The sequence below is a fragment of the Lytechinus pictus genome, chromosome 3, assembly GCF_037042905.1.
Source record: "Lytechinus pictus isolate F3 Inbred chromosome 3, Lp3.0, whole genome shotgun sequence".
NCBI lineage: Eukaryota > Metazoa > Echinodermata > Echinoidea > Temnopleuroida > Toxopneustidae > Lytechinus > Lytechinus pictus.
The window spans coordinates 18368826-18440914 of record NC_087247.1 but is presented as its reverse complement, the minus strand read 5'-3'; the positions used below and the strand labels follow the sequence as shown (position 1 = coordinate 18440914).

The following is a 72089-nucleotide window of genomic DNA, read 5'->3' as shown; positions in this document are numbered from 1 at the left end:
TATGACACAAAGTAGGGTGGCGGAGTAGGTGAGGAGAGTGAGGAGGGGGATGATGAGATTCCATCGCAGCCGCTGATCACCCGAACGCCACCAAAATTTGCACAGTGGTAGTGTGCAGTGTAATCTATAAGGCTGTGTGATTAATTTTTCAAAAATGATATGATTTATACTAATTTACATCTACATGTAATAATAGAATTTCCTATATTCAGTTATGAAATGAAATATTGCTCTAATTAACTAAATATGGACCCCAAATTGCTAATGTTATTTTCACAGTCTTTATAGGATCCTGATTAAATGCTATCGCAATCATTTTTCCTTATGAATTTTATTGTTTTCAAAATTTGGTATGTATTTCTTTGTTTTCGAATTTTTTGTTTTTTTTTATGGAAATTGTTGCTGACTTAATTCTGATCATAAACAAGACAAAATTAATTGAGTTTTTAAAAAGTCAGTAAAAGTAGAAATTATGATACATGTAGAATTATGAATTATGGCTCAAAACACAATTTGCATCAATTGGATTTGTACATGAATTCATGATTGATTGATTGATTGATTGATTTTATTCGTCGAGAATATCACAGGAGATTACAATGAAATTGAAGAATACCTTGACAGGATAGCCAATGAATGTTTTTGAGCAAACTTTGGTCTGACATAAAAGTATGTTCACTTAATACGAAATGTTGCATAATTTCAGAACCTTGTACATGTATCTGGGGGTCACAAATTTGGTCTCATAAGTCATGGACTCATGGAACGATGCGGTACCAGCTTTTCATGTTACAGATTTATTGCAAAAAATGTGGAGGCCTTTTAGGGTTAATTAAGTCTTTAATTTATGTTTAAAAGTCTCTTAACTCACATTCTAAAACATGGTTTCTAGTCACCTCATTCAATTTAGACTGATTTATTCCAAAGAAATTGATATGCTTGGGATGGCAGAAAATTGACATTACAGAAATATGTACAAATTATGTGACATAATCATGGTAATCAATCAATCGTCATTAACACTAAGTGGGAGTATTTCTCACTCAAGATTAAATTTGCCAGTGAACTATAAGGTTTCTAAGAATACGTCCTAAAGATACGAATCTTATCTCATGTACTGTTGTATCAATCAAATTTGACACTTACTTTTTAATCGACGGAAGCATTTTGAGAAAAAACGAATTTATCTGAAACCTGCCATTTACACTGTCATCTATTGTGAACTTGAACACTAATTGGGCAATAATACTCAAACTTGAGATATTTATTCTGACATGGTATTATCATAAAAACAATTGTGGAATGTAAGATTATAATTCTAATAGAAAATTTCAAATAACACTATAAAAAAGGTTCAACAACAGCAAAATGAGTGAAGACACAAAAATTGCAACAACAAAAAAACCCTACGGTACTGTATCTCCCTTCCCTCTTCCGCTCATTACTGAAAAATATTCCACCAAAACCACTTGACACATACAGTATTCATTTAATCTAAATCTGTATCTACATGTAAGTAAGATTCTGTGAATTCATTTTCACTTTGTGATTGTTACTTAAACTTGTGGAAATATTTTGATACACTCCATACACATCTATGAATCCCTTTAATTGTACATGTAGGTTCAAAGCTCAAGAAAATTGCCTTGGTTTATTACGAATAAATGTACATATATAGCAATTAAAAGGGGGTGTTTTTTAAAGCAAACATCGCTTTATTAGTATTACAGGTCTTCTCCTCCCTTGTATTCTCACAACAGGTCATTCCCAATCCAACAAATTGAGTAAATTATTGTACCATAAATGTAGATGTAATGAAATTTGTAGAAACAGACAATAATGAAAACAATAACAACAATAGCAGCAGCAGCCGCAGCAACAATAAACACCTTCACAAAGGCATGAGAACAAAATTGACCCATTCAGAACTTTACACAAGAGTGAATCTGTACCTGCCTACATGGGGACAAAAGTGAATTCCAGTTAATATGTACTCCTGATGCCGGTTGATGGGGTAGAAGCAAACACAAACCCTCAGTTTCTTGAAAAAGTGGAATGCCTCTGGCAGTCTTGCCTGCATTACACGATTCAATATAGCAGCAGTGCTGACTTTGAAAATGACTATTGATTATTAAATTATTCACAAAAAACACTATTTATATGAATGAAAGACTATTCATTTAAATCCTAAATGACCAGCCCGACCATTGACCTTGATCATGTGACCTTAGACTCATGCAAAACAATAAAAGATACTTGTGATACATGCATGTCTTTGTTTCATGAACAAGATCCATAAACTTTTAAAGTAATGATGGCAATTCAACAATACCCCCCAACATGGCCAAAGTTCATTGACTTTAAATAACCTTTGACCTTGTTCATGTGACCTGAAACTCATGCAGGATGTTCAATGATAATTACCCTTATGTCTATGTTTCATGAACTAGATCCATAAACTTTCGAGGTTATTATACCAATTCAACTAATACTCCTAACATACATGTACTGTACTTAGCCAAAGTTTGATGACCCTATATGACCTTTGACCTTGGTCATGTGACCTGAAACTAGCAAAGGATGTTTAATGATAATTGATTGCCCTTATGTCCAATTTTCATGAACTAGATCCATAAACTGTCAAAGTTATGACAACATTTCAAAAACTTCAAATCCATGGGCAAAAACAGTTTCATGGGAGTTAATTTGTTACAATCATGTACCTCCACGGAATTACCACTCAACTCCCTGGTTTTAATAATGACCAATAAGTTTGCATGTGTGAATATTGTGCTGTCACTATATCACGATGAATGTTGAGGGATTGAAAAAAAGGGAACATGAGTTATAATGAGAAGATACCGCTGAGTCAGAAGCCCCTTCAGTAGCATAAACAAAATGATGTCTTATTATTGTACATACATGTACGTATACTTTATTTTTTCTCACTATTATCCTCACCATGGTAGAAGTTTATGGCTACATGTCAAGTAGCTACATACAATTACTAAAAGATCGGAAATTGATCAAAGTTAAAATAATATTCGACCATAACAACACTCAGAAAAAAAAACTTTCGAAAAAGGGCGCGCCCAACTTGACCTCGCTTTCCTGCTCAACGAAAATTACGATGTGAAGCCAGCTGCAGATTGCAATTTCGCAGCTACAGCTGAGCGTACGAACGTGCCAGCCAATCCGCTGGTGCGTCAGTACGCTCAGCTGTAGCTGACGGAGATCGAAGAAGAACCTGGCTGATCCCAATCTGTTTGTCATCAAAATTTGCTATTTTCCAGCATATTTTTCAGAAAGGTGGTAAGCTGATTGTATTTGAATTCATCTTTATTATTTCTTCCTTTTTCCCCCGTCAAAAGGCAAAATTTAGGAATAATCAAGGAGGGCGCAAAATCGCACCGTCTCCACAGACGCTGTAGTTATTTACATGTAAGCGGCAGTTGTTTGCTCCATCATTACGAGGAATACAATCCAAATGGCCGCCATCCGTCTGTGTAGGAGCAGGACAAAAAAATCAGACAGAAAATGTTGAAAAACTAAGAAGCAACAGCGGATCAGTCTACCGTCTAACGTTAGACTCAAGGTAGGGCCTAGACCAAAAGCTTCTGTCTTTTATTTTACTTGTCAAATTTTATGCGAAACAAAATGACCTTCGATCATTTTTAGTTAAAACCTTTGGGGGGTTTGCCAATATTACACGGACAAAATGAACTTCATTTTTAGTGACCATCTTTTTTTTTTACTTGTCAAATTTTACGCAAGACAAAATGACCATTTTTTTTGTGATAACCTTTTTGGGGGGTTGTCAAATTTTACTTAAGAAAATGCACCCCCCCCCCCCTACTTTGGGAAATCGTGGATGTGCTCGTAGTCGGGAACATAAAGATTAAGATCATGAATATAGCTTACATGTACATCCACTCAGAGGCGTAAACACCTAATTCGAAAATAGGCCCAGGGGGTCTGGACGCGTGCGTCGCGTAACGTTGGGGAAGTACAAGAAACAAGATGGCGGCGTAAACATCGGGCAAGTCTCTTCCGTCTTTTCACAATATTTTTCTCATTTTTTTAATGAATTCTTGTTTAAAAATAAAACCGAGAGCGTAGAAATATCGGAAATGAAGTTTTATCCCATGTAGGCCTACATGATTTATGGCTAGATGTTTTAGAAGGAAAGTAGAAATCTCGGGGGTGAAAGTTTCAGGTTTTTGGGCGGTACACGCAGATGAATAGGATTAGGAAGGAATCCCTGGCTTCATTGAGAGTAAGCATACGTTAGTAAATGATTTTTACTCTCAAGAAGCCTCCTGGCTATGTTTGTGTAAGAGTAAGACCATGAAGACTTGAGGAAAAATTAAAAAAAATAAAGATCTACTCGGCCAGTACAGTAGGCAGTATAGTCACGTATTGTATTACCGGACACATTATGATTCCGGACGCGCATATTATTGCGTTCGAAAACAATTTCGTACCGTAAGACTTTCGCAATTCAATTTCACAGAGCAATACATAGAACAAGATTGCAAAAACAAGGCGAAAAAATCCAACTTTTACCTTATTTATCTCTAAAATGACAGAAAATGCTTAAAATATCATATAACATAGTTTTACATTAACAATTGATATATTTTCTAACGGAAATATGGGCCTGATTTGCCGAATTTCAATCTCGTCCAATCCTTCGATCGAATGATGAGGTGTGGTGTATTGTGGGTGATCGTCGACGGCTAGTTCTCAAGGTACCCGTGCGCGAGGTTTACCGTGAGTAGAGCCGTAGATCGGCAGCGCATCGACAGAACTTGACGAGCATCACGATACGAACGCGAGCATATATTATTGGAAAGTGCCATGGAACATGCAGCTAACAAGAAAAAATAAAATAAGTTATCAAACACGAATTTATTATCAACATCTGCTCAGATTCGATATAAAAAGCAAACAAGTGGAACGCCTCTGGCAGTCTCGCCTGCATTACGCGATTTAATATAGCAGCAGTGCTAACTTTGAAAACTACTATAAAATAATCATTCACAAAAACACCATTCATATAATGACATAATACCACGTTCATTGACCATAAATGACATTTGAACGGTGACTTAACCCTAAAAAGACTGTGGGGGGGGGCTGATTCAGCCCCCCCTCAACATTTTTCGCGATAAATCTGTAACGCAAAAAGCTGGCGTTCTGCCGTTCCATGACTTTTTATTTTCAAGTCTTGCGCAACTTTTGAGACCAAATTTGCGACACCCGGGTACGTGGTTCCGAAATTACGCAACATTTTGTAAGTGCATGTCGACCCGAAATTGCTCAAAAACGTGAATTTGTGTACAAATCCAATGCAAATTGTGTTTTTAGCCAAACTTCATAAATGTATCATTATTTTCAATTTTACTAATCAAACTTAATTACTTTCATCTTGTTTATGGTCAGAATAAAGTAGCGGACGATTTCCATTGAAAACACAATAAAAAACAAAAAGTCGAAAAACAAAGAAATACATAAGAAATTTAAAAAACAATAAAATACATAAGAAAAGAATTGTGATATTGATTTTTTTTTAAGTACATTTGATCAGAATCCTTCAAAGAGTGTGAATAAAAAATGAGCAGTTTAGAGGCCTTATTTAGTTAATTAGAGCAAATCTTTGATTTTATGCATAAATTAGCATAATTAATGAATTATGAGATTTTTCGAAAAAATTTGATACTACAGTCTTGGAGATTATGCCATGGGTAATGCATGTGCAAATTTTTCGTCGCGATCGCGCGGTCGACGGCCGAGATCATAGGGGGGGGGCTGAATCAGCCCCCCCCCCCCCCCAGTCTTCTTAGGCATCAAAATAGCCCAGTCTATTTAGGGTTAAGACTTGTCAACTACACCCATGTCCACATTTCATTCACTCTATCTATAAACTTTCAAAGTTATGATGGCAATTCAACAATTACCCCAACATTGCCTAAGTTTATTGACCTTAACTGACCTTTGACCTTGGTTTTGTGACCTGAAACTCACAGGGGATGTTCAGTGATACTTGATTACTCTTATATCCCAAGTTTTATGAACTAGATCCATAAACTTTCAGAGTTATGATGGTAATTCAACAAATACCCCCAACACGGCCAAAGTTCATTGACCTTTAATGACCTTTGACCATGGTCATGTGACCTGAAACTCGTACAGGATGTTCAGTGATACTTGATTACTCTTTTGTCCAAGTTTTATGAACTAGATCCGTAAACTTTCAGAGTTAGGATGGTAATTTAACAAATACCCTCAACACAGCCAAAGTTCATTGACCTTAGATGACTATTGACCATGGTCATGTGACCTGAAACTCGCACAGGATATTCAGTGGTTCTTAATTAACCTAATGTCCAAGTTTCATGAACTAGATCCATAAATTTTCAAAGTTATGATGGTAATTCAACAAATACCCCCAACTTGACCAAAGTTCATTGACCCTAAATGACCTTTGACCTTGGTCACGTGACCTGAAACTCAAGCAAGATGTTCACTTTTACTTGATTAACCTTATGCCCAAGTTTCATGAACTAGGTCCATATACTTTCTAAGTTATGATGTCATTTCAAAAACTTAACCTTCGGTTAAGATTTTGAAAATAATTCTCCCAACATGGTCAAAGTTCATTGACCCTAAATGACCTTTGACCTTGGTCATGTGACCTGAAACTCAGGCAGGATGTTCAGTAATACTTGATTAACCTTATGTCCAAGTTTCATGAACTAGGTCCATAGACTTTCTAAGTTATGATGTCATTTCAAAAACTTAACCTTAGGTTAGGATTTGATGTTGACGCCGCCGCCGCCGTCGGAAAAGCGGCGCCTATAGTCTCGCTCTGCTATGCAGGCGAGACAATAAAAACTTAGAATTTACTCATGATATGATATAAGAAGAAAAAAATCACACAAATTTGTTCTTACATCATTGTAATCAAGGATATCTTTACCCGTCCGGCGCGCGTCCGGAATCATGATGTAATTTGTCGCGCACAAAAATAATTGTTTTTCGTGGAGGGGTATGCGGCAACTGCGATGCAAAGAAAATGGTTGGTAAATATACAATAATTTTATCATATTCATAATTTTTATAAATAAATATTTGGAATAGCAAGTGTGATTTTTCCTTGATTGTATTTCCTCTGAAAGGGAGGCAGCGTAGCTCAGTCAGTTAGAGCGCATGTTTCGGATAAGATCGTAGATCTCAACGTGAGGGGTTCGAGTCCTGCTCATGCCGAAACGCGTCTAACAAAAATCTGATGCTATAGCGTTGTGTGTAAGCGTGCCTCACCACTGTATCCAGTGCAGGTGTGAATGCAGTTGGAAAACACTCCGTCCATCGGAAAGGACGCAAATGTTGGTCCCGTGTATAGGAGAGTCACAACCTATGCACGTTAAAACCAATACACTATTCGTCAAAGAGTAGGGTGTTCACCCTGTGTATTGCACCTGTCGGTCCCGGCAAAATTCAGGTCAAGTCAATCTTGACGTTCATATGCCATAATAATCAATATAATGATTGTGGGCATTAACGGAAAGACAAGACAAGACAAGGTGTCCGGCAATACACTGCCATACTCCTCGAAACAGACGGCTGCTGCCAGCTGTCCAAGACCTAGACCAAAAGCTTCAGTCTCTGTATTTTGGTTGTTCCGCTGAACTACGTTGGCTCCACTCACCATACATAGACTGAAGGGGATGGGGCCCCGTACCTACAGCCAACGTATAGTGAACTAGCGTTTTATAGATCGCGATTTAAAACTGTTTTTTAAGCAAAATTGAAAGTTTCATGGTTTCCATTATCAGGGAAATATAAATAACTTAAGTAATTGCATACCTTGGGCCGGAGTTATTGAAAAAAATCCTCTGGATGATTGAGAAATCTGTCATCTAAGACATTTTCACCTGACCTGACGGTTTTTCCTTGCAAGTTGCCATCTTGAATGACGTCATTATCGTATTAACTTAATGTCTCGAATCGATATATCGCGATTATAACTAGTACTAGTACTAGTATAACTAGTATCGTTTATCTTCGGTTTCGTTCGCATATGGAGCAGATCGTATAATATCGAAAGCAATATCGATATCACATTCGTGATTGTTGACGTTCGTTTGTAAATATTTTATAGTTTGGCTGCCATTTTGACCATTTTTATCGTGTTCAACCCAATTAAACATCGGTAAAGTATATTTTTCATGCCTTTTTCATCTAGGCTATATCGTTTAAAGTATTTAAATGTTAAAACATCAAGTTTTAAAAGTTTGTTGTTTATACATCCTTAGATTGTAAATTCGATGTGTAAAATTACATCAAACTTTGGACTGTGAATTGACAAAAGGGAGGGAATGAGAACACATGCGAGACCACACATACACCCTACCGTCGGTAAATGGGGATTACAGTAAAATGTCAGAAATTGTTGAATAAATCCCCAGAAACGACGGTTATTCCTGTCTATCCAAGACCTAGACAGCTGGCAGCCGTCTGTTTTGAGGAGTTTTTTAACATTTTTTTTTTTAAGTTCTCCTCATACACAGACGGCTCGCTAGCGTGCAGCCACCATTAGGGGACTTGCAATGCAAAATCCCCCCGTCGGGGCTCTTCAATTTTTGTCTTTAATCAATAAAAATTTTGAAAATTAATGCGACCAAAATGCAAATTGATATTCCCTCTTGGCATTAATTGCCAAGAAACGGAGAAAAATCGAGTTAAAAGGAACAAAAACAGTGACTTACCTCGGCTGTCGCGCAAATTCACTTCCCCGTTTTATCCGATCTTAAGTACATAAACATATGGCCATTGAGTCCCCTGTACAGATCGCGCTAGAATTTCGGTCTCTGTATTTGGTGAGTGAAGCCAACGGAGTTCAGCAGAACAACCAACATAACAGAGACCGAAGCTTTTGGTCTATCCAAGACCAAGATTATAAAGAACTCACCTCTGACATCCGTGCTTGCCCTGGAAATTCTTGAGGAAATCCAGTCTGATCTAACATCAAGTACATCGAAATAATAACGACAATTATAATTGCCAGTCCAACAAACACCAACTTTGACGACCGCATTTTAGAACGACATAAAACTCAGTTCGTGGGACTAAAGAAAATAATTTGTTGACACGGTCTCTGCATCTGTCACAGGCACAGCTCCCTTGGAAGTTGGAACTGCAAATTTGGAGGGTTTATCTCCAATATCCTGTAAAGGTTAGCAAACTCTCAGACCAATCTCCTCATGAAATAGTGGATATTAAACAAGCTGGTCTCGATGATTCTCAATTGCGGAGAGAATACATGAATAAATTAACATGATTGACAATTAAAATGTTCGACCGCTGAATTGTGTGATTACGAGTCGAGTGTGACGTATGACGCGACGACGATCGACGGAAAGAAAGTGAATATTCGCTCGATCGATCGTGCGCTAGTCGTAAATTGTTGAGATGGCGCTATTTCAAAATTTAAAACGGAGGGGGGTAGTCCGCTGGGCAAACCCTTCACTCGAGTAAAGGGTTTGAATTGCAGCCTACTCATGCCTTGTGTACTGAGTATTAGCACAGCAAGTTTTGTATGTGCTAGTCTTTGCGTAGAGGCACACTTGTTGATCAAAGTTCCAATTAGGGTCTGTGCCTGCAGACTAGGGGGGTGGTACAAAAAATGGTTTAAAGAGGAATTATAAATTTTTAAAATGTGAAATTTCGAAACAGTCTCTTCGAGATTTCGAGCATGAACTTCAAGCTTACTGATATATATCCGTTGTTGTATTTTGCTTACATGACCCAACAGCAAGTTTATTTTAAAGAATAGCTGAGAGAGAAAATAATCGAACAAGAATATATAGCTGCACTGAAAAAAAAATCGCTTGTGAAATTATGAGTATAATTATTTACCCAGGGCAGCCACTCTCAGCTGTAGGCGGTTCTTCAAGCGGGCTCTGCATAACAATGTTGTCTTGTCTTGTCTTCCCATCGTTGCCCACAATCATAAAAGTTGATTATTATGGCAAGTTGAATATAACGTCAGTGAAGAAAGCACTTGTCCTGCAATGTCTCAAGCCAGAGATCTAGTATCATCCCCATTTATTTGCTTGGGTTATTAGGCCTATATTACCATTCTCAAATTTCTCAATATGTCGAGCGCCTGACAATTAGAAGTCAGAAGTTCTCAATTTTATCAGTAGTTTGGTAGGACTTGGCCACGGATCGAATCCACGAACTCCCGTTCACGAGGCGGGCGCTCTACCGTGACTGAAAAACGAATAAAGCTTATATATTTTCACAAATTATGACAGTTATATCCTGTTCAGTATGCCAGAGGGAATTAAAAATCAATGAAGTCATAAATGCCGCCCTACTCAATATTTCTATTATCTGTTTAAAAAAAAAGAAATGGTAAGAATGTGTCTGATTGGTATAATTATTGCAATCTCGCATGCATTTCGCAGAAGAATCATTTCATATATTTTTCTGCTTTATAACAAAATACACAAAACAAATATAGATGACTTCATTTGTTTCCTTGTTTGCATACCGTTTGTTTTGTGCTAGAGAAGACAATTTTTAGCCTCCCCTCTCCATATTGAATCCTAACCATGTACTTGGAAATCAACCAAGCATACCTATATACAAGAGGCGGACCCAGTACTTTCCAGGGGGACATTTAATTTGTACAGGAAATATTTTGACAAAAAAATAAATGAATAAAAGAAAAAGAAGAGACAAATTATACCCTAACCCTAATTGTTGGGCTAAGCCTTTTAAAGTTTTTTTCCCTAAAAAGGGAAGACATTGTGCGCCAGGAAAAACATGCAATGCATGACATATTCCCCTAAGAAATAACGGCCGGGGGGGGGGGGGGAGGCACGGACCGGATGTGCCCCTAGCTGGATCCATGCATGGTTAAAAAAAATCACCAAAATCTTATTCAAACTTAGAAAATTACAAAATCTTAAGATTTCGTTTAATTTCACAATAAACAGAATTCTACTCTATTTACAGCCTATTTTCAGCTCGGACTACCCTTTATCTCTCCCCGGGATCACTCCTCCCTCTTTCTCTGGCCAGCCCAGGAAACGGGGTGGACCAACTCCATAAATTTTGGATTGATAAAAACATTATGAAACAAAGCTCTGATATAGGTCATTTGACCTTTTCATTCAATTAAACATTTTTTCCAAGCTAGTTTCAGATAAACCAAATATCAATTTAAATCATATAGCAAAAATAAGAAATCATATTTTGATCAAAGTTCTTAAAGTCCTCGAATTGAAGTGTAAGTATGGAAGAAAAAATGACGTCACTGGCATTGATATAATTATATTTGCTGACAAACCTATCAGTTAATATTATAGTAATTGCGTTGGGGTTTAGAAAAACTTCTGAACAAAAAATTGCATCAGGATCAGGACCCTCATTTCCATTAAGGACTTCTCCAATCACAGTGCAGGTTTTCTAGTAATCCTGGCTATATATCTTGCCCCCAACCCGGCCCCCAACATTTTTATTGTCATCCCTTTAAAAATCCTGGAGCCGCCACTGATGTCTTCCAGTCTTAATTTTTTCTTCTTCTGTATATATAGCTAGAAGGATTCTCTTTTGCCTTTATTCCCGGCCTTGATTTCGTCCCGGGATTTCGCATCCTCTGCATGAGTCTGATTTAAAAACCCCACAAAACAAAGTTCTTCATATTGTTCGCTATATGAGTCATCGTGATTGAATGATTCATTTCGATAAAAGAGGTCGGTCTCACAATTGCCCATCATATTTAAATGCGATACATTCCTACTGCATACCACTATTTTTTAAAATGCACCTTAAGTTTAATTTCTTGACTTATAAAATGCAGTAAAGGAAGCTTTACCCATTAAAAGAAAATTTTGCAATATATTCTGGCAATTCTGCCCAAACAACTAATTTGATGCGTATAGCCCGCCCCAAAACCCAAAGCAAATGCATACCGGTATTTCGCAAGTACACAAATGACGTCACAGTTTCGGCTCACCCTCTCCCCTTCCTTCGACTTGGCCAGTGGACTATTCATTCTCTAATGTTTTTAGTGCACACCCTCCAGAATGAAGATAGAATTCACAAGAAATAGATATTTCAGACCCAGAGATTAGAATCTTCCAGCAGATTGTCAAATGTAAGTTGGTTTTCTTTTTGTGAGTATTTTTTTATATGTAAATCTAAAATCTAACTTCTAGCACTGAAAAACCATCGCCAATGAGCGTGAGTGGGACCGAGGTGAAAGTTTAACTTGAGATGAGCTGAGCTGAGAGTCGGGCCTGAGTCTCTGAGTCTGACTCTGAGAGAGAAGTTGGTATGGTAGTGGATCGTAATACCGAACACTTTTCACGAATTTAATCATATCAAACACATTATTCTCATATAATTCACCAAACTTTCACCATAAATACACAATTACCTACAAAATATAAATATGTAAAAATTTTGCCGAAATCGTTTTTCCTTTTTACGATATTAGCTTCCAATCAGACCCCTCTTCGCATGTGAAATATTTTGGTCACTTGAAAAAGGTATCGTATTACCGAACGTGTGTTTTCTATGGGAAAAGTTGAGGAAACAAAATCACCGATGAGCTATTTTGACCATATTTTATGATTTTAGATTTAAGACTTTGAAAATGTGTTTTGACCATTTTTTCATCATCTTTCTATTCAAGTTCCCTTTTTGAAGAATGTTGCAAAGTTTTGAGCGTAATTAATTTCTGAGGCATACGATGCGTGCGTTCGATAATACAAGGCAGGTCGGTAATTCAATCACTCACTATTATGTGAAGGGGTTGGGGGGCATGTCTGCAAACCTAAAAATTCAACTTAAGATCAAAATTGATTTTTTTTTTAAACCACAATTTTCAGTTGGTATGTTTCTTATAAAATATTCAACCCATGGATGCACATGCCGCCGTGTACTGGAAAATTGAAGGCACGGCGCATGCAAAATTGCAACAATTGCATGGCAATCCAGCGAATTCAAAAAGAGGTTTTATAAAATCAAGTCCTACGAAACTTACGAACGATAAAAAGTCAATTCCCCCTAATATCATGCATATCCCTCAAATAGCGTCATTTAAGCGCTGATTTCTCTTCCCTTTGATAAAATATGGATCCGTCTTTCAATTTCCGAAATTTTTCGTCCAATTAGCTAAAGAGGGCGCGCAATACACAATAGTGATGTATACATTACATTGTACTGTGTACACACAGAGCTTTTCTTTACAATAGACCAATCAAATTAGCAAAAGCATAGTCTGTTCAAAAACACACTTAAGGTTGCATCTTGAAATTAATGTGGCAGAGGAGAGATTCTGTCTGTGGTGGGTGGAGAGTTAATTATTTTCCTAAATGTGTCAATTGCTTGATTTAAATGCAAATTATCTTTCCAGGAGGAGACGTTGCAAACCAATCCAACATGACATCGAGTGGATTGGTTGTTCCTATTGTGCTGTGGGGAAAGACCGCCCCTACTCACTGTATATCGGCCATATTGGTGACCAGCGACCAGCAGACTATTATAACGGGTTGTCATGATGGCCAAGTTATCTTGTGGGACCTCAATGATAACATGAAGGTAGGATTCTGAGTGACTGGGTTTGGATGGTCAGAAATTTGTGCACATCTTTTAATCAGCTCAAACTCGAGTCTAGGGCTTTAAATACACATGCACATGTCAAGAGAATTATCTTAAAGGCTGATTTGCTTATAGTTTTAATCACCCTAAAACTTTTATGAATAAATGATATTGTGGTTTTGTGATGACACATTTCTTAGATGATTGCACTGCTAGATGTCACACAACAAAACTGTTTTATTTACTGGAATCAATATCATGTCCCTCGACTGTCCTGGCTTCTCACTACATGATCCTGGTTTGTCCTGGTTTCTGAAACAACAGGGCATCCACAGCCTTTGTTTTATCTCTTAGTTGTCATTGGTTTAATTTTGAATTCAAAAGGTATCAGACAGTAGTTTGCGTAATTAACATTCTAACTTGGATCTAGATCTAGCACAACAGTTTCTCACATAATGATGGCAAAATGCATCATGTAAGTTTTTTCTTCACAAGTGTTGGAGGTGTGTTTTGTCTACATGTATATTAATTTATGAACAATATTTCATTGAAAAAAAAAGCATGAGTGCATTTTTCATGCTTTTAATTTCCTTTTTTTTTATAATGAATTTGTGAAGGTGGTCCCAAGAAACATGCTTTTTGGGCACTCCTCTTCTATCACATGTCTGGCCAGAGCTAATGAAAACTGGGAATCTGCCAACTTTGTCAGTGCTGCTGAAAATGGGTGAGAACTGTGAATTTTGTTTGATTGTCTATATGTTTGTAGAGTGTAAACGGTACATTTGTATGTTCTCTTCTTGTTTGCAATAGTACACTCTACCAGTAGATCTACATGTAGAGTACTCAGATTTATCAGGTACAAATGTTAAATGATGATTCAATACACTTCTTTGCATTGGATAGTAAGGTTTCCAGTAGTGCTGTTGAACACAAAGAGATAAATCAATCCTGTAATCTATTGTAACTCACATGGTTAGTAGTAGATATCTTATCCAAGTATTTAAAGGCACTCATCTTTAAATGCAAGGGTCATGGATTGACACTCACTTTGAGTTTGGTGTTCTTCTATTATCATTTAAGTACAGTAAGTAGAGTTGATTTTAAAGTCCCCCCCAGGAAAATGCTGAATTGAATAAATAGAGAAAAATCAAACTAGCATAGTGCTGAAAATTTCATCAAAATCGGATGTAAAATAAGAAAGTAATGACATTTTAAAGTTTCGCTCATTTTTCACAAAATAGTGATATGCACAACTAGGTGACTCAGTCGATGATGTCCATCACTCACTATTTCTTTTGTTTTTCATTGTTTGAATTATACAATATTTTATTTTTTATGGATTTGACAATAAGGACCACTAACCATATAGTATTAAACAATGCTAATTCCACATGTTTAGAGGAATTAATCGTTGTATCACTTGACAATGATGAGAAAATCAGAATATTTCATATAATAAAATACAAAAGAAATAGTGAGTGGATGACGTCTTAGTCTCCTCATTTGCATACCAGCCAGGATGTGCATATAACTGTTTTTTTTTTTAATTAAGTGAAACTTTAAAATGTCATAACTTTCTAATTTTACATCCCATTTTGATGAAATTTTCAGTGTTACATGTATGCTTGTTGGATTTTTCTCTTTTTATACAAATCAACTTTTTGTTGGGGTGGACTTGTCCTTTAAATGAATTGTGCTCAGATTGCCAGAGATAATCTCATTCTAGCTTATCAGTGTCATAACATTGTTTTTTTTAATCCTGATTTTGCAGTGAAATTTTCCTGTGGGATGTTTCTGATGGTAGATGTATAGAGCAAACCAAGGTCCCAGGAGTTCATCTCACAATGCATGTAAGTGTTTTGATGCTGATGGTACATATTTTATTCATATGTGCAGGTCTGAATGATTTTGGATAATTTTTGATAAATGTGTAAACCTATACTTCCAATTTATTATACAGTGTTAGTAAAGACAAAAAGAAAAATGAGCATGAAGTGATTGGACCTCGAAATGTTAAAATAATCCTTTAACTTTGCAAAAGTTCCTCCATGAATTTCTATTGTATTCAAAACATAATGTACTTTTCATCAAACATAAGAATAGTGAATCAGTTATATATATGATTTGAGTAGGTATTTTACTTTTTGTCATTACATGTTTTATGTTTTAAAAACTCAAAGGAATTTTATTTTCCATTTCTTTCAATATGTACAGTTATGTGTAATGTATTTTTTTTTATGATGCTGACGTACTGTGTTTGTTGTCAGCCGATGTCTCCTTTAATCACATTTCATTATATCAAGAATTGCATTTTTTTAATACACAAAATACCAAGAATCTGAATTTGTTGTGCTGTTCAGAAAAAGGCAATGCTTGATATCAAGAATGGGATTAAGAAAACGGCTGGCCTTAGCCTATGAACATGTAAGTCGGCACTCGCTGGCGAAAACCTACAGGTGGGTGTTTCATAAAGCTGGATTTATTAAAGGAGAATGAAACCCTTGAAACCAGCGGAATCCATATCAAAGAGAAAACTCAAAGAAACATATTGTTGAAAGTTTGAGGAAGATTGAATGAATAATAAGAAAGTTATGAGCATTTGAATATTGAGATCACTAATGCCATGTAGATCCTCCCATTGGCAATGCGACCAAGATCTGTGATGTCACACACGTACAACTCCCTCATTACTTTAGTACTTGTTTCACTTATATTCTCACTTATATAGAGTCTATCACAAGGTGAGGTGTTCTCTATATGAGAGGACAAGTACAGAGGTTTCACAACATTATATCATTGATGAATCGTTTGTCATATGATTAGAATGAGCAAAAAGAGATGTTTTGGGGTATATTTTCAGTGTCCAAAAGGGGAGAGTTGTTCATCTGTGACATCATAGATCTTGGTCGCATTGCCAATGGGAGGATCTCCATAGCATTAGTGATCTCGACATTCAAATGCTCATAACTCTTCTATTGCTAGTCCTATTTTACTCAAACTTTTGTTGATCTTATTCTTTGATTTTTCTGCTTTCACAAAAGCTAACTTGCTCCAAGAGTTTCATTCTCCGTTAAAGTTACTAATGACTTTGCGCACAACTGGTGATCCTTTCTTGGGCTTAATGACACCACTATGTAGCCAACTTGGCACCTAAGAACAGGTTCCACTTGTTTGTAACTTTACGAATAGCTTTATGAAACACCCACCAGTGGTGAGAGCTCCTTAAGCCTTAGACTGTATTTATCCTTTTTTCCCTGAAGCCATACCAAGTAACCCAAGGTTCAAGCCGGGAATGGCGTATCATCTGCCAGGGATACTATCCAGATATTCATGTTCTTGATGCTGGTAGTTTAGAGCTTCTCTACACCCTCTCATCAAAGGTAGCCCCTGATTGGATCTCTGCTCTGTGTGTCACTCGCCCCCTCAAACGACAAGGTAAAGACAGTTTATGTTTTTATGTACATGTGGGTTATGTTTCATGTAGTTGTTTGAATGTAGATGTAAATGGTATTTAATGTATTACATGTATCAATGTACATCTGCTGATCACTCTTTGATATGAAGTGTTCCTATAATAGGAGGGGGGCACTTATTTTGTTTATTTTGCCGTGTCTTGATATTCTTTAAAACATGCATTTTCTATAGTTTTGGTAAAGCTATGATAATGTGAATATTATTAAGATGATGTTATGATATTACAAAGGTGTAGTGACTATTAATTTGTTTTTCATTGAATGATGTATGAACCTTGCCAAGTTTTTTCACACCTTGTCAGAATATGCACCTAGAAGGAAAACCTCTGATTATGCATTCTTTCTTTCAAAATCATGTGTCGAAAATGTTCACAGATGAAATTTCTGTACTTTATTCCCAATATTGATTATTTTGTGCCTTCTGTATTTTTAATATATTTTTGAATGTTATAGAAGATGTTGTTATCGGGATTTCTACATCCGGAATGCTGAAGGTTTGGAACCTGACTGGTAATGATAAGGTAAGTTTCAAAGTTAGAGTTTTACCATACAAATCAATCTATGTTGTAACCTATAATTTTGACAAGATACTGTATGTTGGCCTGAATTCAAACTTGAGTTTAAAACTATGAAAGGGTTCAACACCCTACCTTGGTCTTTTAAACAAACTGTGTTAAGCATGTATTGCCAAAGAATGTATATACAAGGTGATCCAACTCAGTAAAATGACAAACGTATAAATACCACAGGTATGGTTTTCCTTTAAACAATATTCCACATTGTAACAGGTATTACAGGAACCTGTCCATAAAACCACCTGTTCACTCACAAAGACCACTTGTCTTGTCTCCTTTTGGTAATTTTCTTACATCGATTTTGAGGAATTATAGTAAATTAAGGACATGTCTTAAAAAAAGTTGTAATTGATTTTAACAATCAGAACTATAGAAAGTCAGTAATGACAAGATCTAGTGTTTCACAACTATGATTTGTACTGCTTGACTCATTTTTTTGACAAATCTGTCTACCCCTCTTTGTTTCTGAAGGGACATTGTGCTCATTTCCTGTATGAAGAATTATGAAATTGATGGATTGATTGAATCAATCGCAACTCTTTGTGAGACAGGGCTCAGGCATAAAGATAATGAATGTAATGTTTAATTGCATCTGTTAATTTGACTTTGCAATGGTTTATAGCAGGACAGTGAACCAAAGCATGAAGAGGAATGTAAGCAGCTACGATGCAGGAATGCCAAATCTTTAGCTGTGTGTGCTTTTACTCTCAGAACAGTACTGGTTGTGTGTAGTAAACAGTGGCAGGTGAGTGTATCAATGGTTTTAAATCTTTCATCAAATTGGCACTCTGTTTTTCCTGTATCTTTGTCCAGTGCATGAATGCTGTGTTTTTGAGGGAATTTATCCTATTGAGTAACATGTTTTGGTTGGTTCCTGTTTTGCAACCTTCAAATTACATCGGATTTGGTTAAAATTGTGATTGACTTCTTATTTCTGAACCTTTGCTGAATTAGTTGATACCAACGAACGTAGAGGGCAGCAACACACGGCAGTGTTGCAATTAGGAAGGTCCACTCGATACGCGCATGCAATTAAAGTGCGCGCACAATTTGGTAGGCATGCTAACGAAACAATGAACCGACGCAATACATTCAGAGATTAATAGCAAAATAGACGTAAACTAACAGATTATGACAAGACTAAATTCCAATAATAGGAATACAAAAATATGAAAACAATTGACAAAAAATGTACCACATTTTAAAATTAAAAATATTTAGTATATTATTGTCTTATGTTTTTTAATTCTTCAGTAAACAGGATTGAATTCTGCCATCAAATAAACCAATCTGCTAATTTCACCCCGATTTAGTCAAGCTCATTTTGTGACCGCTATTAAGCTCCGCCCCTCACTAAGCGCACTTTTTTTATAGTAGATTGTAGAGTTGATTTTTTTTCATTTCCTCATTTTTACTTGAAAGATTTTTACAGCAAATATCACGTTTAGAAATATTTTTTCCTGTATTTTTCCTAAAATATTACGTGGTAGTGATAACAACTTTATGACATTTGCATATCAATATGCGCCTACACAATCCAACGGCAGTGCCATCGCTTGAGTGTAAGCGCAATGCCTATGGGCCATTGCTGACCGCGCCGGCGCCCCGGCCGGCCGGTCGGTGCGGAGGTAGGATACGGTTGGCTGGTATTTGTGCATGCTAACACAAATTTGGATGAAATTATAGAATGAAAAAAGTAGCTGTGACGTTATACCTCGCCTCTTGATAGTTCACAAGTCAAGGCTCGTCAAAACATACTGGACCAGATAATTTTGGCCTGTTAATTAGGTCTAACTTTAGACTAGGACTTACCTAGGCTTGAGCTTGGCTGGTGGCCGTATTTGATCTCTGCCTCATGGGTTGCAAAAAAGTTGGGTCGGATTTGTGGATATCACATAATTATTTTATATTTTCAGACTCCGATCTACACTGTACGGGAAATTAGGATTCTAACCTTGAACATTTATCGTTGCAACTGGCAGTAACGTGCCACATCAATGACAGATCAGGTCTATATCGTTCAAGTCCATGTCTGGCTAAGTCGAGTAGCGTCGAGATATCCTGCCAGTCCTGCTATAGCGGCTAGCATTGCCTTTGCGCAGTACGCGCACCGATGTGTCCCGGGAAGTTTCGGCGCGGCCATGCCAGAAGATCAAGGTGTTGGCTCTGGTGTTGGCTGGTGTAGCTTGGTAGGGGCAGCGAAATTAAGCAGAAAAACGGTAATTCAATGTCATCAGACTATGTATTTTTATTGATGTGCAAACTACACGAATCATTATTACGTTTTGTCTTACTTTTTTCAATAAATAAATGAACATTTTATAAAATAATATTAACATTATTTCGTGGAGTTTTTAGTATCCATAAAAAATAATGAAATTGAACACACGAAAAAAAATCAACTCTACAATTTACCAAAAAATTGCGCTGAGTGAGGGGCGGAGCTTAAGTGGTCACAAAATCTGAGCGGAGTTGACCTTCCTAAAAGCAACACTGCCGTGTGTTGCTGCCCTCTACGTTCGTTGGTTGATACCTTCCTTTGTTTTGCCACAGTCATATCAGCGACACAGACTCCAAACTGATCAATTAAATGTATGTTATCTCCAAAGTCATACAATCGGTCGATTTTGAATTGGTTATGATGATGGGACTGTAGCATAAGTTGGATTAGCAATGTATACCACAACAGCCATGAATTTATGCTATAAACCTGCTGCTTTCATTATAGATTTGTGATGCTGGTGATTTTTCCCAGCTGTGTGTCCAGTACTGTGAAAAGGGTCAGCATTGGTCTGGAGGTGATTTCATCGCTGCTGACCGGGTGCTGGTGTGGAGCAACCAAGGCAAAGGATACCTCTATCAGTTGCCGTCCAAGTAGGTCACCTGATAGGTCACATGATAGGTCACTTAAAAAGTTACATTATTTTCTCACATTTCTTGTTCTTTTTCTTTTACTTGACTGGACATCAATATTCATGTCAAGATCATGAAAATGAAACTTATTATGATGACTATACTTCCTTATATAGCTTTAAAAAATACTCTGTCAGAAGTACCTAAGTGCTGTAAAATAATGAAAGTTAATTAATTTGTTGATTGTATTTTCATGTTCTTGGGTGATAAGGTCTTGTTTTGTTATGTTTTGCATTTTCTTGTTGAAATTATCTGTAGAGGATATTGATGTTAAAGGCCGATGCTACTGCTTTGCATAATTTTTTTCTATTACAATGAATGTATGTTATCTTTGAATTGCAGCTGTATTCCAGAGAGTGAAGATTTCCGAAGTAACATTGGTCAGAACCAGAATGTTCCAAGTGCTAAACCATTCCTATATTGCATACTTGAAGCTCCCATGGAAAAGGTAATTAACACACTTTTATCCATTAATATTTAATTTTGTACATTTTTTTGTTTGTTCATTGTGCTATCCATGGATTAATTCTTTGATTTAATATTTCATTCACTCAATTGACTGTTAAGATATTCATTCATTCTTCCTATATATTCAATGATTCATACATCCATTCATTTTATCTTCATTCACTCACTCACCCTTTCTTTCATTCATTCATTCATCCATGTATGTAGTTATATATCAGTTTATGAACATAGTCATATTTAGTTGTTAGCATTTATTAATTTTGTCACCATGATTTGATATTCTTTCATTTTATTTTTGATGTACTTATCTATGTATCTGATATGTTATTGTTTATGTGTGGTAAGGGAGATGCTACCATACCAGTTTCTATCTAGGCCTTTTTTTTGCTAATACTATATCAGTGCTTACATGATAATGTTGCAAACTGTATAATGGAAAAACGCCACATTCATCCCATATTTTTCAAAGATATTCATTCATCCATCTTTTAATTCAGACTTTAATTTACAACTCTCCTACCCAGCCACTTTCTTGCTCTCCTGCCATGACATTCTTCTACGGTCGACGAGGCCCATTCTACAAGCTATTTGCCTGTGGCGATTCCTCAGGACGGGTCACTGTGTGGAAGGTACCCGAGGTGTCCGACAAGGAGCTCAGCTACCTCAAGCAAGAAGAGTTTGATACATTGCCAGGTAAGCTCAGTTAAATAGTCATTTAAAGGGATGGTGCAGGCTGGAAATATTTATATCTCAATAAATAGAGTAAAATTTACAGAGCAACATGCTGAAAATTTGATCAAAATCGGATCACAAATAACAAAGTTATTGAATTTTAAAGATTGCATTATCTGGTGAAACAGTTCTAGGCATGTCTTTATGAATATTCATTAGGTGGGCTGATGTCATATCCCCACTTGTTCTTTTGTATTTTATTATATGAAATTAGGTTTATTCAAAATTTTTCTACCAAGAACTAAAACAATTGGATTGACAACTGATAAAGTGCATTAGTTATTTATTGCCACAACTCATTTCATCATAATGGAGACACATCATTTTTACATTCATGAAAAAAATGAAACAATTATGATTTCATGTAATAACATAAGAAAAAGAAAAGTTGGGATATGACATCATCCCACCTATGAATATTTATGATGATGTGCATACAAGTGTTTTCACAAAATATTGATAAACTTTAACATTTAATAACTTCGTTATTTGTTATTCGATTTTGTTGAAATTTTCAGCAATTTGCTCTGTGAATTTTACTCTATGTATTAAGATATAAATATTTTCAGCCCAGACCATCCCTTTAATGCTCCGCTACATGATGAAATGATGACGGGTGATTACGGACTCAAAATTTTGCATGAGGTGAAAGATAGTGCCTTATTGATTAGAAATTTCACTACTCATTCCAAAAGCTTCACATGAATCTCAAACCTTAAATGAACAAATCAGACGATGGAGGGACGATATAAGCACAGAGCACCTCAACTTTCCTTTTGCCATACAATAACTTTAAGTATGGTGCCCTAATGATGGGATGGTATTGAAATCATCCTTCCACAGCTAGATTTTGTTCATTTAAGGTCCAAAATTCGACATCATGTGAAAATTTCAATATGAATAGTGAAACTTACTAGATTCAAACCAGTCCAAATTCTCATTGATATTTCTTTGGTGTTCTTGTTCCAACTAATTCAAACTACATCCAGTTGGAAATGATCAGAACCTGTCATGTTTTAACAAACTTTCAGCACTGATTAAAAGTATTTTATTTGACTTCCACCCCCCCCCCCATGGTCACCTTGTAGGGCCATATGCACTTTTCAGTAATATTTTATTTTTAGCATTTTCTAATTGGCACTCCTTAATGCAAAATGAATTTTCTCAAGAGTCAGTTTATCAATAAAAAATTTAATTGAATAAAAGTTGGATTGCCTAGTTATATGGGAGATTGAGACTTAAGAAAATTAATATATGCAATAAAGATTGTTTTTTTTAGCAGCCATGTGTTACATTTTTTAAATCTCTCTCTCCCTTTTTGAATAGTCATGCCCCCAACAGCTAGCAACAGCCTCAAATCAACGTGGGATTCATGCAGTCCCAAACCTAGTGGTATTATAGACCAACTGGTAAGGAATACCTTCCTTTCACTTTGTATTCCATTATTGTACAGAAAATTGTGTAATATTCGGGATGTGACACAGATGAAAATTATGTGAGTTACAATTTATTTTGTAATATTTAGGGAGAATATTTTAGAAAATGATCCTGCAAATTCTCGACTGCTATCACATTCATATTTTGACTTTGTTTTTGAAGACCCAGCTTCTACCAGTAGGCTAACATATTTTTTTTTTATAGTCCCATTCATTTATTTCTGTGTGTGTGGTGCATGTGGCTTACTGAATTGCATCAAACATCATTCACCATTTTTAGGGCAGTTTCATTCATTAGTTACACTGCGATTTATGATTAATTGGATTGTTTTTCTTTTAACCAAAATATCATGTTGAAGTTTAAAGGACATTCCCTTTCAACACTTAAACTCAATTTCCTTTCACCTAAAACTTAGGTGGTAAATTTTAGCTATGATAAAGTTGATAGTTAGTTACATCAATATAAACCTGGATTAACTTGTAGGGTAAACCCACCCTATGCACTGTATTTCTTCAATCTTATAAACTCTTGTTTACAGAATGTATCTAATGATGGTACACATGAGAAAAAGCTTGTGGTCACATCCAGTGTGTACATCCCAAGTCAGGGATGGATTGTATGCGGAAGACAGGATGGTAGCATTGCAATCGTTCCTGCCGTACAGACTGCCATCGCACAGCTGCTTGAAGGTCCTCATACTGCACGAAGAGGTGGGTAATTTGGGGATACTTCAGACTGGATGTTTGTCTGGAACCTATGGCACACTACAAGCTAATTATAATTTACTTTTGAATTAGAATTTACAAAAATCTTTGCTTCAAGCTTTAAAATCTTTATTGATTGTGAATGAACAAAAATATACATTTTCATTGTTATTTCCTTATTATTACAGTTGTTGTAGGAACAGTGATTTTCCATTTCCTTGTAAATCAAAATTGAAATTTTGTTATGGTTTTTAACTTTTTGTGTGAAATATTAATTGAACTTACTTTTGCAAAACATAATTTATGTGTTGCTGTGTACATTTTCTATGAAAAAAAAAAATTTCATTTTAAATCAAGGTTAAAATGGAATTACAGGTTTTCTGTTTCCTGTTTTTGTTCATATTATCATTACCATTACCATTATTAGGAAAATTAATTGTATGAGCTAAACCTTTCTTTAACAGTTGACTCATTTAGTTTCAATCTCCTTCCAGGATGGCCACCCCATCGAATCTTACGAGGTCACCAAGGCAAGGTGACCTGTCTGATGTACCCCCACCAGGAGAATAGCCGCTACGACCCCTCCTACCTGGTCTCTGGTGGGGTAGACTTCACCATCTCTCTCTGGGATATCTTTGCTGGTAGCATGTTGCATACGTTCTGTGTCCATGGAGGGGAACTTACCAGGATTGTTATCCCACCTGCTTCATGCAATGTAAGAATTTGCCTTTTCTGTTTCTATCTCATATTGATTGTATTTTTTGCAAAGATTTCAAAAATTCACCCTATTTATGTTGAAGAAATAGAACAGATCTTGTGTAATCATTTATAACTGAAAATTAGCAGCACTGTCTACACCTGTTAATGTTTACAAATGTCAAGTTTGTCAGATGTCTTATGACCTGGATAAAAGTGTTGGGAGCAAATCAACCTTCAGTAAATTTGTTAATGAAATTACTAAGATTTGTAATATATGTATTTGCACTTAATCTTTTTGAGCAACTCCAAATTATCTGTACATTGTCCTGATTCACATTGTTAGTTTTGATTATATACATCACTCTGCATAGTACTATTTTGGCTTAATGTACTGGTCACCTTTCATCCTTTTAAAGTCTAAAAAGCGACAGTGTTACAAATGGCTTTTGTTTCCTTCCAACATCCTCCAGGCTCGAGTCCTGACATGCGTGTGTACCGTTGCCAGCGATCATTCAGTAGCTCTTTTGAGCTTACGAGATAGGAAGTGTATGCTTCTGGCCAGTCGACATCTGTTCCCCATCAGGCACATCAAGTGGCGACCGGCAGAAGACTTCCTCATCGTTGGTCTGGAGGACAACAGTGTATTTGTCTGGCAGATGGAGACAGGTGTGTGGACTCTTTCTTAAAAGATTTCTTGATAGCCGTAGAAAGTCATCGAATGTAGCACAGCAGACATCTCTGTTCCATAAGAATTAGAGGAGAATTCTGAAAAATTGCTTGCTGGCACATCAGGCATTTGTTGTCAATTATATGACCTACAGAACATTTTCGAAAGATTTATTATTCTCAAATGAAAATAAAAATCCTAGCACCTAAGAAATTGGTTTATTTTCCTGTTTTTGTGTGCTTTCCAGAACAGTATTCATGTACACAAAAAAAAATGTTTTGTTCCGATCATTTAAATCTTATATTTTTCTTAAATTCGGAGGTATGCTAGCGAGTGGGACCATCAAAGTATTTCCTCAAAGATATCAGATGTTGTTGATAATTTCTCTTTTGTAGATGGTTGTGATTTTGAAGGAGAAAATTGGTTCACAACCATGAAGGGCTTTTTGTTCAATTTCTTTGATATTATCGATGTAGAATCCTTAATGATAATTATATTCATCAAAATCACATCTATCCAAAATATAATCTTTCATCAGGTCACCTGGACAGAGTAGCCGAAGGTAGTACTGCTGAAGACATGCTCGAGGCTTGTGATGCTGTAGGAGAGACAACAGAGATGATGCTGACTCCAGCACAGAGCATTGCCCAAGCTTTCCGTCGTCGCTCCCTGACAGCCATCAGGAACGCAGCCCACCGTACCCTCCTAGCTGCTGCACAGGGTTCCATGCTCAATGTTCCCAGTGGAGGTGACATAGCCGACAAGGATCCGAACCATGCCCTGACCATCCAGGCCATCAAGTCTAATGTCAAAGACCCTGACTTCCATGTTCTGTTCTTTGATGCCGAGAACCTCATTATCCAGCTCTTGACAGACAAGAATCTGATCCCAGGTATCATCAACAAGGGTGCGCAGGGAGAGATGGCAAAGATGGCTGCCCAGGCTGCAAAGGCAGGATCAGGACAGTCACCGAAGCTGTCACAGAAGTTTGTTGGTTTCATATCAGAGCAGATCAAGAAGCAGATGGGGGACAGTGACTCAGAGTCGGATGAGCTTGGTCCGTTGCGTCCTCCGAGGGCATCACAGTCCAAGGTTGGGGCTAAACGCAGGGGACCAAAACACCTGACCCTAGACTCTAAACACCTCACATTAGACATTGCACAACTCTTCATGTCCTGCCTACACGCTTGGGGCTTGGACCCAACCTTAGACGAGATCTGCAAAGATAAGTTAGGTTTACTTAAGCCATTCTGTCCAGTCTCTTTCGGCCTCCTGTCTCATGGTGCCCACATGTCCCTCATGCTACCTGGATGGCATCACTTGATGTCACAGGAAGTCACTCCAGCTCACTCACCAGATCCTAGTACAATGTCTGCCAAGGAAGCCCTGGAGCTCAAGAAGAGAAGCCAACAGGTAACATGCTTTTTATTTCTGAAATTGTACAAAAGTTATAGCTAAATTACTGTCTACCCATTACAACAGGAAGAAAAATGCAGGTAAATGTAGGGCCTAAATAATGAGGTTCCCTGTGCTGATTTCACATATTCTTTTGGTTTATAAATTACATTAACTCTATAGATTGGTACTGTCCAACCAATGGACTCTTGATTCACTGCGCATAGGTGTCTTCTTCATGTTTGTTTCATGCATCATAACGGCTTGCTTGACATAGCAATACGAATTGCAAGCATTTTAACTCACCAACTGCAAGTCAATTAGATATACCCGGGTCTCACTGCATAAACAAAAAAATAAATAAAGTATTGACCATAATGCTAACAGGATTCGGCAGTCATTCATAATCAAAATGTACATAATAGATACCATTATGACGATTTATTAGTAAGTTTTCATACCATGGGACCCATGGAAAATACATCTTCAAATAAGAAAAGCCGAGCAGACCAGGCTTCCCACTTTAATCTTCTTCTTCAACCACCATTCTTCCCTGAAGGAGCTACAATCTCTGGCCAATGAGGCACCCAAACCTGGCTACCTAGGCCACTGGGAATTATCTCGAGCAGTCACCACACAACATCTTCTCTCTGTCATCTCTGTGGCTAACACCCTGATGGGTATGAACAATGCAAGCTTTGTCATGCTTTCCCACCTACGCAAAGCAAAGCCAAAGAGGTAAGAAGCGGCACAGGCTTCCAAATTTATTTCAAAGTAACTTAGAAACTGTAGAATATTTTGTCTAAAATTGAAAAAATTAGAAACATGCCCTATTTAGGTTGCTGCCCCGCCACTACCACTACTCCCTCCCACACTCTCCCACTGAAATGATTTTTGGTTAACACAGGTTTGTAGGTATGTTCTTCCTAACCTTCGCCATTCTGTTTTGCTTATTTTTCTGCTTTTACAACAAAATGTTTTATTACCAAGAATCTCTGTCAAGATCTATGGCATAGACTACAACATATCATAAGAAGACTGTTTCTTTGGGTGTATCAGTACACTTCATTGTACGATTATTCTCATTGCGGTTTCCATGTCTCGTTTTTAAATATATAGATCTTCAAGCAAGGGGAAAGATTTAACAGATAATGGATCTGATGATCTTGCAGACCTCACTCCAGAACAAGCACAAATCAAACAAGGTATGTACTCAATGCTTACTATTTATTTAACCTGTTGACTTCTGAAGTCTGTGATTCCTCATAAGTTTTGTTCATTGACCACTTGGCTCTAGAACTAGACAGATTGATATTGAGACATTCAACAATTGATAAATTGACCTTGAATTGCAAGAAAATCTTCCTTGACATCTTACTCATACACATAATCCTGTCAAATAAAGTTTGGTCTATGGATTCAACTTTGAAGCAAAATAATCTTTAGATTTAGCGAACCTAGATACTAGATTTAATGTCACTGGAGCATGTCTTACTTAGCTGAATAACGCACCATTCATCCATGCATTCTTATGGCTTTGGTAGATCAAAGGGAGGGCCGCCATGTTGATGTTCTTGAAACATGTCAGATTCTTGGACTTGCCAATCAGTAGGAGGGGCAACTTGTGAGGCACTCTTTGTTTTTCTTTTGCCCTGGTACTGTTTTCTCTTCTGGTCCGACGAGCGTACGGTGTGGCAACACTTTCCAATAGGGGCCCGTCTCATCGCAGTTATAGATCTGCTCCGTTGAAAGTGCTCCATCGGCTATGATCTCATTTAGCTTGTTCAAGAAAGGATCATCTGCAGGCGGATTTGCGGAAAGAATCTCCCCTTGAATGGATAACCCGCTAATTCCATGCCTCTTTGAACTTCTGAAGCCATCCAGCTGAAGCTTTGAAAGCTTGGCTTCCTCCAGTCCCATCCCGGAGACAAGCTTCGTTGAATTTCAGAGCCTGTGCCTTCGGAAATTCCCCCGAGGTTGGTGTATTGGAGCCATGCTGTTGTAGAAACCAGCGATATGTTGCTTGGTCTACGGCATCATTGACCAGTGGTCGTATCATCTTGCGCTTTGCAGTCACATCATAGGCAGTTGTTTCTGACATGTCTTTCTGGATGGACTCCCGCTGCTTGAATATGTCAGAAACTGTACTCGTTCCCACCCCATATGTTTCTGCAACTCTAGCTTTTCTCGATTTTGGATATTATCTCTAGCTTCTGATTAACATTCAAAACGATAAAATTCATTTTTTTCATGCATGTCTCCAGGTAATGAAGGATACAGACATAACAAGGTCAAAAAATTGTACATGTACGCAATGGGCATTTCGATCGGATAAAAGTTGTGTATAACTCTAGTTCTGTGTGTATGCACAGTTTTTGAGCGCTGCCATTTGTCGCTCAGCCAAAGCATTTGAACCAATGCGAATCTAGCTCAGAGCGCGATGAGACCTACATGTACATGTTAGAGGAGCGTGATCATGCACATCTCAGAATGGTTGCGCTGTGCCCTGATTTACTGGAAAAATTATCTTGTCTAAGTTCTTTCAGTGATTTTGGTAAGATATTTTCATGAAAATAATGTGGTTGTAGGTAGACTATATTGGAAAATGTATGTAATCAAAGTGAGTTTGTGTAGGAATATTGATTTTAGATTGAAATCTCATTTACCCAAGTACTACTAGATTGAAAAAAAAAATGCAAGTGTGCGGCCGGATAATAGAAAGATCCGGATAAGGGGAGGCCAGATAAGAGAGGTCGGACTGTAGTCCCAAATTGTTGAATATTTAATAGCCCCAAGATATTTAATAACCTCAAGAAAAGAGCACTTTGAAATAAAAAATCAATCCCAACCTGATAACTTATTTCTTTCTGTATGTAGGATGGAGCCTTCTAGCTGCCCTTCACTGTGTCTTGCTACCTGACCTTCTAGGAAGTGTTCATTACAAACCACCATACTTAGAGATGCTAGCAAGGAGATGGCAAGACAGGTGTCTGGAGGTAAGACTAGCCCATGCTTTACTACTAAGTTTTTCATGACTTGGAATTCAGCAGTATGCAAGAATACTGCTGAAAATAAAGGATCTTTCATTAGATATATGTTTCAATCAATTGGTAATATCATTGACTTCATTTATGCAATAACCTCTATTAACATAATGCTTTTTGTTAGCTCCCATTATCAAGATGTAGATACAGGGTATCTCTATGAATTATTGTATTATTTTGATTTGGGTAATCTTTAGTAATAAATGTGCTCATTAGTTCTTACATTCATTTATTAATCTGTATTTCTGTTGAATGCATTCAATGAATTAATCCTGCTGGGTACCCATTAAACTTACCTTGGTTTAATCCACTACAATAATTTGATATTGTCCTGTATATGTGACAATTGGGGAATTTACTTTAAAGAAGTGTTATCGCAAAACCAGCCAAAATGAAACTACCATAAAAAGTTCAGCACATACAGCAAATCTGAGTGTACCTTTTGTTATTGTAGGTGAGAGCAGCCAGTCAAGCATTGCTTCTTGCAGAGCTTCAGCGAATCGGCACTGATGGGAGAGAGGAGGTGATCAACCAATGGGCACCTCATCTCCCCCATTACGTGGACTCATCGGTCAGCTTGACCGCCCCAGCACAGAGTGGTCAGAGTCCACTAGCTGGAGGTGCTCTGGCCAGGGATGGTCACTTGGATGCAGGGAGTAGTGATAGCTCAGAGGTGGAGAATGAAGAGGAAATCTTGTGTGGTGAGAATTATGTTATATTGGATGGCTCAGTCAAAATGGGATAGCAGAAATATATCATGAGTTAGGGATTATTGCACAATAATAATTATATAATATTGACTGGTCTTGAGGGGAACATCAAATATATTGCCAGCAAAAGAATCATATTGGCCCGAGTCTTTAGACGAGGGCAATATGGGTCTTTTAAGGGCAATATATTTGATGTTCCCCGAAAGAAGGGCAGTCAATATTTTTATTATCATCCAAATCAGATATCTAGAGCAAAAATCATGATAACAGTGATATCTTTTAAGAATAGAGTTCTGTTGTGTCATGATAATATCAGTGTCTAGGCTCTGCACTTTACCATTATGACGTACTTGCAAGCGCCCAGATCCAGCGTTGTCTTTATTATGACGTAGATCGTTGGTGCGCGGAACATTATGAAGCGTATCACTTCATTCGCATCCTCAAAGGCCCGGATGTGAGACCAGGGAAAATACAACGGTATATTTTGCGTCGTCTCTGCATGCAAAGTCAATACGCGCATTGAGACCGAGGAAAATACAAACAATATACCTATCCCTTCCTGATAATAATAAAATACAGGGAAATACGGTTTTGTAAATGACCAGCTCAGATGTCTGATACGGGTGATAATAATAATAATAGCTGGATTTATAAATCGCTTTTTGCCAGAGGATACAAAGCGCTGCTATTATTACCCCGGCTGTAGCTCGAGCTACCATCACCGGCGCTCAGTGCATGCAAGGAATTTGTCCTGCCGGGTACCCATTCACCTCACCTGGGTCGAGTGCAGCACAGTGAGGATAAATTTCTTGCTGAAGGAAAACATGCCATGGCTAGGATTCGAACCCACGACCCTCTGTTACAAAGGCACAAGTTGTAGATGAGTGCAATATTGGCCCTAATGTGTTGGATATTTCTGATATCCCATGAAAAAAAGCTATCCAATTTGATTATTATTATTATTATCTTTAATGATGGTTGCTTATTAGCGCAATATGACATAATATGTGTTTGTACAGTAGGCCTATTGTACAGTTAATTTTGTTGAAAAGCCAATGGTGAATTTGACAGATTTCAGCACATTATTCAATATACATAATCATGCAGACAGAAATACACATTTATAAAGCCTCCCCAAAGGCCCTATCAAGATAAAAAATATTTGCTGTGAATTCAGAAAAGAGCTTCCACATTTCTGACGTAACCAGGTCTAGGGTGATGTTTGTGTTTGTCAGCAGTGTCAGTCAGCTGCGTTAACGATTCTGCCACGCCCTGCTTATCACCAAGTTGGTATCGGAAGAGACATCTTTTCTAGATAAGATTACCATTGTTACCTTCTTTCTGAGGTCATAGTTCAAGATGGTGATAATTAAAATTTGTCCATAATTCAGGCTATCAGTACTAGTGATTCTGTTTACTTGTATTGTAGGAGCCAGCCTGCCCAATGCTTCAATGACTCAGCAGCCATGTTTTTGGTAGGTGTACTACATTTATTTCTGCTTTACTCAAGTTTTAATATAACTATCCCTATTTGTTTTCATATTGTTTGGCATTTTTAGGTGATTCTCCAATTAGGAAGGTCTCATCATCGTTCGAGTCCCGGAGGAAGCAAGCTACAGCCATTGTTATGCTTGGTGTGATCGGAGCTCAATTTGGTGCAGAGATCCAGCCCAGTCGACAGAGGGCACCGAGTAATACTAGCAACCGTCCCATCCAACAGGGCTTCGGTTTGAGTGACTACTCACTGGCAAGACATACAGGTAATAGAACTATTCAGTGAAACTTGTATAATAAAGACCATCCAAGGGAGACTGGAAAGGCGGTCTTCATAAGCAAGTAGCACTTATGAACATGTTCCTTTAATGCATGTTTCATAGGGAAAAATTTTCAAGGGAAATCAAACTTGTCACAATTGTCATATAGGTGAAAATATCTCTTTCTCACAATGATGTAAGAGCCACTTGAAGGATCAAGTTCAGATTTGGCTCGTGTATGCTTATGTGAGTGAAAATGATTTCTGTGTGCATTTGAGAATCTATCTAGTTTATCCATGGGTTTTGTACTCAACCAATTTTGTCAAAATTAAATTTGTATAATTTATTCTGTCTTTTATCCTGATTAAATCTTGAATCAATGTGCTCTGTGTAACCTTTTTTTATTCAGCTCAAGCTCTTGCCTTCCTGCTCCTTCAACCACCCAGTGCAAGACTCCCTGCCCATACGCCTATCCGAAGGGCAGGGATTGACTTGATGGGAAGGGGATTTACTGTCTGGGAACCCTTCATTGATGTATCTGCGGTCCTTCTTGGATTGCTAGAGTTGTGTTGTGACCCTACCCTATATTCTGCATGGTAAGTAACAGGCTCTTACAAAATATTGTGATTGATCTAATTAAACTTTACTGTGGAAAGTCAGAGATGCTAGCATCTAGAAAATTGTGTTTCTGTACAAAATGTTTAAAATTGGCAAATGCTAATTGCATGCATGCTTTCTTTACCAATCCAGTTTGTGTAAGAATTATCCTTGACATGTTCTTCCAAATGTTACATACTTATTTTAATTTACTTTACCATTTCAGTATTTACAGCGGTCTCCCCATCACCCCAGCTGCGGACTCCTGCCGTAGCGCCCACCACGCCCTGTCTCTGATCGCCACCGCCCGCCCAGCAACTTTCATTACCACCATGGCTAAGGAGGTGGCCCGTCACCAGGCGTTGGCTTCCAATGCCCAGGTGCCGGCCAGCGTGCTCAATACCAGCCCGCTGCAGAAAGCCAAGGCTGAGATCCTGCGCATCGTCGAGCTCCTCATCGAGAAGATGCAGAATGACGTCTCAGATCTACTGGTAGAGGTATGTCTTATTGTTGTAAAAGAATCACATAAATGATTTATAGTAGTTGTTTATTAGTTATGTCATCATACCTTTTGAAATGGTAATGCTATTGAAAGAGTGGCGATGATGCACACTCATTATCCAGCCAAAAATCTAGCAATATGGCGTACTTGCAATAACAAAGAGCATTGCAAATGCAGAATGATGTCTTTGATCAACTTGCAGATTTGGGTTTTTATGGTTGGTGATTGGTAAATAGATCATACCAGTGATATTGACACCATAAAGTCTGCATTTAATATAATAGTATCATCACAAGACCTTCCCAAATGGTAGAAATGCTCCCTAAGAAATGGTGATGTTGAACACTCGTGTTTGGTTAGAAATCCTATGATGAGAGATAATACTTGAAACATGGTGAATCCAAATGGGAAATTGGAGATTGGGAATGATGATGTCTCAGGTCTTGTCTAGTCTTATGGAGCTATGGGTAGAATAATATGAAATATTATTTACATGGGAGAGTTTTTTGTCTTCTAGTTAGGTGACTGAGCTTTTAAGAAAAAGGTATGAATTCTCTGTGAAATAAAGAAAAATGTGATATGGAGCAAGACCTGATTCTCTGAAAAAAACTGGTCATTTAGTGCCTGACTGAAGCTCTTGCATTAGAAAGTAACTGGGCATATTTATGAAGATTGATGGTGCATAGCCAGTGTGTTGTATTGAATTCTACCATGTTTGAGACAATCTGCATGATTGATGTGATGCCACAAAGATATTTATGGCATCAACTGCAATGAATAATAAGTAAATTGTACTTTGATTTGGTGTTGACTACATATAGGTTGTGGACATTGTGGTGTTCTCGCTGGACACAAGTCAGGTGAAGTCGAAGGGGTTGATGGAGGTGTTCCCGTCCATCTGCCGCTTCAACATGCTGAGCTACTGTCACAGCAGCAAGAGGCTAGCAGTGGGTGCCAAGACCGGAGCCATTACCATGCATGACCTCAAGAGTGGCAAGACACAGGTGAGTTAGAGATGGTAGAGGAAGACGAGATGGAAGGAGATGGAGGAGGGGGAGTAAAATGGGAATTGTAAGAATGGAGGGGCTGTTTAGGTGGGGAGGAATAGTAAGAGACTAGCATTGGGTGCCAAGACCATAGCCATTACCATGCATGACCTCATGAGTGGCAAGACACAGGTGAGAGAGAAAGAGAGAGAGATGGTAGGGAGGAGAGGAGTAGCAAGAGGCTAGCAGTGGATGTCAGATGATGATGATGATGATGATAGTGATGGTGGTGGTGATGATGATGATGGTGATGATGACAATGACGATGATGACGACAATGATGATTATGACAATGATGATGATGATGATGATGATGATGATCATGATGATGACCATGATGATAATGATGATCATGATGATAATGATGGTGATGATGATGATGATGATGATAATGACGATGATGACGGTGATGATGATGATGATGATGATGATGATGATGATGATGATGATGATGAAGTGATGATGACGATCACTGAGCAATTAATATTTTTCTTCCAAAATCATATCACAAAATATATATTTTTTGTATATAAAAACATTTTGATTGCGTTTGATTCTTGTAAAAATTCATTGTATGGTCATTACTACAACTGAAATTTATCTACATCAAAAAATTTCTAAGTAAAGTCCAAAAGATAATGATTGTATCGGAAATGTTGGGACAATAAGTTCTTCTCAATTTTGAAGGTATTGAACTCATAGGTAATACATGTAGATAGCTTGTTAAATGCATGCTTGTGTTGTCCATATTTAGGTATTGTCTGGTCACCAGACCGCTGTGACCGCCCTAGCCTTTTCAACCGACGGCAAGCACCTGGCATCCTATTCATTTGGTGATACAAAGCTATGTTTCTGGCAGGTAAGTCATTGATAGATTTTATTATCCTATTGATATCCTTATGAAGTTCAACCTTGTTATAATGCTTGAATACTTGTTATTAATCTGCAATCTACTTATTTTCATTAGATGATCTTCCTATCAAATATGAATATATGTAAACATTTTGCTGTCATGGAACCCTGTCCTGGGGGGTTTCATATTTGTAAGTTACACACAAGTTTACAAGGTCTTTTAGGGCCAATGAACTTTGACAATGTTGTGATATCAACATCAAAATCTTCAAGCCTGGTTAAAGCTTTGATAAAGGGTCATTAATGTGAACTATACTCAAGTATCATCAAACATAACAATATTGCAAAAGCATAGTAGTCATTAGATACATTTTTATGTTTTTTTCTATTAAAAAAAAAAAACATTTTCTATTACAGTCTGGGGCATCTCTGCTAGGAGGGATGATAAGTTCAACCTTGTTATAATGCTTGAATACTTGTTATTAATCTGCAATCTACTTATTTTCATTAGATGATCTTCCTATCAAATATGAATATATGTAAACATTTTGCTGTCATGGAACCCTGTCCTGGGGGGTTTCATATTTGTAAGTTACACACAAGTTTACAAGGTCTTTTAGGGCCAATGAACTTTGACAATGTTGTGATATCAACATCAAAATCTTCAAGCCTGGTTAAAGCTTTGATAAAGGGTCATTAATGTGAACTATACTCAAGTATCATCAAACATAACAATATTGCAAAAGCATAGTAGTCATTAGATACATTTTTATGTTTTTTTCTATTAAAAAAAAAAAACATTTTCTATTACAGTCTGGGGCATCTCTGCTAGGAGGGATGATAAGTTCATCAACAAAGTGTGTTAAGTGCTACATGACCAAACCATTTAACTGTACATCTACAGCAAATCAACTAAGACAGGTCTCTGTTACCTGGCCACATAGCAAAGCCATCATTCTGAGGTATGTAGATGGCACCATGGATAAATTCACACTCTAAAATCACAACATTCATCAACAAAGTGCTACATGACCTAACACTTCAACTGTACTTCTACAGCTAACCAACTAAGACAGGTCTCTGTTACATGGCCACATAGCAAAGCCATCATTTTGAGGTATATAGATGGCACCATGGATAAATTCACTCTCTGAGATCATAACGTTCATCAACAAAGCCTGTCAGTTGCTACAATTGTTCATCAACAGCCAATCAACTACAACAGGTCTCTGTAACATGGCTACATTGCAAGGACATCACTCTGAGGTACTGAGATTGCATCATGGTCCCCACTCTAAAATCATAACACTCATTAGCAAAGTGCTACATGACCAAACCCTTTACATCTCCTGCAATCGGATAAGACCTGTCTCTATTACCTGGCCACATAGCAAGACATTCTGAGGTACATTGATGGCACTATTGATACGTTCATTCTCTGAGCTCATAACATTCTTTGAGATGGCTCAGACAGTTCTGCAAGAGAAATGGTGTATAATGTTTTATATTTAATTATTGCCATTATGAATGGTTTACCTGTCTAATTCAAAACTTTCTGGAGGACATGGGATTTGTACCAATGGCTACCTGACCAAACCAACTGTTTGTCTACAGCCAATCAACTCAATTAGACATCGATATTATGGCCATATTTTAAGGCTCTTATTCAGAGGTTAATTGATTCATCCTAAATGAGTACACATTCTGAAGCTAAGTGAACGATATAACAAGATAACCAAGATCCTAGTTCCAAGGCCACATGTCAAGATCATAATGAGGTATGTAGATGACAACAGGGATCCTCCTTAACCACGATGGGTATGGCTATCATTCTGAAGTAATTTAATTGTCCCAGGGATAAAGGGATTGGTTATGCTCTTAATCAAAACATTGTACACAATACAGACATTAACAAAATATAATTCAGCATATATACATGTATGTACTTCGAAATTTCAAATATTGCAGTTGGGTCCTTGGAACATGGCTGTTTTGTCTTTTCTGTTCGTTAAATAGTTACACAATATGAAATTTTTCAATGAAAATTTCTTTGTGGAAGAGGTTTATGGTACACCATGTGGTGAGTCTTAGAAGGACAAGCAAAAGTGGATAGAGGTAGAAGTGAAATGGAGAGGCGAGATGGTGGAAGGTTAGAAGGTAGAGTATTTTTGTATGAGAAGATTGTCGCCCTTAAAAAGACTGTAAACCAGAAAATATGAGATGCTCAAGTAGTTGGAGATATGAAAGAAGGCTGGCTTGAGTTGGCAAGTAGAGTTGTAGAGCAAGAGAGAAGACTCCAATGTTTTGGTCAGCTTGACTGTCTCCAGGAGTGATAATAACCCTGGGCTATATCAAAATCTTATGACGGTAATTATAGGTCATTTGTAGATAATTATATTGTTGTATCAGAAGTCAACTACTCGTTATCTGGTGATTTATATTCATATCTTTTGATCTTTATTAAATGTGATTATTGATATTGTATATTGTACACTGGAAACATTCCTTCCCTAGTTCATTCCTACCACATACATAGTGGAATTATATGGATATATGTTATATTGTATATTGATGTATAATTGAACCAGATAACTTCATCTGACATTGGAGATGTGGATTCAATAGTTTACTCTTTAATATGAATGGCGATTAATATAAATAATGGTGGAATTGGAGTCTAGTGTAGAGTTCGATATCAATTCCCAGTTGCCTAATTTTCATAGCATCGATCATATCATCCTTGGGTGTGGTTAGGGGTTACATTTAAGACATTATCCTGCCAAAGTATTAGTTGTTTTACTGTTTGTAGAATGATTTATATCAATGTTCAGTGTATGAATGCATTTATGGGGGAACATTTGGCTTGACTTTGTGAACTCGACTGTTGTTGAGTACATGACGATCTATATTGATGGTACTGGAAGGTAATCCCTATTAAGTTGTCTATGACCTTGTGATGTTTTTGATCAGGAATTGTGGAGAGCCCTCTAAATTGTGGCATTTCTGCCATTTTAGTGATGTCTCACAGTACAGTACTGTTGAAGTAAACTAAAAAAATGTGTATAATTATCTGTATATCATGTGAAGATGAAGATTATTTTATAGGTAGAATTTATTTGATGTTAAATTATATAAGATGTCATTATTTGAACAAGGATCTATTAAATTGTAGCAGTAGTATGCCTACCCACTTTCTTGATTTTGAAACCCCTTCGCAAATGTGGAATCTTGTTTGGAGATCTGGCGCTAATATACAACTCAGACTTGTGAACATTATTTGCCAAAGTTAAACATAATGTGAGTTTTAGACAAATCATGATGGAAAATAGTTTAAGTGAAGTATGTGTGATAAAAACAAAGATTTCAAAGTCTGGTATGATTTGAAAGACTATTGGTCAGAAAAAAATTTAAATGAATAAGCAAATCTCTTTGTTGATGCTCATATTACATGTACGTTGATTGCCGCAAATTTGATTTAAATAAATAGACTAACATTAAACAAACAAAACACTGAAAATCTCAGTAAAAGCGGATAAAACAGGTAGAAAAATTTGTGGCATTTTGTTTAAATTTTCCACTATTTTTGCAGTTCTATGTCATGTGCATGTCATCATGATTATGCTGTGGGCAAACTGATGACACCATCTACTTGTGTAGATGCGTTCTCTTTAATTTGTGAAATTACAAATATTCTACAAATAATCTATACAGTCCAAGGATGTAAGAATATGATTGACTACTGATTTTATGTGTGAGATTATCTTTATTCTAAGTTTTTTTTTGTTACAAGGGAGATATTTCTGTGCACATGTTTGAAAAATGAATTATGATATACATACATTACAAATATATTCATCAGTCAGCTCACTCATTTGATTTAAAAAAATAATATACAAGTTCATGATGTACAACGATTTTCACCAAAACACTTTAAAACCCGTCTGTCTTCATTCATTTTCAGATTATTTTGAGGAAATTTCAGCATTTTTCTTGTTTAATTTTATGCTATTGTTGAAAGTCTATCATTTTCAACCTGGAGTATCCCTTTGAATATGTCTGAAAGGGGAGTACTTATGAGGTTATTTTGGTAATAACAAAGCAAGGATTGGTTTTATGTTAAGACATAGGAAGGAATAGTAAACTTTGTCTTGCTTATTATGTGGATACACATTGTGCAATTTTATATGGAATATGTTATATATGAAAACTATATATGAAATAAATGTACAGCATTTATGTTTTAACCTCAAAAACGATTTTGAGAATTATATTTCTTATAGCGTTTATCATTCTTTTAGTAACCCCTTTCTATTTTCTTATTCATCTTTCATCTACATGTATTCTCCTCACCCCTCCCCATCCTTTTATAAAGTTTTTTCACTCAGTCTATATCCCTCGAGGGAGAGTCATTAGAGACAGATCTGTCATAATTATATTTCTGTTTCTCTGTGTCTGTCTGTCTTTCTCCTCCTTTCCCTTTCTTTACCCCATAATTTCTGACTTTTTGTTTCCATTTCTTCAGATTTTCCTGTCTCTCTTACTGCCTTATTTGGGGATTTTGACAAAGCAAGCATGTGGCATATTAACAAAAAAATTGAGTTCTAATTTGTCTACATTTTACAAATTAATTTCTTTTTCCAGGCCAACATAAACAAAACAAAACCCAACTGAATCTACTATGAAATAGCTGGATTTATGTAACAGCTTTTCCAGAGGTAGAGCTTCATGAGGTTCACCAAATTTCTACACAGAATTTTTAAATTGGAGTAGAAAATTATTTATGCTAATTTATGCAAAATTCATAAATCACAGAAAATGCCTCTTCTTTATTTGTTGACTGAATTTCAAAATGCTTCTTCTTCGTCATTTCAAATCTGATTTCAATTCTGTTTGCTTTATATGATAGCATTAGGTGGGGGATTCAAAACTTCTACGCGGAATTTTGAAACTCATTAAATATGCTAATTTATGCATATTTTAAAAAAATTACATAAAATGCTTCTTTTATTGACCGATTTTGATTTTTTTTCTTCCATCTGGTAGAACTTCATGAGGTTCACCAAACTTTTACACAGAATTTTGAAATTTTCAGAAGAAAATTATTTATGCTAATTTATGCGAAATTTATTCATAAATCACAGAAAATGCCTCTTCTTTATTTGTTGACCGATTTTGACTTTTTTTTTCATCTGGTAGAGCTGCATGAGGTTCACCAAACTTGTACACAAAATTTTGAAATTTGTCTAGAAAATTATTTATGCTAATTTATGGAAAATTTATTCATAAATCACAAAAAAATGTTTTTTCTTCTTCATTTGTTGATCATTTTCAATTTTGTTTGCTTTATATGATAGCTCGAGGTGGTGATACAAAATTTCAGCCCAGAAATTTAAAACTCATTAAATATGCTAATTTATTCATATATTTTCAAAACTCATAAAAAATATTTATTTGTTGATTGATTTTGATTATTTTTGTTCCATCTGAGTGCTACATGAGGTTCACCAAGGTTCCACACAGAGTTAAGAAATTTTGACTAGAAAATTATTTATGCTTAATTTCTATGAACATTATTCATAGATCACAAAAAATGCTTCTATGTCATTTCTTCATCAATTTCAATTCTATATCCTCAATTTATGTCAACAATATAATTCACTACAGTGTCAACTGGGCTGAAATTAAAATTGTGTTAAATTTCGTTGCGAGATGCCGGATGAGCTCCTCATCATTGATGTGCTAGTTTATGTCTCTTATCCACCTTCCTGTCCTTAATAATTTTTACCCCTCATCCTCTCTGTTCGTAGTAAACTAGTCAGCTCCTTTGTCAATCACCATTTCTTTACTTATCCTTCACATTATTTTTGTGCCAGCATATCTTATGCATTTTCCCACCCTTACATATCTTCATTTCCTTGCCACTTTTTCTCTTCGCTCCCGATGTGAAAATATCCGTACATCATGTCCTCTTGTTTAGAGGCTATAGATCCCCCAATTTTGTCATCATGTTCCCCTTCCCTCGAATTTCCTTACCCCTGTCAGAGCCCTTGATCTATCGTGACGCAGGCACGAGTCCTGGAAGAAAAACAGTCTCGACTCGATATCAAAGTTCGTGAAAACACAGCCATTCGAGTTATTTGTATGGTAAAGTCGATGTTCAACAGTTAGATGTACAGATCTAGCTTTCTTGTCGAGTGCTCGTGCTTCAAACATTCAAATTATTCAAATGATTTTTTTAAATATCCTATCAATAAACTGTCTAGAAAGAACGGTGAAGGATGTCCTTATGTTCCCTTCTTTTGGGTTGGGGTGTATTATGTGCTATCAGCTACTGACCCTAACTTTTGGAACTCGATATGATTGTGGGGTGTTGAAATAAAATTATTATTTTGACTTATTGGTCATCCTTTAAAGTTTAGGGAGAGTCCCCGACAGGGTTTTTTACCCCTTATCTTACTCTATTGCTTTCCCCTCCATCTTCCTCTCGTTTGCTTTCTACATTCCGTATTTGCGATTTGTCACTCATCGTAATTACCGCGCCACACGGCTTTCACAAGTTACGCGTGAAGAGCGACACCCTCTTGCGGCTGCTTCCGTAAACATGATCCGTTTGACCCATAAGGTCAAGGTCCATGCGCAGATTGATGTTTCATTTTTTCATTATAAAAATGTCTAATTTGTCCACTTCTTAATTAAACATCCCCTGTCCTCCATCTCACTTACCCCGTTCCCCCTTCCGATAGATAATATTTCTAGTCTCCTTCCCCCTCCGTCTTTGATATGTCCCTTTCCATCTTTAATGCCACACGTCGGCACACGTCTCACTCTTTAATCCTTGTTCACTCTACTCCTTCCTTAAATGAATTAAAGATTATTTTAATAAAATTGTTTATTGTCACTTCCATCTTCAAATCTCTCGGCGCCACTGTAATAATTTTACTCTCATTTTTATTGGTTTATAATTAAATGTCTTAGAATAGATTTTGAATATACAAGTCATTCAATACTAACTTGACCCATTCATTTATTTTCCTATTCCGATCTGGCCCTGCGACCTGCTAACTGAACTTCTATATTTATGTTTTCCATTTTTAAATCGTGTTTAGATTTACCGTAAACATGGTAAACCTCTGATTGCCAAAAAGAGCTCTTGTGTTTTCTTTCATTTTTCATCGCGAGAATGTATACCTTTAAATTGAGAATGACAAATGGGTGATGATCAATGTCGACATTGGCCTTGGCCTTGATCTTGAAGAAGAAGATCCTCTTTAGAATGATGAGCCCTGTTATCACCCATTATCAGATCGCTACCGTTACGTCAGCCATGCGTCAAGTTCCGCCCGAAATCCGTCAAGAGAATACAATAAAAATGGTGGAGGATGGAATTCGCCGAGTGGATGAAAAGTGAAATATCTGTGTCGAATGCTGAAAGAACGGGGAATGGAGGAGTGTGGTATCATGAGCGTAATTACTACATTTTATCTTCCCTCATGGAAAACATTAGAGCCCCTCGTCGTTCGCATCCCGCTTGAAAATTTACAATTTCCTTCATTTCCTCATAGCATAACGTTGGTAATTTCCCTAAATTATTAAAGCAAGAATGAGTATTGATATAATATTTGACTGACTATAATATTATGATTAAAATATATTGCTGACATAGGCTGACATGTCAAAATGGAATACCTTCAATAAATATAAAATTAAAATTATATGAATAAAAGATGGAATGAAAAATCGGCATCCCTAATTGGTGTTAAAATCTTCAAGTTTCTATCCGGTTATTTTTCAAATGATTTTCTTACAAGTAAAATACATACAGTAATTAGTATAGCCCTTTCGTTTATCATGTTTCATTATGGTGCTTTAATAACGAGAATCAATAGGACCTATTCATTTTTATATTTTAGTGAAAATATTTTGTCTTAGTCTACTTTAATAGACCCTGCTAGTTTCTATGACACACACATGATTTCATTTAACATACTTTCTATCAAGTCATCGGAATGTCTCGAGATACCGAATGTCTTCTGCTTCACCCTCAAGGGCGTGTTATCTTCGACAAAATAGGACGTCCGCTTCCCCTTGATGATGGCCGCCATCTTGGAAATCAAGGTAACCAAAGAGGTGTGGTGTCTACGAATTGACGTCACATACCGGTCACGTGGGTCTCGAATGTTTTTAAGTTCTCTGCCGAAAATCTTCAGTACAGACAAGGGAAACGAACAAGTTTACGAAGGTAAATCGCATTTAATGCTATATCAATCGTGTAATTCAATGTTTCAGCATGATCTGTCGATTTCCAAATGGTAAAATCTAATAAAATTTGAAAATCCAAATAATCAGAGCTACACTTCGAGTGAGGGTGACACATACCATACTTATAGTGATCTCGATTTTCTATGATATTGCTCATTGCTATGTCTGCTTCAGGATTTCAGGAATCAACTTTTTTATTTTTAAAAATCGTCATTTACACATTAACAATCAACTTTGCTTTGAAAAAGTCATAAATCCTTGAAATAATTCACATCGTCTTGAAAAAGAAAATCTGCCGCTGTCCGTGACATTCAAATGGTTATGTGAATATCTTCACATCCTATCACCTGTTTGTCATACATGTCACTTATCATACCTCTTTGCTGGGGAAGAGAGGCAGAGAGAGAGAAGGGGGAATGAGAAATAAAAGAAGGGGGATAGAGAGGAGAGAGAGAAATATACATTGTGATCTGTGGTCTTGGTGATGAATGATTGGATTTTCTGCCAAGACGTCAAGCAAGTCATGTTTCTGAATATTATAGGAATGTGCCTCTTCAACACTGGGATAGAACAGCGATGAATCATAATGACATGAATTGGCGTAGCGTGTCGATGAGGGGGGGGGGGGGCAGCGGCGGACCCCAAGAATGACCAGTAAGGAGGCTGCCACAGGGGGCTCGCTTTTTCTATCTAAATTATGTGACTAACTTAAAACACCCCCCGGCACACACACTTTTGAAACAGGGAAATGTGAATAATGAAAATTATGTAATCTGATTGTATAAGTATTCAGTGGCGTATCTGATGCTTGGGGCAAACACCGAAGTTGCATCCTCTCATTCATTTTCCGACGGCATTCATGTTTCTCCATTCTTGCAAGAGGGTGAAGCAACCAAGCGTAGAAATTCGATCAAAACACTCAAGATGACCCAAAGGTTGACATTCATTTTCGATAAACATTTTCCGCCGCCTTGTAATTTCAAAGATTTTTAGTAATCGACGAAACCATTGACACATACTCTAGGCAATTCTATTTTACCAACGGTAACAAATGTTTAAACTTTTACAAATGCTATTTGAATAAAAAAAATCTTGAACGAAAATTATATATATTTGTGAGGGATCAAAGTGAACGAGCTCCAAAAAATTGTAGTGTTTCAAACCCTTAAAAGCTTTAAGTTATTTCTCCTTTACTGATATACCTTGTGAATAATAAGATTCAGAACTACTATGGGCGCGAAATTATGCCATTCTGGGAGGTAGGCCTATCATACGAGGAAGCAAAGCGACATCTAAACACTAGTTTTGATGCATTCAGCGGGGGGGGGGGAGCGAAAATGCTTTCAAATATATTATTTTTTTCATTAAGTTCATCCCCTTTTCCTTTTCCCTTTCTATTTTTTTATTATTATCTTGCGCCCCTCAAAATGCCCCAGCCCCCATTTGATATGCCATTGATCACATTCGACTGGTTTTGGCATTAATAACCAAAATAACTTCATCTCCTCGTCAGTGAGCACGAGTGAAAAATCGTCTGTTTTCGTGTCAAAATAGCTTCAAAATTTCCACGATTTACAAGTTTAACTCGGTGAAAGCCACTTTATCGAATATTTAATATACATATGTAGTTTGCTGTCGGAACTCGCCGATTTCCTGTTGTGAGCAACGCTTATGCCCGAAGGTTCCCCCTGAGATGGAGGTTAGGTGTCCGCTTGGGAGAGGCAAATAATTTACGTTCAAGCCCCAGAGGAAATAGTGGCACCTCGGACATGGAAAAAGGTCAATAAAAATAGTCTAATTTTGCCATTTTAGAAACCTCAAAATAGACTTGAAAGGAGGGGTCATTGGATCTAGGAGCTATACCCGAATAAATGTTTTATTTCTTCATTTTTAATGTCCTGTTTTTGTAACAGGTAAAGGACAATCCTTTGACTTGTGTGGCGAGATATGCATATTATCTTTACATAGACTTCCGTTACGGCCATGACAACGTACCATATTTTTTTAAATTTCTTTTCGCTTATAAATATACTTGAACTTCTTATTTAAGTATCCAATGAAATTTGGTATATAAGATGTTAAATCGGATTAATTGCTCAATATTCAATCTTCGTACATTATTTTTTTTACCCGAGTAATTAAAGTCCACACACCCACCTAAAATTTTCACAGTATCACATTTCAAACTGAAAGATTTTAACCTTTTTCTGTCTTCCAGCAACCAAATTCTCATATGAATTTGTTACCCCCTATTTTGTTCACCTAATATGAAGGTTTTATTCAGCTTGGGTCGGCTGTATTTGGCAGTTAATGATACGCGTACCGCCTTGACCGAACTGTGCGAAGTCTGTGTGGTCTGTGTGGTAGAGATAGGCCGGGCCGTAAACACTAGTTCTTGGGGGTGCATAAATTGCCCTAATTATAAGTTTATTAATTGTGACAAAATAGAATCACTGTAATTTGTTTATGATATTGACTGTGGTACGACATAAGGATAACGGAGCAGCTTCTGTGTATGTTAAGATATAGACGTATAAGGAAATGTTTTCTTCTGACCAAAAAGTGAGAATAATTTTCTCTGATTCTGTACTCCTTCCCTCGATGTACTCCCGAGTTCAGGTTCAGTTGTCTTAGCGACGCGTTGTTTACTACTGCGCGCATTGTGTGTGTACGTGATTATTGCATAGAAAGGTATTCGGCGTATTGTGTGGTGTATACACACCGTTCATGCGCTGCACGTATACGTATATGCACCGGTATGCACACATTATTCATCCCTGGATTTGGCTTCTTAAAATGAGACAAGCATGATTTAACGTGAAAATTGACGGAGCTAAATATTAATCAATCAATATAAATTGTATATGTATGAAAAGCTTACATGTTACATATCCCTGTCTGGGAACGAGGATTTCCAAATCTAACGCAAAACGCGCTGCTGCCAGGTTGAACATCGTATACCAAAATCCAATCGAGCACTGTGCGACCAATTAATGGATATTGTGCATGATAAGAACAAAAAAGTTAATTGCATTGTAAAGTTTAACCTAGAAGTGACGAATGTTTTTTTTTTCAAGAATGGGCATGATTTTACATGTAATGAAAAGGAAATGTTCTCTTCTTCTTCTTCTTCTTATATCTAGGACGATCGAGGATATTGTACCCCCTTTCAATTTTTGATAGGAGAGGAAAGAGTATAAAGAGTTGATAGGCATTCTAAAATAGACAATCGTGCGCAGTGCGACTAATCAATTAACGTAGATTATGCGTGATAAATACAAAAAAAGTTCATTGGATTGTAAAGTTTGACCTAAAAAACACGGCGGTTTTTTTCAACCAATTAGGTTGAACCTTATATCACAAGAAAGAGTTACAATCTGTCTATCTGATAGTCTTTGAACTGAGACAATTTGATACGAAAGTCAGACGCTGTAAGAGAAGATCGAGCCCAAAACAGTGCAAAAAGTGCTTCTCTCACACAAAAACACGAGAAACTGTGTATTTTCAGTCAAAAAAACACGGTTGTTTTTTTAATCAGAATATAAAATGACAGATATCATGAGATGTAGAACAAGTTTAAGATTAAGAAACCGTTTGAACCCGTGAAAAATCTCGAGCGGTTTTTGAGATATGAGTTAAAAGAGCCGAAAATGGGTCTATTTTGTCAAGTTTTTGACGCCGGAATAGGGGATTTGCCACGGTGCGCGTTAAGTGAACACAACAAATTCATATGAAGAGAAAATGATTTCGTTGGCATCCAAAATTGAGTGAGATCGTTCTGAAGATCTTGCAAGTTCGCCTAGATTGCTTACGTGTAGATATGTCATCAGCAATATCATCAAAAGTAAGATATAAGATATACCGGTACCCCGGGGCGATGTACACGCCTGTGGGTTGGTGAATCTAACCACAAGCTTTTCCACTATCAATTCCAATAAGTCAACTTGAACTTGATTTATATTTGCCAACGCTCGAAGTCGACTATCCACTAAACTTTGTAATTACATGCTTTATAATGTTTGTCTCTATATGTTGTCAAATTTAATATACACAACAAACACATAACACTAAAAAATATTGGTTAAATTTTTTACCAGCACGAGGGTAATTATGTGTCCAACCGATTAGGGGCAGTATTTCACCCAATGCGGAATCCTATTGTCCAGTAAGGTTAAAAAATATAGCAGCAATTGCTTTATAGAATGGGCAAAATTATCATCACACTGGATAAATAAAAATGCCCAAAAGAAATGTCCAATGTTGTTGGACACATAATTGCCCTCATGGAGCACTTTTACCCAATATTTTTTTAGAGTGAAGAACAAGATACATTTCATAATTATATCTTGTATTATTGAAAAGTACGAATAAGCTCAGGAATTCAAAACCAGAAATAAATGCGCGGTTGTTGCCTTTTTACCTTTTTTTATGGGGGGCGTATCGGATAGTCTTCTTTTATTTTGTTTCTCTCTAAAAGAACAAGTGAATTTGTCACATCTTTAATATAGTATCTAAAACTTCCCGGTACTTTTTTTAGTTTCATGCATATTTGCGTTTATAACTCTGTTGACAACTTATTAACCATATGATTTTTAACAGCCATTGATCGGAATGTTTTAACGGTACGATTTTTTAAGGCACTGGCATGAGTAAGTATACCAAATGAATCAAATTGCACTTTTGGATGTCTTTAAAAAAAGTTCAAGTCTCGAGACGGAGAACCCTCTTTAAACGAGAAATCTCTTGCATTTGCAAGAGGTAATACTTTGATCCGTTTGATATTCAGTCTCCTCTCCCATGTCTGCCTTTCTACTTATTTCTCTCTCCATCTATTTCTTCTTGATTTTCTCTCATCTTTACTCGGCGTACCTTTTTTCTTATCCAATATTATTTATATTTTTATATATGGAAGCATACAGTGTTTTGCTATTGGCCGATTCGATTTAAATGTCATAATTACCATCATTTGAAATCCCCCTTTCTGTCAGAATATATATTATGGATATGCATTAGACAAGTGGTAATGACAATCTTATAGTTTCCTACAGAAACTGAATATCATATTCTTTACTTTAAAATGCTGTTGTATAAATTCGTGACAAGTCATGCATTTATTTCAACAATGCCGATATCTCCCCCTTTATCATAACCACTCTCTTTAGCCCCCCCCCTCTCTCTCTCTCTCTCTTTCTGTCTCTTACCATATCACATAAATATACACACCACTCTCTTCATATTTTCTTCTGTATCCCACTCATTACCAGTCTTTCTCTCCCCTTGTAGTTTTCTCTTCCTCTTGTTCTCTCTATCTCATTCTTTAACTCTTCTTTCCTTCACTGTACATCACACTCCCCTCTCCTCCATCTTTCCATCTGTACTCCTTTCTTTCCTATTGTCTCTATCTCTCTCACCAGACCCTGCCAGACACACCTCTCGCCCATAGGCGGCGGAAGCGGGGTGGGGGACAGGGGGACCTGTCCCCCTGAATTTTTCGTTGAGAACCTTTTTTTTTTTTTTTTTTTTTTGCTTGTCAATTTTTTTCCTGCGTCCCCCCTTAATTTGTTGTGGTCCCCCCTAAAATTTTTTTTTTTTTTTTTTTTTTTTTTTGCTTGTCCTAAAATTTCAGGTGAACCCCTCCCCTATATTTTTTGCCTTCCGCCGCCAATGCTCTCGCCCCATCTCCCATTCTTATCCTCTCTCCAAACGCTCTTGTCAGCAGACAATATTTTTGTTTTTGTTTATGATGGTTGCCATGACAGCTAATCATTTTTCATGCCTATACGTCTAGGTATATGCGAGAAAAGGTCATCCTGTTATGTACCGTGGTCACTTCATCAAGTTTGAAGTCTCCCAGGAGTATGTAATCATGATCATAATAATGAAAGAAGGTCTACTCTCTCAATCTTGATAGTGAATAGAATAAGTGGATATATTCCTTTTATGGTTAAGAAACTAATAGCAAGTCTAATAATATTTTCGTTGTGTATAGTATCATAGGCCCTAACGATGTATCACTTCGCTTTGCATGATATTTTTATTACAGTACTCCTATTTTTAAAGAATGTATGTAAACATATTTATTGAATTAGTGGCAGAAATACATTCCATGTAATTCACACTTCCGAGTGTACTATACATGTTTAATTCAATTATCATTTTTTTTTGAAAGAGTACTTTAAAAGGTCAACTAGCAGAATGTTCTCCTTCAAACAAAGTGAAATGCATTTCGGGAAACTTTGTTCATCTCTCAACGTTACCGATATATCTTACTCGTGACAACGATGCTGGGGTTAATGACGTCACGGGTGGGCATGGCAAGGGATCCTTTCAATTAAGGTCTGTGATACCATCAACCCCTCAGAGAAAACACCATTTAAGAAAATAAACCCCAACATCAACAGCAACATAGTTACCTAATATAAACTCAGGGAACATTATTATCTGAATGCAATCAAAGTATGTAGGTCAACTATTTCTTCTTTAACTGTTTCGGGGATGTGTCGGACGAAATAGGTAGAGAAAATCAACAACAAAAATCATTATATCCAAGTGTCAATCTTTACTCAAAATTTTGGTCGGAACAGTATTCGCTAAGTCACATTATCACTGCTTATGAGGGGATCTTAATGAAATCTTAATCTACAGATATTAATTAAAAAGTGATGAAATAAAAATATAATTGCATTTGACACGAATCATGTTAATATAAATCAATGGGTTGCATCACTTCCGCCATGCAGGAAAGGAGTAGGAAATTTGATTGGCAATAAGTATTTCCGATAAAAGAAGAAGCCAAAGAAACATCATGCCTATTGATTGTTAAATGATATGGTTTTTCATTCAGTCATTAAATCTGTATAAATGTTGCTAATAACATTAAAGGCATATTTCAAAATTCAAACAGTATTCACTTAACTGCCTTAACGGAATCGTATTCAAGTATACCCTAAAAAGTAGGGCCTACAGTAAAGATTGTTTGTCGAAGTTGTACTGAGCAGGAACGATTTTCTCAATGCTAGTTAAAATTACAAACATATCTTGCCTTTTTGATGATAATCTATAGTGTTTTGAAAACTAATTACTTCTTTTTGTATAATAAGGACACTTATTACGTAACATGGGAAGTTGCTTGAATGTGACGTCACAAAATTGAAAATTTAAGTACATTGCATTTTATTTTCCAGTATTGTCACTTGCATTTAGAACATGGATCAAATATCTTATTTTCTGGTTATTCAATGATGTTATGTAGAACCTGGGCAAATACAATTATGGTTGTTTGTCATCACGATTGCTAATTTTGAAAAGGTGAAAAACAATATGTTTTTAACCTTCGTGATCAAATTAGACTTGAAATAATTAGTTTCATGAAAATTTAAGTAAAAAATGTTTCGACCCTGCCAGGACTCGAAGCTGGAATCCCCTGATTCGTAGTCAGATGCCTTATCCATTGGGCCACAGGGCCGCTGTGGAGAAAGAGTTTACTGTTGTTATTTACCACTGACTTAGAATGATAATAATTTCAACTTAAAAAAATATATTATGCAAATTTTTTGAGAGTGGAATTTGATTGAATCACTGCCATTTTGTTTCATTGTGAATAGAATGACATACAACAATATAGGGAATATTTCTTGATTCAATGTTAGGCATAATTGTGCATTAACAGGAATAGGGCAATTTGACACCTTTCAGATTATTTCAGACTATGCATTTTTTTATAGCAATCCTAAGTTTATTCAGAATAAATACGTTAAACAAAAATACAAAGAAATATGCCTATGCGCTTGTTATACAGGCGCGGATCCAGGGGCGGCAGAATTAAAAAAAAAATAATGCAGGGGGCACCCTGCAAAAGAGAATGACACGCCCCGTTAAAGGCATTCATTTGGGAGCGATCACCTTGATTGAATAGACATTCCATTGATAAGTTAAGGGAAGTTTACAATTAAACATGAATATATTTAAATGTCGTGCTTAATTCCCGGTATGTAAAGAAACACCTTTGACATTCTGTAATGACAATTTTATGGGAAAATTACAAGAGATCTGATTGCCATGAATGTGCGACACATTTTTCGCAGAAATGACTTGATAACCTTGATAAAAATTCTTCAATTTAGCCTATTCGAAAAAAAATTCGACCCTGCCAGGACTCGAACCTGGAATCCCCTGATTCGTAGTCAGATGCCTTATCCATTGGGCCACAGGGCCGCTGTGTTAACAGGCGTGGAGATAAGTATCGCGTTCTTAACTTCCAACATTATCAAAACGTGTTCTTTCCGCTGGTTACCCCCCTCCCCTAAAAAATCGATTTCAGATCGAAGTTCGTTTTGGATCCTGGCTGTATGGTTTCAACAAATCAATATTAAGCGAACTCGAAGAGGATTGGTCTCATGAGTTTATTTTAAGTAAAGTCTAACGCATTGAATGCATTTGCTTCCTTGTTCTTTAATATCACGAATTTTGTTAAAAAGAGGCGGTGCTATACAGGGTGCTACATGCAAAGCCATCCCCTATAAAATTTAATTACTGAAAAATAATAGAAGAAAAAAGGGTAAAAGTAAATTAAGAGAAGGGTAATTAAAACTGTAGACAACAGAGTAGACCCTCTATAGCAAAATGAGAGGTTGGTCGTGTATTTCTATATTATTACACATTTTATTTAAGTGAGGGGGGGGGGGGTCTTCGCAGGAAGAGAGAAGATGGAAAAGTGTTTAAAAAATACTACCCTGATTATACAAAATGACGTCATCTTTATGTCATCTTATTCTCCAATCAAAATACTCTTCTACCACGTACAGCCCCTTACCAAGAGAATAAATCTACAATGACTAAAAAACATTCGACCCTGCCAGGACTCGAACCTGGAATCCCCTGATTCGTAGTCAGATGCCTTATCCATTGGGCCACAGGGCCGCTGTGAGAACATTGAATGATCTAATGATGTGAAGTGTTATTCATAATTATTCTCCTCCCGTTTGCTTGATCAAAACAATAAAATGTTTTAAGTTTTTTTTTTCACTTTTAAAATTTCAATTTCAAATATTAGTTGACCCCTATCATCATTTTCGTTATTTCTATCTCAATGTATTCATATTAATATCATCATTGCAAGTCTACATTTATATAACCACCAAATTTCATTAATGATTAATTAACCTCAATAATAACGATAACTTATATACACCATCTGTTTCTCTCCTCATGTTTCACATAATGAGAAATGTTATTAGTGTACGCAACATGGATAAGACCTATAGTACACTGTTGTGTTGCTGGCTGGTTAATGAAGAAAAAAAAAACACCACAAATTTTTATACTGAGGAGAAAAATAAGATGCACTATGTTCCGAAATTTTCGTGCGAGCAAAATTATTTTATCATGGATTCGATCATACAGACCACAATTCACATGCAAAATGAAACTTAGCGATATTCCAGGAATTTCGATGAGGGTATTGACGTTTTTTTCATGGTTTTCATGTGAAAATGAACATGGTGAAATTTGACGCATCAAGAGCTTTTACGCCCCGCCCCAAATTATGATGGCATATTGACGTTTAGTATTATTTTTGTGAAACAGTTTGACACAATCATGCATGTCTTTATGAATATGTAATTAACATTTTTCATTATTTACATTGACACAGTTTGTTGCTCAAAGCATATAGGACTAAATAGTGACTACATATATAATGAGTAGCCAATGCTGTAACTTGTATGGTTACAAGGGAGATTAATGCCGATGATAAATAAATAAGAAAAGCGGAGACGTGATATCATCTCATTCATGACATGCCTATTACGACATGCCGCATGTGCTTAATCAAAATTATACAAAAAAATAATATTCAACATGTTTGTATTTTTCCTGTTGTCCTATATTTCTTTTTCTGTTTTTTGTTGTTTTAATTACACTATCTATTTGATTTGACTTGATTTCTCTTCTTCATTCATATCATTCGTGTGATACATTTTGGTAACATAACAGACATAATATATTGATTACTTTTTTTCCTGTACGAATTATGGATAGATAATGTGTACTAAAAATATCATTCCAAACAAAAATCATCTACTACCAAATCATTATAACATTCACAATTTGCAGAAGTATTGTGGTCATAATCAGATTGTTTGACAAAAAATGACAACACCAATTTAAAACTTTTTATCTTGATTTATATATTAATAAAGCAGAATGGGCATATTTTAAAATGAAAACAATTGTTAATAATTTGAGTAATGAAGATGGATATGATAATACGGATGAGGATGATGATGATGACAATGGTGAACATGATGCTGGCCATGATAAAAATATTGGTGAGGATTAAATCGGAGAAAGGATAATTTCATGCTAAAATGAAACATTGACACCGAAATGTTACGTAAAATATATTGATAATAACATTCACTTAACCTTTGCCTTCAAATTTGATGAGTAAAGAGACGAGCATCTTTTTATAAACTATGGTCATGCAGGTAGAGAGTTCCAGAAAAGTGTCTTATGGAACTCTATACGCAAGATCAAATGGAAATTGAAAGAGTTACGGCTAGAGTATGAATGAATAGATGTGTTCATATAAGAAAATCGTGGAATGGAGGCGGTGGCATATTATTGGCGTACTTGAACATAAGAAGTTAACTATGAAGTGAATTAATGTCAAATACTGTTAAGATTCTTTTGTTTATGGACTAATAGATGTGTATGTATATGTGATACACATTGTGAATCAGTTAATAATGTTAATGTTTAGAGTGCGACTCCATCTAGTTTCCTATTTAGATGCGCAGAGGGAATTAGAAGGGGGTGTGGTATTACTTGAAATAAGATGAGAATAGATATGTCTTAAAGGGATGGTCCGGGCTGAAAATATTTATATCTAAATAAATGGAGTAAAATTCACAGAGCAAAATGCTGAAAATTTCATTAAAATCGGATAACAAATAACTAAGTTATTGAATTTTAAAGTTTATCAATATTTTGTGAAAGCAGTCATATGCACATCGTCATTAATACTCATTAGGTGGGCTAATAATGTCACATCTCCACTTTCCTTTTTTTTTAGGTTATACATGAAATCCTTTTTTTTTCCATTTTATCATAAATGTGTAAATGATGTGTCTTCATTATATGATGAAATAAGTTGCGGAAATAAATAACTAATGCACTTAAGCAGTTGTCAATCCAATTCATTTCTTGGTAGAAAAATTTGGAATAAACCTAATTTCATACAATAAAATACAAAAGAACAAGTGAAGATATGACATCATTAGCCCACCTAATGAATATTCATAAAGACATGCCTAGAACTGTTTCATCGGAATAATACAAATCTTTAAAATTCAATAACTTTGTTATTTGTTATCCGATTTTGATCAAATTTTCAACATTTTGCTTTGTGAATTTTACTCTATTTATTGAGATTTAAATATCTTCAGCCCGGACCATCCCTTTAAGACATATCTATTCTCATCTTATGCGCGAGCAGAATTTTTCGATATTAAGACCTAAACAGGGACATTATAAGCAAACTTTTGTAATCATGATACGTACCTGTCTCGCTAAACAAACAAAGCAAGCGTGAAGCGCGAGCTGAAATTTTTGTATATATTGACCCCAAACAGGGTCATTTTAAGGACAATATTTTAGGAATCCAGTAAGAGTATACATATCTCACCATAGTCATCTAATGCGAGTGCCAAGCGCTTGCTGATTTTGTTATAATTATATACATCTAAACACATGAAGCACTTTTTTGAATCATGATTATCATACGCATCTCACTAGTCAAATATTGCGAGCGCGAAGCGCGAGCTGAAAATTTAGGAAATTCATACCTGAAGAGAGGCATTCTAAGGCTGGTTTGTAGGAATTCACGAAGACCATGCGTATTTCACTAACCAAATGATGCGAGTGCGAAGCGCAAGCTGAACATTTTTGATATTCAGATCAGAAAAAGCGACATTTTAAGGACTAATTTTAGGAATTAATGAAGAGCAGACATATCTCATCAATACACTAATGCGAACGTAAGCACGGACAGGAAAAGTTTTATATTAAGACCTTAAAATGGGGCAATCACTTTAAGTAGTCATGAAAAAGAAGCATATGTCAAAAATCAATAATAATTCGAAGTGCGAGGGAATATATTTGGTGTATATTGACTTGAAAACGGGAGGTTTTAGTACAACAGGATTATATATCTCGTTAAGCACAAGGAACAAAGAAGACATAGGCCCTGAACAAATTATGTTTCATAAAGTTTATTTTTTTGTGTAATATAACATAACATAATTATGATATAATATAACATTATAATGAAAAATAATTTCTTCTTTCCCACTACGTTTCTCTCCCCTTCTTCCTCTTTTTCTCCTTTTACCCGTTTTTTTTTTTGACCAGCCGATTGGGGGGGGGGCACGTCTGTATAATATCTTGTTTTCATGAGCAATACTTCAAGTCTCTCTATATATAAAGCGACATTTTTTTCGTATGTATAAAAATCCTATGATTGTATAACAAGGAAGTCATATTGTAGCCCTATTGAAAAAAAAACGACCCTGCCAGGACTCGAACCTGGAATCCCCTGATTCGTAGTCAGATGCCTTATCCATTGGGCCACAGGGCCGCTGTGTAGACATGAGTATAAACAATGAACATCCTGTTCATCATCATTATCATGATATTTTTTTTTTTTTTTAAGAGAAAAGATCGTGATAATTGAATGTAAAGGCCTACCGCACGAAATAGATTTATTATCCTTTAAATTTATCCCTTTTCCAAATTCATGATATTTCTGGCCTTAAAAGAGATGCAAAATAAAAATGATTATGCTCCGATTGAGGCCTTAGAAATCAAATGATTCGTAACATGCAAGCCTAATATTAATCACAGATCGCATAAGTTTTAGAGCAGGCACAAAAAAAAATTATCTTTAGGTTTATCAATATACATGTACCTATATTCAGGTGTTAGTTGTTTGTTTTTATCAAATCTTTTTTTTTAATTATGCAAATGTTGTAATTGTTATCATTGATAAAATGCAATAAAACAAATCCACCCTGCCAGGGCTCGAACCTGAAATCTCCTGATTCAGATACCAGGTTTATCTGTTGGCCACAGGACCTTTGTGATGGCGGGGAATTTCAGTTTATGCACATGGCTGTAATCACGTTAACTTTATAACTAGGCTTTATCACTTAAACATTAAAATGAAAAAGGATTAAAATTCAACTAATTCAATCGCTTTTTACTCTCCGGGTCTTTTTTTATAATCCTTCATTGTATAGGTTGTTTCGTTTACACTTTTGATTTGAATATATTTTTTTACGCTGGAGTGTCTCTTTAACATTTAAAAAGATCTATTTTTCAATGAACAATGTACATAACAGAAGTAATTCATGATTGTCATGAAGCGATACATTTTTTTCGTACGTTGAGAAATCACATGATTTAATAATATAAAAAAATTCGACCCTGCCAGGACTCGAACCTGGAATCCCCTGATTCGTAGTCAGATGCCTTATCCATTGGGCCACAGGGCCGCTGTGAGAGAAATAGAACTTAGTTTTGTCACCATCCAGTTCCTGTCTTTGCGATCTGACTCGAATATAACTATCCTCGCTGCTTCACCAAACCTAGTTTATGTCGAGGAAAGCATCGGTTTGCGTCTGGGCCTTATGTCGTTATGATTGGCAATTAAAAAAAAAACCTTCGCATTTTAGTGATTAAAAAAATATATGACGACGCCATCGCTTTGACAACAAAACAAAATTGTACTGATTTATAATATCACTTTTATTTTTGATGAAGAGCTAATTTCTAAATTCAAGACAGAATCATGGAAAATATTGTTCAGTTTTCAGTTTAGTTTGTTTAATCATAATTATCTCAGCCACGACCGACTTACACATTTCTTACTACTAATATGTTATGTTTTCAAAAGTATCCCAATAATAAAAAATTACAATACATGAGAATTTTACTAAAGAAAAACAAACATGAAATTGTATATTCTTGACTCTATATTCAAACCTAGTTTCGTTTTATGTTTCTCTATATATACATTGCCAGACTGAGCTGTCTGAGAATAAAACAAATTGATTATAAAATTGTTGGCTCCCGTGAGGTGAGAAAAGCCCTGATTTGGCATCTAATTGACTCAGACGGATACTGTTATCCATCCCTCTCTTCCCTCTCATTCAACTGTTAAAGACATTAACATTGACCCCTCAAATTAACGTCTCTATACCATGCTATTCAATTGTCGGGGGAAAGAGAGAAGATATATCTGTCATATATCACGCTTTCGCTGCCAAAATGTCAGTGATCGCGCATAGCGTAGCTGGGAATGTTCAACGAAGGGGGGGGGGGGTGCAAGGCGAGGGAGCGAAGCAGCCGGGTATGGAAAGGGGAGTAACTTTATTAATTCCTGCAATCATTGGTAGAGAGTAAGCTATTTACAAATTTATACCATCTTTGTTACATTTTTAATGAAATAGGACCCCGAAGTCTTTTCGCCTATATTGATATATTCAAATTCAAATTTGTATTGTAAAATTTCCATAATTATTATAACATTCAATAGCATAAATGAGAATAAGCAAAGTGTACAAAAAATAATATATGATTTTGTGGAAATAAAAAATTTTTCGAATTTTTCATTTATGTTTTGACAACCTTATATAAAACTTTCATTGATCGATTGATTAAGAAGGAAATGAAGAAAAATATAAGCTTAATAAATCGTTTCTCTTTCACAGAAACCATAGCTAACCTACCCACTATATTTTTAATCTTTCAATATAACCTACCCACTGTGTTGTTGGCAACTAAACCCAAACTAAACCCTTCGGAAGCTAGGCCTAATCTAAAAAGTAAGCAACTTAAAGGGCAAAAATATAATTGAGGTCAACAGCCAATGACCAAGTTGGTCGGAAAACTATCCCCAAACTCAAGGCGATATGTTCTTTAAGAACAAGAACTTTTTAAGAGTAAATGCTTGAAAAGATAATCTGAACTTGGTAAGTAGAGGAAAGCGCGGGAAGAGAATTTGGCACAAATTTGTTGTTTTATCGTCTGTTATTTCATTCATGTTCAGTGTGCGGTGCAGAGTGAGACGGTGTGTGGTGAGGATGAGTGGGAGCTAGGGAGGTACGTGGAAATGTGATTTTATAGATTTTGTTCTTCTTCTTTGAAAATTTTAACCTTAAAACAATTTTTTTTTTGTATGTTCTGTTAATGTTTGACTGATTTGAGACGTGTCTTACGAAGCAAGATTCAGAATCAAAGGACGAGTCCATCCCAATAAAATGTTGGCTTGAATAAAACGAGAAAATTCAACAAGCATAATACTGAAAATTTCATCAAAATCGTTTGGAAAATAATGAACCCAAACACTATTTCTTTTGTATTGTATTGTATTATAATCATGAAACATGAAATATTGTAATTTTCTCCTCATTGTCATGTGAAACAAACTTTCATTCCTCCCTGAACATGGGGAATGACAATGTTTTAACATTTTGTGATTCAAACAAGACATGCAAGAGGGTCCTTATTATCAAATCTGTAAACATTGAAATATTTTATAATTCAATTAAACCATTAAAAAAATGGCGAGTGAGTGGAATCATTGATCGACTCTCTCATTTGCATGTAACTGTTTTGTGAAAAATAAGCGAAAATTAAAAATGTCATAACTTTTTTATTTTACATCCGATTTTGATGAAATTTTCCGCCTTATTTCTAAGATTTTCATTTACTTGGTTTGTTTTACAACGAATTAGTATATGCTCACAAACAAAGAGCGAACCAACGGTCAAGAGAATTAGTGCACTTTTTAAAGGATTGATTTCTTGACAATGGACAACTGCGTTCGACATGATTTCGAATTTTGGAAACTCATTTTTATTATGAATTTATACCACTCAAGCCATTCGCGCTTTCGCGTGTACTTAATCAATTATTAATATATTTTTATTTTATTGCAGCCTTATAGCGGGGTTCTTGAGGATATTTGGAGGCATACTCAAAAGCATAAATGAATATTATCGTGATATTAAGATAAACAATTTTTTTACGTTGGTTTCTATTGCATGTGACTTCAAATCAATTTACATTAGTTCATGTACGCTAGTTCATCTTAACAGTTCATGTTCATGTTTATGCTTAGTTCCTACTGTGTATTATTATCAATGTAACATTATATTCTGTCAATCTATTTCTTGATATGCATGGTGAAAAAGAAAACAAACAAACAGCTATTTTCACGTCACAGTACTTGTATTACTGTCTGTGACCTTTTCACGCACCCATTTATGTATGTATCATAACGAATTCACTGGCCAGACAGTGTAATAACATGAAGAAATGGAAAAACAACCTATCAACATATTTTGGTTGCTCGTATTAAAATATAATTTTTATTGCCTTTGATTCATGCTCGGCGATGTGGCATCTGTCGTCTTCATTCACAGTTTAACAAACTAATGATCCCTGTCATCAACTGTCAGCTAAATTGATTCATTTTCAAGTTATAAACGTATGTAAAAACGTTTCAGTACTTTACACCATGGCGATGATGTTCATTTCTAGGTTTTAACGAATCCAAGAATTTTTAAACTCTATAGTAATGTTTTTAATGGCAAAAAGAAGCTGCTGAAAACTGCTTATCTAATAAAAGAGAGCCAATGGAGTAAATTAGAAAGTAAAAAAGGGGCCTAAGCTTTCAATCCTAGCAGAATCTTCGTCGGAGGCAAAATGACCAAAATGAGTGTTTTTTACAAATTGGCATAATGTATCTTGTTGTTCGTAATTTTTAATATATCTGTAACTCTATATTATTCGTTTTTTAAAATAAAAAGATCATTATGATATTCTGGCAACTCATTTTAAGTGCTTTCAATAGCATGGCATTGACAATGAAGTTGACCAAGAGGTTAAATGACTTCTCAGCGTGACGTCACGACAGGTATTCGCTGAGCCCCGATAGTCGTGTGGAGAACAAATTGAGATGTGATCAGATGAAACAGCTGCTCCAATTTTTCTCATGAAAAAAAACTATGAATAATGAACGGACCAAGAAGGACCCCCTGAAACGAACCAATATCGCGATTTTCTTTAAAAAAATAAATATTTATCAAATTTTTGAGTTATATAGGCAGTGAGAATAAGTAATTTACTACTCCTTTAATCTGAAGGAAAAAGAGGACAAATCTTGAAGTATATGCCCTTGTTATACTTGGAACCGTCCTTGTATCTGTGCACTGGTGAAATTATTCTCATCAAATACTGACCCGGTGGAAGGACGTCGATCGAGCAAAAAAGGTGAACTTAGCATAGGTTTTTGAAATTATTGTTCATTAGTATCCATTTGTTTATTTCTTTTTATTCATTTGTTTACTCATATTTCGTTCATTCGTTTCTATTTTTATTTTAATCTACATCAATTTTTATTCATTTTCAATTATTGTATATTCTCTTTCATCGTTATTAACTGTCATTAATTGTTGTTTACCATTGGATTGGTGTGGCCTAAAGTTCATACATTGATTATCTTCATGTATATCGATTTTTAAAATCCCCAAAACTTTATTTTACCTTTTCATTGTGTTTCAAATGCACATGGGGGTGGTTGCATGATTGAATGAATTATATATTGGGGACACCCCCTATGACTACTGCCCTTTCCCTGACTCTAATTATGGACAAACCAAACTCATGGACTGCACGTACGTACGATCTTTGGACCATCGAAGTATTCTTTCCTTAACCCCCGAGTGCAATTTTACATCCCGAAGTTGATTTTGTCCATGTATGCACTTCACTATCCCTTGTAATCATCCTTGTCATCACTCATTCCGGATTCATTCTACACATTCATGTTCAAGATGATAATGTTGACACAGGGCACTGGGAACGACTTTTAACAGGGGGGGGGGGGGCTAGTTTACATTTGACAAGCAAAAAATAAATGGTTTCGTTACAAAATGAAAAGGGGGTAGTGGTTTCGATACAAAATGAAAGTTATTTTGGTTAAATTTCTGCAAGTTAATATACCATATTTCCAGGGGATGCTGCCTATGGTGAATAATACACTTAGCACCCCCGGGTAAATCGAAAGCACCCCCCTCTTCCCATGGCCATGTGTTGACGCATGAAAATCATTCAGACAATTGCATAAACTTTCTGAAAACTCCCAAATGGCTTGTCAGCATGTGCATGAAAACAGTTTGATAAAATATGTATATTTTTTTAATCATCACTATGGTAGAAATGCCTGATAAAAAAGGATTGTGGGGGAGTTTCTGAAAAGTGAATGTAATTAAAAAAAAAAAAAAAAAATCACCCTTTGATAGGCACTAGGGGTATAATATTTCCACTGGAGTCATTTTACACTCTGTACTTAACAAGTTAATCACTTTTGTATTTAATTCTGATACTTTCTCATTTTGCATGTACATGTAGCCTGTTATGGGCACATGTTTGGCGATGATTTGGGATAAGACCCAATGCCGACCTTCCAAGAGAGGGAGAGGGATGCATGAATAGAGGACCTTACCCCGTCGTAAGAAGTACTCCAATTGCCCTTACCTGTAGAAAGAGAGAGGGAGAGAGGGGGGGGGGGTAATTACGGTAATGACAGGTGATTCTAACCCACCGATCAGGTGATACCTCACATGCAGAAAGCATACAAGAGAAAGCAGCCATGAAGTCAAGAGTCATCGTTTGATTAACCTTCACCGCACCGCTGACGTGTCCTGAATCCTGCCTTATACTTCAGGCATGAAACAGAGTCACGTGATCTAACAATCTAGCAACCACACTCACATTTTCTTATCTTCCATGTTCTACGTCAAAACAGATCTGGGATGAGGCCGAGGAGGTTGCCATCCAGACGAGAGGGGGAAGCATTCAAAAGAACGCTATGGCAATAAGAATGCCATCACAGTCTGACGAGTTCTGAGGGGGGTTTTCCAAAATGCTACCCTCGCCAACATCGTTCGACAGCGTCTCATACTGCGCCTCAAACCGGTCTCTCGTCGATGTCTTGTTTTCGACCGCTCAGCTGACTTGAACATTTCAACCCAAGGAGCGAACGCAAGGCTCGAAGTTATGCATCATCACCCGGATAATGTTCTGGATATCTTTGACATCTCCTAAGAAATCTCAATTTGTTATGAGTGGATGTTCATGACGCCTTCTTGGAAAGGACATTACGTTACCTGTCTTGAATTCACGGGAGTTTCTTTGATACTGGAATTAAAACGCAACCATCAGTGGCCACTCAAGGAATATCACTCAGTTGGATAATAGCTTTGTGGATCTACTTTTGACTTCATTACGCATAATTTTTAATAATTGCCATAATCTCAGAGCATATATTAACAGTCCCGTGAGCTTTAGGACTGTTAAGCTTGATATGAGGATTCTGAAAGCATAACAGGGATTTATTTTACCCTAGGATTCTACGCACAACATCCCGTCGTGGATGCCGCATCTTCATGACTCAATTGCCACATCAAAGTCAAAAGAAATCGCATTTATTTAGTTTCCCCCGATCTTAAAGGCATATTTACAGTCCAGCAAATGATATTTAAATTAATCAGTGCAGACAGATTTTCAACAACAAAAAGGAAATGCATTTTCGACGGCAGTATAGACAGAATCTCATCCCCGGATCTCAACATGCTGCATAGCAATAACCACGACCAGTGCACCATTCTTGAATATTACCCTACTCCTATCTGACAACCCTTTTCCGACCCACCTGCTCTCTTTTTCATCCCAAGACCATTTCGTGACGGATCCACCACGGCGTCCTCTCATCCCCTTTACACCACCGCGGTCGACATCGAGTCCGTGGTCGATCACCGCTGCAAGATGTTGGTACGGACCGGACGTCGTATTATTTTCCTGATATCCCTCAGTCTGTCCGTCTTCATCCTGCTCTTCCTTCAGACGCCTCGTCGGCTTCAGTTGAACCAGCTTCAACAGGCTTACCGGGATTTTACTGGTACTACAGGCATCATACCCAGGTAATACTTTGGTAATAATAAATCATTAATTGAATTATTTTCTTCAATTTAACTATGAAAGAAATCTAAATACAGCAGCAATTCGTACTACATCATGGCATACTAACCAAAGTCTCTCATTTGATAAAAAAACATTTTGCTGTGGTGAATGTAAATCATGAATAGCGTATGTAGGCCTAAGCTATTTTCATGCACTAAGTTCATACAATTTATTTTATACATGATTTTAATTAGAGAGGTGTTGACAATTTTGAAGCTTGCCAAAGCCTTCGCATGATCAACAACTAACGTTCTTAGTTTAAAGTAGGCTGACTAACACTTGGAGATTAGAAATTTTAGGAGATGGCAAATAAGGATTTAAGTATCTTAACTGCTTAAAGGGATACTCCGGGCTGAATATATCTATATCTAAATAAATAGAGTAAAATTCACAAAGCAAAATGCTGAAAATTTTATCAAAATCGGATAATAGATAACGAAGTTATTGAATTTTAAAGATTTGCATTATTCCGGTGAAACAGTTCTAGGCATGTATTCATGAATAATCATTAGGTGGACTGATTATGTCATATCCCCACTTTCCCTTTTCTTGTTTTATTACATGAAATCATTTTTTTTTTCATTTTATCATGAATGTGTAAATGATGTGTCTTCATTATGATGAAATAAGTTGCGGAAATAAATAACTAATATTTGTCATGTCATGCAAATTTAGTTGTTTTTTTTCTAAAAGAATAGTTAGATGTTATAGGTAAATTAAAATCATTATGGGAAGCTCATCCTAACTTCCATTTTGTTTTAATGAAACCAAGTATTTTGTTTAAATTTGCGTGCTAAGCAATCTTTTGAAACAATAGGAAAGGAAGCTCTATGTATTAAAAAAGAAGAAAGGAAAAAGTATAAACGACAAGGATGAGAAAGATACAAAACATTATTTAAGTTACATAACATCCTTCTTTATTACGCACCATTTTTATACATAATTATGCAGGTGTAAGCCAGCCTAAATAACCGACGCGACTCCCCAAATGCGTCTATCACTATTCCAATAGTTCATTTCTAGATTATTTGTATGCTTCGAACAGTGAACATTTGGAGGATATGAAACGAAAATGTGTTTTAAAAGAAGATAAATGTTGCGATTTCACATAAAAATTTATTTTTATCAGGTGTCCGATTAAAATAGAATTTGTATTTTCCTTATATATGTATATTTTCTGTAGGTTGGTAATATCCAATCACTAAATATGTAAAATACAAAAAGCCTTAAAGAAAAATAAACATTGCAGAAAGAGGGCATTAGATATCTAAAATCTGAAATGGAAATATTGACAGAGAATTGGCGGCTTTGAAAAAAATAAACGGCTACTAAACTCCTATAAAATTGGCATGAGACTGCAACATCATCTGATTATCTCCCAGGTATTCTTACGCCTCCCAATATTTTCTATTGAAATCATTGTCATTTAATTAAATTTTTCAAAATCATCATTTACATCAAATATTTATGTCCTCATTCTGGTCATTTGAAATTTTTACATGCCATATTTGATGAAACTAAAATACTTTTGAAAGATGATAATTTTGTTGGCTCGCTCACTTCGAAAGTTCTGACATCTTCATAAACATAGTGCATCGTATAGGTTCAGCCCCCTCATTTCTTTTTGAGGGCCTCATTATCATGGTTACATTTATGTATGTAAAAGAGCAGCACGAACCCATCTCCTTTTAGATCTGAAATAATTACATCACAAATCACAGATGACTGTACTCTTCTCTCAATTAGTATCATCTGAAAGGAATTGACGAAAACATGACCGTGATGACCATATTCTCCAAATCTGACTCTGGTTTCCTTGCAATCGGTTAGTCGTCCCGTGAGGATAACCAAATCTGGCACAAATAATTTGACCTACAAGTTGTGACAAATAGCAATTTGTTTGTAATTAGACCGTTTATGTATCATTTTGATACAAAATTGACGATCTAGGTGTTAAGTGTTGACAGGTTAATTTCTCCCATCCCGTAACGATGATGAAATGCATTATTTTCATATGAAATATATTCAGATTGTTTTCGCATGGGCTTGATAAGTTCAATGAAAATGTCATTATGTTTTGTGGTTGGTTGATATTGAAAAAGAAATCTGTACATCGTGTACTAAAGATCGTATTGATTGATGAATTACAGCTTTGCTGTCGGATGAGCTTGATTCTTTCAATAAAATCTGATTTGTCGGCCCTCATGGATATCGAAAATAAAATCTACCCATAAATATTCATAAGTACATCGTTTTGGAGTGTTAGCAGCTATTTTCCTCAGATTTTGATTTAGATTGACCTTGACATCTTAGTTCGATTCACAAATCATTCCTTTCTTATCATACTCAGGTTGAACTTTTTGCAATTTTAATGAATATAAAATTGTGTGACTTCGAAAAAATGCTGAATGTTTTATGGATAATTATATGTTAGAACACAAAAGCGGACTGATGCTTTGGAGGAAAAGAATCTGTTTTTACCTTAACGGGAACCTAACATGCCTAAGGTAGGGCCTTAAGTAAATACCATAATTCAATGTTGCATCGGCGAAGTAGGAGTTAACAATTTCCTGATTCCTCTATCATTCAATAGTTAAAAGAAATGTATTGATTCTCAATTAGACACGGCTCTCAAAATAAGAATAAGCTATACAGACATTTATGAAATCTATATAGTAATGTGAGAAATGTATTTGCTGAATTCATACATAATAAGCATAAGCATTTGATGACTTTGACAAGACAAACCTATGAGCAGGTATACAGTGACGCCATGATATTATATTTAAGGGAGGGGGCGACCTAAATTTTTTTATTTTCTCAGTTGAATAACAGCGGAATATAGAGTTACGCGGCTTAGATCATAGAGATACCAAGTTATCAACACTTAATCTTCATGTGTATTATAATCGATCTCTCTTATAATAGGCCTACGATTTTTTTCTTCACCCTTTCTGCCCCCCCCCCCCATTTTTGGTTTACTATTCGGTAAATCACACGGGGGCGATTACCCCTGCCCCCCGTAGCGCCACACCTTGCCTATGAGACCATGGACCGTATGAGATGAATAAAATCCCATGTATGGAAAGTGAAATGTGGGAACAACTGGCAAGACGTGGGCATGGCAATGTAAACACATGAACACAATCATTTAAAGGTAGATTTATTCAGTTGTCCTTGGCCCTACGTCAACATTCAAGTTCTAAGCTTTTATAAGCGAGACAAGCAGGGTTTTTGGCACTTCACCTTCAAAAGCCTTCAATAAAAAAATACATACTAATTTAGATGAATTTCTAATCTTCTCGAGTGTGAAAATCGAAGTCGGTCTTTTTTATCAATTCACGATAGAATCCGAGTTTATTAGATCTTGCATAATAACAAAGCTTTATATGGTATAACTGAATAATATAACACGAGAAGGGTGAGAGTGATGATTCACAGATTATTTAGCTCCAAACATGCCAAAAATCTATGTGGCTCTGTGTTTTTTAATGAATCCACAATCAATCCACGCTGTCTACCATCAGCTTCGAGATTATAGGGCGTCCCTTTTGACGATTGTGAAGATTTATATCATATCATCCCAAGGAGAAAGAGGTATCAATTTTTGATCTTCTTTGACCTCTGCCAAACTTCGTCAATATGACCATAGAATCTACATTTGTCAAGGGTCAACCTAGAAGGGTCAAGTTGAAGTCCAAGAATAAACAAATCTCGTATATAGCATCAGTGTACCAAGCAGGCGCGGATCCATGAGCAGGGGGGGGGGGGAGCAGTGGAATTATGTGTTTTGTCTAACACTGAATTGTATGCATGCTTGTTGGTTATTCTAGTGAAGTGGGTGTGTCCTTTATTGAGAAGTGAGATTTTTTTAATGCTTTCAAATGATTGAATAAACTGAACGGAATTGAATTGAATTGAACTGGTTTAATAATCAAGTTGATGACATTCTAAACAAATCGACTTGGTGTCTCTCGATGCTATACCTCTTTGCATGGATCACTATAATGCTATATCCTCTTGCACATGAAGAGTGAATGGTTTTGGTCCAAGGCCTACACATTTTTTTAAAGTTGTACTTTATACTTAAAGGGATGGTCCGGGCTTTGTGAATTTTACTATATTTATTGAGATATATAGCTTCTTTCATTTATGTGTATATATCCATTTAAAGGGATTGTCCAGGCTGGAGATATATATATTATATATATCTCCAGCCTGGACAATCCCTTTATATGGATATATACATATAAATGAAAGAAGCAAAACAAATGAATCAAATGAAAATTATTTCATTGAATCGAACATGACATCGTTAGCTCTCTCATTGCAGAATCATAATAATGCGTACAATATTTTAACTTCGTCATTTTCGATGATATTTGCAGTATTTGCTTGAGTGTATATTGATTAGTTGAAGTTCATTCAATATCAATTGGAGATCGGAGTTAGATGTACATGCTTTAATACATCACCATATTTTATTCTGTTGTTTGATTTTCATCCTGCCAATGGAATACTGTAAGTAACACGTCGTTTTTATGGACCAACTACTTGCAACCTTTCTGAGGACAGATGCTCAGAATACTTTTCTGGACATGCGGAATTGCATTTATAGATTTCTTTGTCATATTTAGTATGAAATGCATGCTTATCTTTTGTGTAAGCTGGTTATGGCAAACAGAGGGAGGAAAACTCCATTGCCCTCGATCAGTCAACCTCATTTTCTCTAAATATCACTGTGGAAACAGGATGCTTAAATTTTGCAATGTACAAAAATGGGAGGGATGGGAGAGAATGAGAGGGATAAATTTAGATTTTTAGATTTAATTCATTTAATTCTGGGGCCATGCCAGCGAATATTTTACTCAGCCAAATACACATTTGCTCAGACATCTACTTTTCCCGTTTATTTGTTGTTTTCTTAAGGTCTTAAACATTTCAGTCACATACTTATGCTCTAATAAAGGTGGGAAAAGGATAATCTTTAAATCGAGAATCGACGTCAATCAACAATCATCGATTTTTATATTTAACGGGGTTTTTATCATGGACTTATTATTGATATTTACATTGAAAATTGGCATTATTCACTATGTCCTCTGTCATGTTTGCAGAGATTTATTTTCAGATTTAAAGCATGGTTAGAGGAATCGCTGTGCCCCTTTTATATTGAGAACCCTCTTTTTTTTATGAAAATCGTGGATCCGTCTCGGACTAGACTGCTTATTAAGTCTTTAACATCATTCGCAATTCATGCAGTTACACTTATAGAACATTATATGCCGTAGATGGTGTAATATGGTGACAGTTGACATTTTGAAATGCTACCTAAAAGTAAACAAGTAAATGCAATAACTCGTCATTGCATTTCAGCGCTGACGCTAATTCCCGAAGGAGTAGAAAATATGTTACAAGTTCAGAGGCGAAATGAGAGAGAGGGAGAAAGGGCAGTAATTTTTAGTTATAGAGAGAGTGGGGGGGGGGTGGAAAAGAAAGTAGTGGGAAAGTTCTACATCAGCAGTTCAAGTTCGTAGGCCTACACAAACCCAGATGAAAACCCATTTATGTGATCTGACTCGTTTCTGACAGTTACCACTTTTTGCCTACACACACTGGCTTTCTTCCAAAAATAACATATTTTTTCATATGATTTGCCTTTTTATTAGCTTATGGCTCCCTGTACTATGTATCCGGTGAATTCTTCAGAAAATACTTTCCCCTTTTTATCCTTTCTTTCTTTTACTCCATTCTTTATCTCTCTTTCTTTTTCTTCTTGCCTGTATTCATTCATCTTTTTCTACATTGCCTTTTCAATTTTTTTTCTCGTAACAAAGACTGAATTGACATAAGGTCCTGTAACCATGGATACGGTATTTAATATGGCGACCGCTCCCGCTTCTCGTTTTGATGAAAAGACATTTTAATTGAAATTTATCATAAAATCATATACAGTATTAGCAAATTATTAAGTTGGGTGTTTAAGTTTGAAACATGCCCATTACCACTAATTGGATGATGGGGGTACACTTATCACTTTATGGGGGTGCGTTATAATGATATGTTTATCTATTTTGTCTGCTATTCGTCTGCCATTATGACTCGTCGCTTTGCGCGTGATTTTCTGCATCATATGAAGGAAAAGAACCCCTCTAGCATCTCATCAGCTTATACCCAGTCTGTAATGTTAATGAGCTTGAATTCCTGGTTAACCTTGAAGAAGATCTAGATCATACATACAGAAACAGATGGCGAAGATAATGACGTCATTCCTACGTCACTCCATGCTAGAGATGAGAGAATGAATATGTGTGACTAATGTCATGAATGTATTTGAATGTCATAATGAAGAGGTAATAGATGCATTTGAAGGGTAAGTCCATTAAAACAAAATGATATTAATATTTGTCTATTCGAAAGGAAATTTTCATTAAATCAATTATTTCAAATATTGTCTGGTAAGCTTCCTTTTTTTTCTTGATGATCGAGATATGAATTTATATTTTTTGTGAATTATTCGGGAGAATGGTTCATTTTTCGTATACATTGACCCTAAATGACGACCTTCATGCTGAAGCAATTCGTGATTGTCTACATTTGCCATGCCAACAATCATGATATTAATTAATGGGGCTTGAAATCGTGCTTGAACAGTTTCCCGTATTACGAAGGTGTTCAAGATCGAAATGATAAGTCAAGGCTAGTGCCAGGAAGTCGGTCTATAGAATAGATATTCTAAAAACTACACTCTAAAAAATATTTGGTAAAAATGCTCCATAAGGGTAATTATGTGTCCAACCAGCATTGGGCATTTCTTTTGGGCATTTTTATTTATCCAGTGTGATGAAAATTTTGCCCATTCTAAAGCAATTGCTGCTTATTTTTTAACCTTACTGGACAATATGCTTCCCGCATTGGGTGAAATATTGCCCAAAATTGGTTGGACACATAATTACCCTCGTGGTGGTAAAAATGTTGCCCAATATTTTCTAGCGTATAAATTTGCAATAATTTTTCCACTAAGTTAATCAATGAGTATATGCGGTATGTAATAAAATTTAATACGTTATTTCATGATGACATAAAAATGTCTTGATTTATTGTAAGAGTAGTTTGTTTTGAGGAGAAGTCGATGTTCCTGCGAAGAATTTTGTTCATGCTACTGCATACAACGATATGCAAACATATTTTACTTTGGTTTAATAATACGTAATGAAAGTATAAAATTATAATTGCCTTATCGGACGTTTCTTTAAATTGAAAACAAAAATATTGATTTAGTATTATATAAAGGAAAAAATATGTAGAAAATATGGATTGTCAAGCGACAGGGAGAGGGATATATCTTCAGCGATTCAGCTGTCCCGAAACGAATCATAAACAAATGTTTATTCCCATTATATCATTCACCGATATTATTTTCATGACCTATTTTGTCTCACTCCTGCTTTGAAAATTAATTCTGTTCAGGATCATAAACCCACACAGAAAGAAGCGAACATTACTAAAAAACAAAGTTATCTTATTTTTACAGACGGTATGTTGAAGGGTGTGTGGTTATTACCAAAAGAAATATCAAAGACAACCATGACCCACTTTTTATTCAATCTACCTGATCAAATTGCAAAATTCAATTTTACATCAGATGCTTATTCCTGTCACGGAGTGAGTAAGTAGAACATGTAGAACATGGAATCGAATTACTTCCTTTCATCAGGCTATATAAAAAATATAATGTGAATATCAGGTTATTCATGTAATTATGATTGGCAGCATGAATAGCAAATATTTCTTTTAAAAATAAGCTTTTCTTATGTAAGTATATAACGATGACTGTATATATAGTGATCATGTGATCATGTTAATGATATCTCTATTTCATAATCATCCATAGTCTTTAGTTGCCTTTTTATGTATACTTTCCCTTTGTTATAACCTATCTTTCTTCATTTTCGCATCTATTTCTTTGACGAAAATAAGTAAGTCTTTCCAACAACAGTTTTTTTTCTGTCGTAATAAAATCGGGATTCATGAATATAGTCTCACTTTTCTACTTATATTCCAAATATATCAATACTAGACGTTTGATGCACATGGGCCTTCACCCCCCCCCCCCCCCCCGCCCCTACTTGCCCGATCCTCCATCTCGGGATGTTAGCCATCTGACTCGAATGAGCAAAATGACTCTAATGAGTGACGTTGAGTAGATTTTAACTTCAGGTGCGGTGCCGTAGTATTTTGATGTGGAGGGAGGGGGGGGGGGGGGGGGGCTAAATGTGTGGCAATCTTTCATTTTTTAAATGGGGTTATAGTTCAATTACTCTTTGATTTTTCTAAGAATACTTTCTCACTCGAAAATGAGGAGTAGTCGCCCCTTGCAATGAGGACCGCTTGGGGGAAGGGGCCACTACTCCTATTAGTATGTGACCGATGGTACCACCGCCTGTTTTGACTTTTATTGTAATTTCTCACAATAGTTTTTTTCTTCAAATTTTGTACTTTTCATATGAACCTGCATGCATGCTAAATCCTCGCATACAGACCCATTCAATAT

General features: G+C 36.1%; 1 protein-coding gene and 5 non-coding genes across 9 annotated transcripts; 1 reads left to right on the top strand and 5 right to left on the bottom strand.

Annotated features, from left to right (window-relative positions):
• Positions 1-12024: 12024 nt before the first annotated feature.
• LOC129257694 (WD repeat-containing protein 7-like) lies at positions 12025-39441 on the top strand. Of its 4 annotated transcripts, none has more exons than XM_064096562.1 (25): positions 12025-12172; positions 13436-13620; positions 14238-14344; positions 15392-15470; positions 16881-17055; positions 17547-17614; positions 18291-18413; positions 20397-20542; positions 20924-21029; positions 21574-21742; positions 23108-23190; positions 23757-23928; positions 24417-24637; positions 25092-25287; positions 25827-26701; positions 27243-27421; positions 27803-27888; positions 29561-29679; positions 30182-30428; positions 31997-32197; positions 32601-32787; positions 33015-33285; positions 34112-34294; positions 35091-35195; positions 36002-39441. In XM_064096562.1, exons 2-25 carry the CDS (start codon positions 13462-13464, stop codon positions 36185-36187), a joined length of 4443 nt encoding a protein of 1480 aa, XP_063952632.1. In that variant the 5' UTR covers positions 12025-12172; positions 13436-13461; the 3' UTR covers positions 36188-39441. The 4 variants fall into 4 exon arrangements, with proteins under 4 accessions (XP_063952632.1, XP_063952633.1, XP_063952631.1 ...); XM_064096563.1 differs by having other exon boundaries at positions 12082-12172; positions 18294-18413; XM_064096561.1 differs by having other exon boundaries at positions 12082-12172; positions 18294-18413; positions 21547-21742.
• Positions 39442-50839: 11398 nt separating this feature from the next.
• TRNAR-ACG (transfer RNA arginine (anticodon ACG)) lies at positions 50840-50912 on the bottom strand. Its single transcript has one exon. It is a non-coding gene; the product is annotated as a tRNA-Arg (tRNA).
• Positions 50913-51588: 676 nt separating this feature from the next.
• TRNAR-ACG (transfer RNA arginine (anticodon ACG)) lies at positions 51589-51661 on the bottom strand. The gene has a single exon. It is a non-coding gene; the product is annotated as a tRNA-Arg (tRNA).
• Positions 51662-52293: 632 nt separating this feature from the next.
• Positions 52294-52366, bottom strand: TRNAR-ACG (transfer RNA arginine (anticodon ACG)). The gene has a single exon. It is a non-coding gene; the product is annotated as a tRNA-Arg (tRNA).
• A 3645-nt stretch (positions 52367-56011) lies between these two features.
• Positions 56012-56084, bottom strand: TRNAR-ACG (transfer RNA arginine (anticodon ACG)). The gene has a single exon. It is a non-coding gene; the product is annotated as a tRNA-Arg (tRNA).
• An 843-nt stretch (positions 56085-56927) lies between these two features.
• Positions 56928-57000, bottom strand: TRNAR-ACG (transfer RNA arginine (anticodon ACG)). The gene has a single exon. It is a non-coding gene; the product is annotated as a tRNA-Arg (tRNA).
• Between the last annotated feature and the right edge of the window lie 15089 nt (positions 57001-72089).

Coding starts and splice junctions, on each gene's coding strand:
- LOC129257694 (XM_064096560.1), top strand. CDS start 13,462: ATGACATCGAGTGGATTGGTTGTTCCTATTGTGCTGTGGGGAAAGACC. Junction 29,680..30,181: donor GGCAAGACAGGTGTCTGGAG/GTAAGACTAGCC, acceptor TTGTTATTGTAG/GTGAGAGCAGCCAGTCAAGC. Junction 34,295..35,090: donor TCAAGAGTGGCAAGACACAG/GTGAGTTAGAGA, acceptor GTCCATATTTAG/GTATTGTCTGGTCACCAGAC.